The 72,089-nt window shown below is 33.7% G+C and overlaps 3 protein-coding genes and 1 long non-coding RNA gene across 5 annotated transcripts; 3 read left to right on the forward strand and 1 right to left on the reverse strand.

The window, feature by feature from the left end:
• Positions 1–4,330: 4,330 nt before the first annotated feature.
• LOC136233904 (abscisic acid receptor PYL11-like) lies at positions 4,331–5,056 on the forward strand. Its single transcript, XM_066023633.1, has one exon. The coding sequence runs from the start codon at positions 4,376–4,378 to the stop codon at positions 4,976–4,978; it is 603 nt and encodes a 200-aa protein (XP_065879705.1). The 5' UTR covers positions 4,331–4,375; the 3' UTR covers positions 4,979–5,056.
• An 11,318-nt stretch (positions 5,057–16,374) lies between these two features.
• On the forward strand, positions 16,375–17,153 carry LOC136232026 (abscisic acid receptor PYL11-like). Its single transcript, XM_066021064.1, has one exon. It carries the CDS (start codon positions 16,394–16,396, stop codon positions 16,961–16,963), a length of 570 nt encoding a protein of 189 aa, XP_065877136.1. The 5' UTR covers positions 16,375–16,393; the 3' UTR covers positions 16,964–17,153.
• A 12,332-nt stretch (positions 17,154–29,485) lies between these two features.
• On the reverse strand, positions 29,486–30,748 carry LOC136232025 (peroxisome biogenesis protein 7). The gene has a single exon (XM_066021063.1). The coding sequence runs from the start codon at positions 30,676–30,678 to the stop codon at positions 29,722–29,724; it is 957 nt and encodes a 318-aa protein (XP_065877135.1). The 5' UTR covers positions 30,679–30,748; the 3' UTR covers positions 29,486–29,721.
• A 1,452-nt stretch (positions 30,749–32,200) lies between these two features.
• Positions 32,201–37,554, forward strand: LOC136234215 (uncharacterized). 2 transcript variants are annotated; one of them, XR_010691110.1, is made up of 8 exons: positions 32,201–32,498; positions 34,108–34,274; positions 34,502–34,619; positions 34,698–34,811; positions 34,945–35,103; positions 35,188–35,346; positions 37,114–37,212; positions 37,313–37,554. It is a non-coding gene; the product is annotated as an uncharacterized lncRNA (long non-coding RNA). The 2 variants fall into 2 exon arrangements; XR_010691109.1 differs by having other exon boundaries at positions 32,205–32,498; positions 34,698–34,806; positions 37,313–37,551.
• Positions 37,555–72,089: the final 34,535 nt, after the last annotated feature.

Here is a 72,089-nt window from a genome sequence, read left to right on the forward strand (position 1 = left end):
AACTTTGGACATGTCTTCAGGCAGCAGAACAGGGTAGCAGACCGCCTTGTTGCTGAGGGCCATGTGAGGATGTTGGGTGTCTCAACTTTCTCTTCTCCTCTGGATTTCCTTTTTCCGTTGCTTTTGGATGATTTGGTGGGGGTTAGCTTTTCTAGGCTAATATTGGGCTAGTTTGTGGGGCTGTTTATTTGTTTTTCTTTCCTTTTCCTACCAAAAAAAATGAAAGTTTAAAAATACGGAATTTGAAAAGAAAAAAAAAACTTCACTTGATTTAAAGGTCATTGCATTAAAAAAAACCCACTTGATTTAAAGCTCGATTTTATTAGGATTGAAATATAAAAACTTAATCTCTTTCCTCGTTTTTTTGTTTGAAAGTCTCATGATTTATCAAATACACAACCTTTTTTATTTTGTAAATCTATTTTAAAGAGGAAGATGGAAGTTTGTCTTCCTTCTTCTTTTTCCCACCGGGTTAGATTTTCTGATTTTTTTTTATTGTTTTGTGTTTTTTTTATATGTGTTCATATACTTCATTTGATCTCTTTATTCATCTGAATTGTATATGTTCTCTATTATTCTTTCTTTTATACCTTTTTCGAATTTAGTACGAGCGGAAACGGTTTATCTTGTTCGTAAATCAATGGATCTACGTGGTTGCAACAAAAGAAATGATTCATATCCGAATGTTCAGATCGGCTTAAATGATGATGATTGGATTGCAGATGCTTTTCTACGGATTTGGATTTATGAGAAGTATATATTTTCTTTTTCTTTTTTTTTTTTTTTGTATTTTTAATACATTTTATGATTATTTTTGCTCTTTGTAGTCGTTTTTATATCTTTATGGATCTTATAAGATTTTATTCCTTATTTTATTATATTTGCTTGTTCATCTATTAAATATTTATACGTTTCTATAAAAAAAATATATAAAAAATTAATGGTTTGTTTCTTAAATGATGGTCGGGTATAAAAATTCAGGTTGGTTTCTTCAAAAACAAAAATACATGTTGCTTGTGTATTTCGCTTTTTGGAAGACTCTAAAATTCTTAAGTAATTGGAAGTTGGAGACTCGCCTCCCCAGGCTTGGCTCTCTAATGGTTAATTGTTATTTAAATTTTTTATTAATTACAAATTGATCCTTTAATGTCACTATTAGAGTTGTTTTAGGAGTGTTTGGTAACTCATTTTTATATTCATGTTAATTTTAGATATTTGGTTACTGATTTTCTGTTTGTCTTTTACCTCTCAAAAACAACTTTTTGAAAAAGCAAGGAATCTCTGTTTTTTGAAAAGCAGTTTTTTCTAACAACAAACCGTAATAGCAAATATTAGGTAAAACAACAGATCCTTAACCAGTGGCGGAGTCAGGATTCTATATCTCGGAGGGCTAATTTCAACCATGCGATTGGAGGTAATTTTCCAAAGTCCATCCCGTCAAGGTAGGGCAAAAAATTTTTCCCCTTCAGCATGATAAAACTGCTTCGTTTTGGTGTATCGACTAAAAAATTTAAAGTGTAACGTGAAAAACACATATTTAATTTGCTATAAGTTGAAAGCTAATTTTTTTTTTTAAATTAAACCCCTAAATTCAATCCTCAAACCAAAATCCCTAAATTAAATCCCCAAATCAAAATCTTTAAATTAAAATTTCTAAATTTAAACCCATCAAAACCCCTAAATAACAATAAAAAAAACTCTAAATTAATAAGGATATCCACATTTTAATTTAAGGAAAAAAAATAAAATTAAAGAAAAACAATGACTGAAAATAAAGTAATAAAATTTGATTTGGGAGAAAGTATAAAAAAAATTTGATTTATGCAAGTTAAAGGGAAAAAGAAATATTAGGGATATAAAAAATGATGAGTATGTGGTTCGAACCAGGTACCACTTGGTTAAAAAAGAATTCTTACCTGGTACTCAAATCAATTCTGACTACTTTTGTATTTTATAATCACATACTATGTTATGTTATAAGTATAAATTTTTTGGGGACTATCCAAGACTAGACCACTATTCCTCAAGGATAGTATCGGAAACCGGGAGGACTCCGGTCCCGACCCCCAGACTATCTCCGCCCCTGCCCTTAACAAACCTCAACTTCAATTTGATACCAATTCTTTTAATTACTGCCCAAGTAAGTTAAAGTTTGAAATCTATTAAAGTTATTTCAAATGAATAATTGGTGACGTAGCCCTTGATCTTCTCCTTCTTGGTGAATTTTGGTACACGGTGGCATTACTCAACTTTTATATGATTTCTGCATTATTAAATTAAATATCTAACAGTGATACATATACATATGTTAACAGAATTAATTGATATATTTTGTTTTTTTCGTAAACAACAAAAAAATAATAACAACATATATCATATTATATATGACAAAACTAACCGATTTAAATTTAGAGTAATTAACAAATGATCATTTTGTTCCTTTATTTACTAACATATATTATTATTTTTTGTTGGATAAAGTTAATACTTCATACAGGTTAAACTCACTGACTATATATATTAGCTAAATAAGGGCTGTGTCAATATTTTAGAGGCCTAGACGATGACACGTACCCAAAAAAAAATCCAATTGTTCTTTTAATTTTTTTATAAATAAATAAATTTGTTATATATATATAGATAATTTTGATTATTAATTTCAACTAGGCAATTTTTTTTTGTCATTTTATTCATCTTTATTGTTTCACATTCTAAATACAATATGATACAAAAATCTGTTAGGTATTTAGTTGATGTATTCCACATTCTCAAGGCTAGTTAATTAGGAGGTGTAACTTAGATTTTGAGTTTGTGTGGGAGAGCGAGGGTTTTTTGCTATAGTTTTGTCTGTCCAAAAATTGTAATCCTTTGATAGTGGAGATTTAAGAGGCCTACGGGTCCCGTGATTTTTATCTCTTGAAGAGGTTTCCATGATAAAATTGTTGTGTGTCTTTATTGCTTTTCTCTATTATTTCTTTGTGTGTTTGTTTGGCCCCAACAAAATCTTCTTCCAAAATAATCATGTCTTCCTCGTTCATATGTCAACTAGATTACGAAATTATTTTTTCCTTACATTTAATCTATTATTTTTTTTTCTTAGAATTTACGTTTAGCATACTACATGCATTTTGATTCTAAATAAGACGTTGTTTGATAAAATTGAAAATTAAGCGTTGAAACAATAGTTACTTAATTTTTAAGGGTTGGATATTATACATGTTGGAGATATTGAATGATATAACTGTTTAATAAATAAATAAATAAATACTTATTAGCTCAATAAATAAATTTTATTTATTTATATAAATAATAGCTTATATTTAGTTTTAAGAGTAAGGTTGTAAATAATAAAAATTAGATAAAAGAAAAATTAAAGAAAAAGAATTAAAAAAATTAAACATTGGCACGTGTTGGGTCCCAGCTTGGCAAGGTGGAACCTAGTCAGGGTTAGGAATTCATTTCGGTCTACCCGACTTCTCTGTACGCACACCGAACGGAACTACGAGCTAACTCACGAAACCTAGGAGGAAGTTAATAGTGGTTAGTGGTGGGTAAAGAAGAAAGAAGAAACATTTTCTTCCTACATTGTCTTCCTTCTTCCTCCTCCCATTTATATTTTAGTCTTCGTTTTTAGCTTTAGATTTACCTTTTTTTTTGTTAGTTTGAAGTCTATACACATTCTTGAACTTCTTTTTCGTCAGATCTACACACCTGTGAGCTATATTTCTTTTTTTTATTCCTTTTTCGGTCTTAGTAAGAGCGGAAAAGTCTTATCTTATCTGTAGATCTATAGATCTGTGTGGTTGCACAAACAGAAAGTACTCAGATCCGAACGTCCAGAAAAGCTTAAATGATGAAGTATGAATTACAGTTTTTAACGAGATTCGACTTACGAGAATGATATGATTTCTATGTTTGTTATATTTGTACCTTTTATGGGGTTTATTGCTCTTTATAGTTTAGTGTCTTTCTTTTATGGATCTTGTACTGATTGTCGCCTGTATGAAATGGAGATTTTATTTCTCTTTTTTCATGCCGTATTTATATATTTTTTTAATTAATGCAATAGTGGAGGAATTAATTGGTGACGATAGCTTTTGGTATTGTCCAATTCCTATTTTTGGTAAATTTTGGTACACCATGGCATTACTGATTATTAAATTAAATATCTACAACGGAATCATATATTTTCATTTGTTTTTTTCCTGAAGAAAAATAATAAGATATATCAAATATGACAAAACTAACCGAGTTAATTTTTTTTTTTTTTTTTTGATAAGGAACTAACCGAGTTAATAAAGCCTTAAAATCCAAGTATGTCTAACTCTTAAAATTAACTTAACAACAAAGAAATTCCAAATTTAAAAAAAAAAAAATGTTGGTACACTCAGAAGCAGCAAGAACACAAGCATCAATAATGAAGAAATACCATAGCCCAACCCTCTCAGAAAACCAGTGCGGTTCAACCCAAGTTCGAACCATAGAAGCTGCTCTCCCTCTTGTTTGGTCAATCATCAAGCAATTTAATAACCCACAAGCCTATAAAGCTTTCATCAAGAGCTGCACAATCCTTGCCGGAAACGGCACCGGAGTTGGAAGTGTACGTGAACTGGAGATAGTTTCCGGGTTGGCCGGGAAAACTATAACGGAGAAGCTGGATGATCTTGATGATGATTCTTGTTTAATGGTAGTTACTAGAATTGGAGGAGATGACAGGCTTGACAATTATAAGTCAACGACAACATTACATGAAAGTGAAGAAGAAGATGAAGGTGGACTTAAAAAGACAATTTTGATTGAGTCTTACGTTGTTGATATACCTTCAGGTAGTTGTCCGGAAGATACTTGCTATTTTGCTGATACTGTTATTGGTTTTAACCATAGATCTTTGGCTAAACTCAGTCAGGATATCCATGCCTGTATTACTGCTTTAGCTTCTCATACATATAGTTACTTTAGTTCTTCTTCTAGAAGATAAATTAGTGTTTTCTGTTTTCTAGTTAATAGATTTAGATGGGGATGTTTTTCTTGTATTTTAGTAACTTCCTTAATTGCAAATGGTTTTGTTTACTTAAACTTTTATGTTATGAATAAATAAATAATATCATTTCAGCTATTTATAATTAATTAATTAAATTATTTATAATAATTAGAAAATGGCTTGTCACCTAGTTAGGAGCTTGTTTTCTACTTGAGGTGCCTTAACAATACCAGTCATTAGGGACCTTGACTACAATAAGTTTGTTACTTACAGTAAATATTTCCTTAAAATCCAAATTTTAAGTGTTTGTATATCACAGAGAGCAGGAGTGTCAGATCTGCTGCGTGGCTGACACACGCCAGATCTGACTTGTTACATCCCTCTATATGGTTATAGATTTGCTTTTGAAAATGTGATTAAAATCTGTTTTGGTCCACAGAAAATTACTATTCGGTTCTATTTGTAATTAATAATTTTTTTTGACCTCATATAATTTTAAATAATAAGTATCTTCTAATGGCATGTTAGTAGACCTTGTTACTAAAGTTATAATGGTTATTACTAACCATTGTGGATGCTCTTATGGTGATTGCACTAATTAATTAAGGATAATGAAAAGTGTGTCGCAATAAAGATTCAATTGCGTCGCGCTTTTAAGTTTAATTACATCGTCCTTTTAGTGACGTGATTAATTATATCGTGTCCACTTAAAGCGTGATGTAATAAAGAGTTGTTTGTGTCGCGCTTTTAAAAGCGCGTCAATTGTAAGCGCGACACAATTGACTTTAGTATTTGGTATTGACGTTAGATCCGAGTTCATTCCTCATATCTTATAGGTTAGAGATGAAATTTGTAATTGCTATTAAAGACTTCAGATTTAAATTTAGAGTAATTAACAAATGATCATTTGTCTTTTTATTTAGTAATATATATTATTTTTGTTGGATAAATTTAATATTATTTTAAAAAATATAGGTTATTTAAGATGTTTCTCAATGCTTCGTAGAGGGTTATATATACCGTAAATGTCCTTAATTATATATGTTACCTAACAATGTGATATTTTAGAGGTCTTATAGGATGCCACATGCAAGAAAAGAAATCAATTGTTACTTTTTAATTTTTTTAAATAAACAAATTTGTTATATATAACTTTGATTATTAATTTCAATTAGATAAAATTGTCCTCTTTGCTTTTTTTTTTTATTTTTTTTTTTATCGTTTCATGTTCTTTCTAACCCTAATACAATAAGTCATAAAATTCTTCCTCCAAAATCATCATGTCTTTCTCATTTATATGTCACCTAGCTTTCCAAATTATCTTTTCTTTGCGTTTAATCTACACGGTATGCATTTTGATTCCAAGAAAGGTATTATTTGATAAAACTGAAAATTAAGTGTTAAAAAATAAGTAATTGAATTTTTTTTAATAGAAGAAATATAATTGTTCATTAATAAGAAAAATAGCACATCTCAATATGAGTAATTAAAAACTTATAATCCAAAAGTAAATCATAAAAGTTTTTTTTTTTAATAAAGGCTGGGACGGAGACGAGAACCCAGACATCCCAACTAGGTTGGCACTCCTGGAGTTCGGCAAACCCAATATATTAAAAAGGAATAAAAGAATACAAAGAGAGAAAGAGTCTAAAAAGAACGTAAGTGAGCAATATTACAAAGCTCCTCAAAAACAAAATGTTTGCAAAAATCCGGTGCAGATGTCCACCAGATGATATCAGAAGCCGTTACCCCATGATAAGCCAAACAATCTGCGGCTTGGTTCCCTTCTCTGTAGATGTGAGTGATATTAATCTCCATGGTCGAACCGCGGGCAAGACAATGTAGCCAGTCCTGACGAATTTCCCATGGGATATTCACCGATCTGGTACGGAGCATGTGGACAGCAGTAGCAAAATCTGATTCTATCCATAACCTATGCCAATTCTTCTCCTAGATCATTTCAATTGCAAAAGTGATAGCCTTGAGTTCTGCAAACAGTGCATAGGAATTTGGAATTGGGAAGGCAAAGCAACCCATGGCGAATCCTCTTGCTGTTCTGAAAATCCCCCTCGCTCCAGCTGGTCCTGGCGAGCCTAAGGCTGAGCCGTTTGTGTTTACTTTGACCCATCCCGCCGAGGGAGGGACCCAACGCACCTGAATGTAGTTTGGTGCCGGTGGAGGCCTGATCCGATCTGTCAGAAGAACAGGCCAGGCATTGCGACTTTCTCTAATAAGGCCATGTAAACGAGTTATAGAATTTTGGATTGAAGGGAGCTCACCATCAAAGATGGCAGCGTTTCTGATACGCCAGATGAGCCACGGGCATGTGACGATTGCAAGGTTCCAAATTCTCCCCAAAGGCCGTCTTAAAGCATGTTGCAAACTACTGAAGAACTCATTAAACGAGCTTGAGAAAGGAAGGGATAAGCTGAAATCATCAGCAATTGCACGCCAAAGAGCAGAGCTGTAATCGCAATCCACAAATAAATGAAAAATGCTCTCAGAATTAGTTTTGCAAAGTTCACACCTGGATGCCAAAGTGAAACCTTTAGATTGTAGGATATCTTGCGTTGCCAATTTACCATGGAGGAGTTTCCAGCATAAAATAGAGCGGCTTGCCGGGATGAACTGACGCCAAATAAAGCCTCCCCAATCTACAGTAACGCTTGACAGAGTCTGTGTATTGTAGCAGTCCTTGACCGTAAAAATACCATGTTTAGCAGGTTTCCAGATGTACTTATCATCCTCATCTAAACCCCTCCGAATCATGAGGATATTATTCCGAATCTTTGACAGGAAAATATCAATATTGGACCAAAGATTGTCAGCCAGAAATCCACTGATCGGATTGAATAAATTAGTCTGCTGCTTTGACGGGATTAACAGCTGAACTGCAATCGGCGGATCAATCCACTTGTCAGTCCAAAAATTTAGCCTAGAATCGGTTCCAATCCTCCATTTAATTTTTCCATGAATCGTTTGGTAATAGGCTTTACAATAAGACTAGACAGAGGAGTTGCTGATATATCGTTTGGCCTAACCAGAAGGGTAGAGGAAACAGGATCTAAGGAGATTAATCACGAAATATTTACCTTGAATGAGCTCCCGACAGAGCTTTCTGAGTAAGAAAAATTCCCATTGTCGAAATTTTTGATCCCCAGGCCACCGTTTTCGTGTTTTTACAGTAAACAGCCCAAAGAACGGTGATCATTTTCCTGTCATCCCTATTCCCAGTCCAAATAAAGTTCCTTACAGCTTTATTTACCTTATTGAGCAGACTCTTAGGCCACTGGTAAATCGTGAATGTGTGAATCAAAGCCCCCGTCATAGCAGATTTTACAAGAGTCAACCTTCCTGCCATTGATAAAGCGTTTCCTTTCCATTGTGCGAATTTGCTCAAGAACCGGTCCAGAATTGGCATAAGATGCCGAGCTTTGGGAGCGCCTTGGAACAGAGGAACACCAAGAAACAAGAAAGGAAGCTTAGCAATTCTGATATTCAAAATAGCCGCCATGAAATTTGCACGCCTAATGTCGATACCAGCGCCAAAGTAAATTGCTGATTTATCCCAACTCACAATCTGACCAGAGATTGACCCATATAGCTGAAACATTTCTCTAAGCAACCTTATGTTCCTCTTGGTGGCTTTACCAAAGAGAAGCATGTCATCGGCATAAAGCAAGTGAGAGGGGAAAACCGACCTGTTTGAATAAGTCAATGGAGAAAAGTGACCTTCCCCAACAAGCTTGTTTAGCCATCCACTGAAAAAATCCTCAGCAATACCTAATAAAATAGGGGAAAGCGGGTCTCCTTGCCTGACACCTCGCGAAACCCAAAGTACCCATAGCTGTTACAACCGATGAGAACAGATATTCTAGAGGAGGCAAGAATATTGAGGATCTAGTCACGAAATTGCAGAGAGAAACCAAAAGAATCCATAACCGACAGCAGGAAATTCCAGTCAACCGTGTCGAAAGCCTTATAAATGTCGATTTTAAGAGCCATGTGTCCCCCGAAGCATTTCTTATTCAGTAAATTGACCCCTTCTGAAGCTGCAGTAATGCATTGGTGTATGCTTCTCCCTCTGATGAAACCAAACTGATTCTCGGAAATAATTTTGCATGTTACTGTAGCGAGTCTATCAGCTAGGAGCTTTGAGATGATCTTATAAGAGAAATTACTCATCATGATGGGACAGAATTGAGATATTTGATTCGCACCTTCAGTCTTCGGAAGCAAAGTCATAAGATTTGAATTTTGACCCGAGAAGATGCAACCAATTTCGAAGAAGTGAGTGACCATGTTGCAGACGTCTGTGCCAACAATCTCCGAGAACTCCTGATAAAATAAACCTCCAAAACCATCGGGCCCTGGTGCACTTTCCTTATTAAGGCTAAAAATCGTGTTCCGAATTTCTGAAATTTCAGGCATTTTTATCAGGAAAGAATTATCATCTTGCGAGACCAGAGACGGAATAACCTCAGAGACACGCCCATAATCAACATTGATAGTCTCACTGGAGAAAAGTGTGGAGAAGTAAGTTGTGATGTGGCTGGAGATTTGATTAATATCCGAGGAAGGTGTGCCATCAATCAGAAGGTTCTGAATGCCTGTCTTAGCTTTTCGGATTTTGGAAGATCTGTGGAAAAAGCTGGAATTTCTGTCACACCACCTACTCTCCCACCACGCACTTTTGGTGTCGAGCCAATGAATTACCTATTCCATAGCCGCGACTAACCACTGGACTCGACTACGCTCCTTAAAAAAAAGCTCCTGTCTATAAAGCTGTAAATCAAGATTATTCTGAGCCTCCACCTCTCTATTGTGCCTGCTAGGGGAATTTCCCAAAGAAGAAATTTCAAGTTGAATTTGCAGCAGAAGATCCTTAGCAGCGCTGATATTTTTCTGAACCCTGCCGAAGACGTTTCTATTCCACTCTCGGAGGATAGGCCGAAGGGTTTTTAATTTATGACAAAACAGTTGTGCTGGCGGCAAAGAGATATGTGACGAGCGCCAGTGATCAGAAATTACCGATTTGAGAGAGGGATGTGTGGTCCACATAGCGAGAAATCTGAACCAGAAAGGCCCCTGATTCCCAATGTTACAGCTAACCAGTAACGGACATTGATCTGACCTGTGTCTTGGGAGGGCGGAGCAGGCTATGTTATCCCAACAATCCAGAAAAGCCTCATTAATTAGAGCTCGATCGAGCTTGCACTCCACGTTCGCATTACCCTGCCGACCGTTGGTCCAAGTGAAGAAATGACCTAAGGTGTCGACTTCTAAAAGATTCCCCTAATTAGCGAAATTACCAAACTCAGCGTAAGAACCAACAGCGAGACTAGAACCAGTCTTCTCATGAGCGCCCATTACAGCGTTGAAATCACCTAAAACCAACCACCTGGCCCTTGGTAGGCGCAGAAGATTATCCCAAAGCTCCCTCCTACCATTCACAGTGGTCTTTCCATAGATAAAAGCGATAGTAGATCCGATCCCAGCCGAGTTTAGACAAATAGAGATGTGCTGATCAGAACAATCAAGAATAGAAACAGCACCAGCAGAACCAGAATATGCAAAAAGCCACATAGAATTGCAGATATTAGTCTTAACCAAAGAGAGACCCAAAGAGTTCCAAAAATTACCTGGGATTCTGTCTAAGCTGACCATTGGTTCAGAAAGGCAAAGGAGATCCGGACGGTGCTTCTGACAGAGCAATCTGAGAGCTCGTTGTGTTCTCGGGTTTGCAATACCCCTGCAGTTCCAGAAAAGGGCGATCATAGGTATCTAGATGGGGGACGACTCCTTCTTCTTATGAGCGCCCATTACAGCGTTGAAATCACCTAAAACCAGCCACCTGGCCCTTGGTAGGCGTAGAAGATTATCCCAAAGATCCCTCCTACCACTCATAGTGGTCTTTCCATAGATAAAAGAGATAGTAGATATGATCCCAGCCGAGTTTAGACAAATAGAGATGTGCTGATCAGAACAATCAAGAATAGAAACAACACCAGCAGAACCAGAAGATGCAAAAAGCCACATAGAATTGCAAATATTACTCTTAACCAAAAAGAGACCCAAAGAGTTCCAAAAATTACCTGGGATTCTGTCTAAGCTGCCCATTGGTTCAGAAAGGCAAAGGAGATCCGGACGGTGCTTCTGACATAGCAATCTGAGAGCTCGTTGTGTTCTCGGGTTTGCAATACCCCTGCAGTTCCAGAAAAGGGCGATCATAGGTATATAGACGGGGGACGACTCCTTCTCTTGGAGCGACTTAGAATTATGGGTGGGGAGGGTGCCTTTTTGTTTTCTTCTTGACCGTATGCCAATTCTCTTCAGAATTGGTTATCTGTAACAGTACTTCCACTGTTGGTTCAGTACAATCAGTACCAATTTCATCCGTATCAGATGTGAAAAAATTGAGGGGTCTGGACAAATCCGGCAATGGAATCGTGTAATCTCTAACCTGGTGTAGGCCATCATCTTAAGAATCACCCCATTTTGGGGTTTTTTTGTGCTAGTATCAGGGATGTAATCCGCGGAAGCATTATGTTCAAATTTGTACAGAACCATTTGCAAATCGGAAGCCAAGGGATAAATTTCATTTTTCAGTTTTTCTTGAGGGTGTGAGCGTTCTCTCCATTCCGGTTTTCTAGAGACTGAGCGGCTCCTGTGAGAATTGCTCTGTTTAGTATCCCGATGGGGGATGAAGTGGGCTTTATCCTTACCCGTGGTTTTATTGGGATTGTGGTGACATTGTGCGGCAGAATGTCCGATAGCAGAACAGATGCTGGAGAGAGCTGGTAGGTGTTCATATTCAAGATAAACCCATTGCATGAGCATATCAGTGTCAATTCGGAGCTTCGTTTGCAGGACCTTGGATAATTCAACATCAATCAAAACCCGAGCATAGTGCCCGAATTCCCCATTCACAGTATTCTGATCAAATCTAATAGGAATACCCACTGCCCTTGCTATACTGGCTAGGATCCTAGGGTCCCAAAATTCCTAAGGTAAATTGTAGAAGCGAACCCATACCTGAGCTGAAGTGGTTTTGTGCGAGTCAGGATTGAACCCGGGTGTCCGTGGTGAGAAACGCATAGTGCCAGGCTTTAGGAAGAGCGCACCAGTGCCCCAGATGGCCTGAATAGAGCTCGCAGATGGCATTATGATGTGGTAAAACCCCTTCCCCAATGAGATTAGTTTCCAATCCATGTTCCTGTGCCAGATTTGGTTCAATTTGATTTTCAGATCGGAATGCTTCCAAGGGGTGTCACCTTTGGCGAGGACAAGACAGCCAATCACGGTGTGTTGACACGATTTGATCCGCTCGTTGTAAATAGAATGCTGGATACGGACAGCCTTAAAACCCCCTTCGTCGTTGTAAATGAATTTTAACTTAACTCGATAATTTAAAGGGTTAAATTACATTTATCAAACAACCTTAAAATGAAATAAGTGATGAAATTAATAAATTAAGTGTTTTTTTTATTTATAGAACAAGGCCTAAGAGCATCTCCAACAGCCTCTTAAATTGGCTTTTAAGTTAAAATTTGTGGAGGGAGAATAAAAATTCAGCTCCAACAGCTCTTAATGGCTCCTCAAATCACTAAGAGCATCTCTATCATCTCTATTAATAGAGAGTCTCTCTCCACCTCTTGTTTTTTTTATTAATAATTTATTATTAAGAATTCTCTCTCCTTTCACTATTGGCAAATGTAACAATCATTGATAATTTTAATTATAAAATAATAAATAAGGAGTGGATATAAGGAGTATTGTTAGAGATGATATATCTTAGTCACTCTTAAATCACTAAGAGTCAATTATTTATATTATTTTTAGAGAGTGCACTAAGAGTCTCTTGGAGATGTTATAAGTCTTCACATTTTAACACATTTTATTATTTTTTCAATATATATATTATAAATATAATTTTTTATAATTAATATCTCAATCATTATTTCACTCTACTTGAAATAAATTTTGAATTAGAAACCCTAAATTGGATTGAAGACCCCTGTGGAGGTTGAATACAAATCAATTTAAAATGGAGAATGGAGAAGTAAGTAGCAAATCTCAATTTAAAAGAATATAACTTGAAAGCACAAAAGAACAATTGAAGCATGGGAGAGGGTGATGTAGCCCTTTGGGTGTTATCCTATTTTTAGTAAATTTTTGGTCCAGCATGGCATTACTGCATTACTAAATTAAATATCTACAACTGAACCATATAAACTATTAAAAGAGTAGATCTTTTGTTTTGTTTTTTTCCTGAATAAGATATATCCTATATATGAAAAAACTAACCGACTTAAAATCTCAAAATTCAACTTTTCAGGAAAAAAAAAATCTCAAAATTCTAAGGCGAGGCCAACAAAGAATAATAAAGAGAGTCGAAAGAGAGGCTTGTGTTGTATTGTATGTTGAAATAAAAAGGGCGATGACACTATTTATAGTTGAAAATGGTAGGTTTAGTTGTAAATAACTCCTAATTTTTTTTCACTAACTCTTAATTTTAGTTTATTTAGTTGTTAAGTAAGTGGGTAGTTAAATTGGTTAAAGTAAGAGTAGAATAGCAACCAATTTAACTAACAATTTCACATATTCAAGGCATGTGTCTTATTTTCAAGCTTTATTTCTCCTTGCATACGGATCTGAATTAGCCCCATGAGCACATCACGGATTCCTCCGGACGTCTAATTTCTGAAACATTCGACCACGTGAGAAAATTCGTCTGTTTGATACCCGAATGGTCAATTGAAGTGACGTTGGTACGGCAGACACGTACTCTAACTTCCGATATTTATTTCTCTCTCCGTATGGATCCGAAGTAGGCCCACGAACACATCGCCGATTCTTCAAGACGTCTAGTTTCCGGAACATTTGACCTCGTGAAAAAATTCATCTGTTTGATGTCCCAAATGGCCAATTGAAGTAACATTAGTGCTTCCAGAAAGAATGTCATTTTTTACCTTTTCTTTTTTCTTTGAACGGGAGACCAGCTCAAAGTCCCTTTGGAACTGGTTGTGTTCTAACTCGCTGAGCTGGAGACCAGTAGCATCGAATAAATGATTTTCATTTTTTCTTTTTATATTTATAATTGGTTTTTATATTTATCAGTAAAAATTACAATATATTAAAAATATAAAATTTATTTTACGAGTTAACAAATATTTTTAAAACATAGATTGAAGAACTTATGGGCAAAGCTCAACCTCAACTTGAAAGAACGAAACAATTGAAGCAAGTTAGGCTAAAGATGACGTAATCAATTCTGTTAATTACTGCCCAAGTAAGTTAAAGTTTGATATCTATTAATTTATTTCAAGAAAATAATTGGTGACGATAGCTCTTGGTAGGAGTGTTCATCGGTCGGTTCGGTTTGAAAACCGAACCAAAATGAAATAACCAAAAATCAAATAGTCTTAAAAGTAAAAACCGAACCTAACCAAATAACAATAAATAATCAAACCGAACCGATCGAAATATTTCGATTAGTTCGGTTCGATTCGGTTATTCGGTTTTCTTACATTAAAAAATTTCATTAACAATTATTTTTATGTACGGTTAATATTACACTAATAATGATGTTGTTTGACATTTACTTATATATACAACGATTTTTGTGTTTATTTTTCTTTTCAGATTTAGATTTTTTATTTTTCTTTTGAAAATAACTAACCTTTTATTGAAAGAAAAAAGAATAGATTTTTTTATATAGAAATGAAATCAATATCGTAGATAGTCCAATATATGAATTAATGTATAATGGTACTAAATTGATAGGTAAACATTGAACAGATTAATAAGATAATCAATTATGAGCAATCCAAGAAATATCATGTTTAACAAAGATACTAATAATATAATTCTAAATCAAATATAACTTAAAACAATAAATGACCTACACCAGTTATATAATAATAAATCTAATTTTTAATTATACTTAATTTATTTCAGTCGGTTCGGTTAATTCAGTAATTTTAATTTAAAAGCCGAACCGATCGAAATTACCGAAATATTACAACAAATAGAACCGAAACCGAACCTAATAAACTAAAAACCAAACCGAAAACCTGAAATTCTTCAGTTCGATCGGTTATTTCGATTAGGTTTGGTTTTTGAACACCCGTAGCCCTTTGGTCTTCTCCTTCTTGGTGAAGTTTGGTCCACGGTGGCATTACTCAACTTTTTAAATTAAATATCTACTGATACATATACATATGGGTTAAAAGAATTAATTGATATATTTTGTGTTTTCGTAAAGAACAAAAATATATGACAGAACTAACCGATTTAAATTTAGAGTAAATAATAAATATGATCATTTGTCTTTTTTTTTTTTTGATGGAATGATCATTTGTCTTTTTAATTAGTAATATATATTATTTTTGTTTGATAAAGTTAATATTATCATAGAAAATAATATAAGTGATTTAAGATGTCCCTCAATTTTTCATAAGAGGTTAAACTTAGTGGTTATATACATATATACGCAGGGGTTCCTGTATTTTTGAGGCACTAAGCAATAATAAAAAAAATGATTAAAATTTTAAAATAAGTTGATAGTTGCACTACGGTCGCCCGGGTTAAAATTCTTCATCCACCGTATTAAAATATATTTTTGGATTGGTTGGGAAGGCTCTCCAATCATAGTGTTGGTCAGTTCCTATGAAAGAAGCAAATCAACAGATTTACTGTTTCAAAATTAAGAAATTAATTTTTAGAATTTGGTTTGGACCTAATAATCACAAATGGTCTTTCTAAGTGCTACCAGAATGTGTAGTAAATTATCCGTGAATAAAAAAGTTTAATAGTTGTCAATTTTATAATAGGATGAATATAATAAAATAAATTAAGGATAAAGATCAATTTTATTAACGTAGGAAATAACAATGCATATTATTATTATTATTATTATTATTATGGACTTTCTATTCCATTTTAACAAATTTTATTATATATGATTATAAATATAATATTTTAACTATTGTACTCTAAGAGACCCTAAATAGCAGAAAGAGAAGACCCTCGCGAGGTTGAATAGAAATCAATTTAAAACGGTGGTTGAAGAAGTAAGTAGCAAATCTCAATTTTAAAAAACATAACTTTAAAGCACAAAAGAACAATTGAATCATGGCAGAGGAATTAATGGGTGATGTAGCCCTGTGGGGTCTTGTCCTATTTTTGGTAAATTTTGGTCCAACATGGTATTACTGCATTATTAAATTAAATATCTACAACTGAACCATACATATTGTGTTAAAAGACTCGATCTTTTCCTAAAAAAAAAAACAATAAGATATATCCTATATATGACAAAACTAACCGAGTTAAAATCTCAAAATCCAACTATATCTAAGTCTTGAAATTCACTTAACCAGAAAGAAATCCCAAAATTACCCTAAAAAAATGTTGGGAGCAAAAACAGAAGCATCAATGATGAGGAAATACCATAGCCCTAACCTCTCAGGAAACCAGTGTGGTTCAAGCCAAGTTCGAACCATAGAAGCTGGACTCCCTCTTGTTTGGTCAATCATCAAGCAATTTGATAACCCACGAGCCTATAAAGGCTTCATCAAGACCTGCACAATCCTTGCCGGAAACGGCACCGGCGTTGGAAGTGTACGTGAACTGGAGCTAGTTTCAGGGTTGGCCGGGAAAACTATAACGGAGAAGCTGGATAATCTTGATGATGATTCTTGTTTAATGGTAGTTACTAGAATTGGAGGAGATGACAGGCTTGATAATTACAAGTCAACGACAACTTTACATGAAAGTGAAGAAGAAGATGAAGGTGGAATGAAAAAGACAATTTTGATAGAGTCATACGTTGTTGATATACCTTATGGTAGTTGTCGGGGAGATACTTGCTACTTTGCTGATACCATTATCGGTTTTAACCTAAGGTCTTTAGCTAAACTCACTCAGGACATCCATCGATGTATTACTACTTTAGCTTCTCATACGTTGTTTATTTAGTTCTAGAAGTCAAATTTGAATGCTTGTTGAGAGTTTTGTTTTCTGTTTTTTTAGTTAATAGATTTAGATGGGGATGTTTTTCTTGTATTCTAGTAAATTCCTTAATTGGAATGATTTTGTTTACATCCACCATTTTTAAGTAATTTTGATTTTAATATATTTTTGAGCCAATGTTTACTTCAATTTTTATATCAGGAATACATAAATGATATAATTTCAGCTATTAATAATCAATTATTTATAATAATTAGACAATGGATGGCCATGTGACAATTTAGATGGATGTTTTCTACTTGAGGTGCCTTGTGGTGATTGCACTAATTAAGGATAATAAAAAAATTATATGGCAACAAAGGCTTAATTGTGTATCGCTCTTAGGTCCAATTGTGTCCTTTTTAGCGACATAACCAATTACATTACATTGTGTCAACTTAAAGGATGATACAATTAAGAGCATCTTACTTTAAAGAGTGTCAAAATTTAACACATTATACTAAAATATAATAATTTATTAAATTAATTGTCCAAATCACTCTTGACAACTTTTGTTAAAAAAAATGCTCCAATAGTAAACAATTTTAAAAGTTGTCACAATAGCCCCACAAATCATTACTTTATATAATTTAGTGTAGTTATAAATATTGTGTTTGAGCTTGTAGACCCAACAGTAGCCAATGGGCTTCTTTCCTTCAGGTAATGTCGCTATCTCCCATGTTTGATTGGATTCTAGTGCTGTTAGTTCTTCATTCATTGCTTGTGTCCAATTCATATCTAACTTTGCTTGCTTGTATGATCCAGATTATGTGTGACACGTGATGTTAATAGAGAAGATCTATCTCTTTGGTGAAAGCTTTTTGTATGAAAGGTGTTTGGCGAGGGAATATGGAGAATTTTTGAAGTTGGGCAAGGAGTGTCTTTGCAGTAGGGATGCATGGTAGTCCTTAAGGTATGTAGGCATCTTCCTTGTCCTGATAAGTCTAATAGTTGTTTGTTCTTGTTGTGTTTCTGTGATGTCCTCTTCTACGTGTACGATGTCTTGCATGTTTTTTTGTTGTGATTGAGTCATTTCCATGTCTTCATCATCATCTAGTATTGTTTTGTGCAAGAGTTCCAGTTCTTCTTCGTTGCAGAATGATGTGTCCACTGTGTGCTTTGTTTTTAAGAATGTGTAGTGTTGTTCGAAGAACTTCACATGACTGGAAAAGAAAATTGTGTTAGTCATTAAGTTCAATAATTTGAAGCCTTTGATGTCCTTCTTGTAGTATAGGAAAACGCATCTTGTCGCTCCATCTGTGAACTGGGTTTTGTGTCTGTCCAGGGTTGAGGCATAGGCCAAACACCCAAAGGTGAGATCCTCGATGTTGCTTTTCTCTTCATAAATGTGCTTGTATGTCGTTTGTTGTTGTATAGGTGTGGATGGCAGTCTATTAATCAAATAGACTGTGTGACTGACTGCTTCTGTCCAGTAAGCCTTAAGCATTGAACTTTGAATCATGAGAGCCCTAGTTGTGTTCATGATGTCTAGATGTTTTCGTTCAACTCTGCCATTTTGCTGAGGTGTCTCTGGGCATGATGTCTGGTGTGCAATCCCTTTGCTAGCATAAAAGTCTCTCATTATGAATTCAGGGTCATTATCAGGCCTTATCGTCTTTACTTCTCTATTGAACTACCTGTTTATGAGATTGCAAAAAGGTTATAGTGTCTGCCTAGCTTCACCCTTATCATGTATCAATGCTAGCCATGTATACCTACTGTAGTCATCCAAAATGGTTTAAAAATAGTGTTTATTTGAGTATGATTCCTTAATGGGTCCCTATATGTCTACATGTATCAAGTCAAAGGGTTGTTTTGCTATGCTGTTGCTTAATAGAAAAAATATTTTCTTTTGTTTGGCTCTTTGACAAATGTCGCATGGTATTTCTTTGAAAGACTTGTAGTCATTACATAGGAGGTCTAAGGCCTTTAATCGCTCATAAGATGGATCGCCAAAGCGAGAATGCCATACATTTGCTTTAATTGAATATGAAAAAGCATGAACACTATTGACTACATTAGGTAATGGATACTCTAAATAATATAACATTTCTCGTTCCTTAACCCATCCAATCTTATTCCAGTTCTTAGCGTCCTATATCACACACGTTGAGCCAGTTATAACAATGCACATTTCATTTGATTCTAAAAACTTGCTAGTTGAGATCAGGTTATAATCGAATTTAGGTATGCATAGGACACGATGTAGGATGAATTTTGGGCTTAAAATGATTGTGCCTATATACTCTGCTTTTACTTTTTCTCCATTTGGTAAACTTACCCAACACTTCTCTATTTTGTTGTATGAGCTGAAAAAACCAACATCACATACGATGTGATTTGTAGCTCCAGTGTCAATGATCCAGCAGGACATGGCAGTTTTATTAAGGGAGGTGTTAGAGACATTACCATAATTGTCGTCCCTAGAATTGTTGTCCCTAGCAAAGGTATTAATGCTGCTAGTGGAAGTTGAGGGTTTCCCTTGGTGATTCTGTGGTAGGAGCGCAACTAACTTCTGATACTGCTCTTTGGTAAGAACAAACTGCTCCCTTTCATTCTAGATATTGTCCTTTTCTGATCAGTCTGCCCCTTCCTTTACGTAATTGGTGGCAACATTTGCCTTTGCCTGTGCTGTTTTGTAGTTGTTGCTTTTGCCTTTGCTCCTATAACTCGGCAGGTTTCTGTGTTTTTTGAAGCAAATGTCTTCAGTGTTACCACAAAAGGTACACAACGATGAGCTTTTGTTGTTGTTTCCTTTGCAGTTGAAATACATAATGTTGTTACAGTTAATTGCACTGCTTGTTCTGATAGTTTGTGAATCCAGCAAAGGAAACATTCTCAGGGGCTAGGCCTATCTGTCTTTCATGTTGTATGGACAAGGAAAATACCTTGTTGAGTGACGGTAAAGGTTCAATGAGAATGATATGTGAGCAGATGGTTGAGTTGGCACCATTTAAACCTTGAAGAAAGGTCTTCATTTAATCTGTGTCTTGTTGATCATGCAGTATTTTGGAGGCACTTCAACTACAAGTTGGTCTGCACGAACATTTTGGCATTGGCCTGAGGTTGGTTAACTCATCGTACAATATTTTGAGACTTGTATAATACTCGGTTACATTTCCATTGTCTTGTTTTAAACCATGTATTTCTCTTCTCAACTCAAGGATCCTCAAGGAGTCCATTTGAGCAAATCTCTCTTTTAAGTCTGTCTGGATCCAAGACATCACCATGTTGTTGCACCGTTCCCATTGGTTGTACATATTGTCTCCAACCGCCGACGATGTGATGGTTCCATCCATGAATGAATATTTGTTCTTTAACATTAAAGCAACTTTAACTAACCGAGACCATTGGTGATAATTTGGTCCGGTCAGAACCTACGAGACAAGGGCTAAGGCTGGTGTTTCATTCTGTGGGAGGTGGTATGGGCTATTCAAGCTATCATAGGAGCAACCATGCTTGTTTGAATTGAAGCGTAAAGGAAATAGAGTGTATTCTCTATACCATGAAAAGATGAATGAGGTAATAGTCTAATTACTCTTTAATTCTCATTGCAAAATAAAGTTTGATACTTACATATTTATTTATCTATCTAGGTTTGCTCAACAAGAAAAGATACTACATTAAGTAATTAAAGGATACAAGGACAATGGACACTTGGAATGATCCTAGTCGTTGATCTTAGGGCTTCCAATGGATGGCTTTGATTAAAGAGAAAGTGATTGAGTGGGCTGTGGTACACATTAGTGATGATGTGCTCCTTCCAAAATGTGCTATTGATGAGAAAGACTAAACTGCCTTTGGTGAAAGTAAAGGATGAATAGAGCCGTCTGGCTCTATTTTGAGTTGGTCGACTCTAATTTTTAGTTCGTACACGGGTACAAATTTAACCATTTTTTTTGAATTTTATGACACAACCCCATTCTTGTCGGCATGTACGTCGATATGACAAATTTTCCAAAAAGTTGGCTCTGTTCTACAGAAAATACAGCCACGAGATGAAAAATATAGTCTGGGAGGTCGAAAAAATCTAAAAAGATCTGAAATACATATTGTCAATACATTTTTATGATGAATTAGAAGAGGTAGTAACTTGGTTTTTTTAAAATGAAATAAAAAAAAAGTTACGAGCCCTTCCAATTCCGGTTTGTGGAGGAAAACATATTGTTTCGGGACTTCTTGAAAAAGTCTTCAAAATTTTTGAGAAAATTTATAAAAATATTCATCTCCTCTAACTAAAATGGAGGAAAATTGAAATCACCTTCAGGATAGATTCCGAGTGTGGAATTTTGTGGGGAAAGGATTACCTCGACTTGAGGTACCAAGTTCCCACTCTAGAGATTACCTCATCTTAAAGGTGATCTTAATTTAAGATTGGATAGAAGAGATCCGAAGTCACGCGTTCAAACTTTGAGTGTTAACTTGAATTCGAGCAAAGTGAAACCTCAAAAGGTTCACATGAGCTTTGTTCATGCATTTCAAGACCAGTGAGGATGAGGTATTAAATATAGACTGAGATGGGAGGAATTGTGTGGTCCTAATCGAGGACTGTGAGGTGAGACCATGAATTCAAATCAATCGATCGATGAGAATTGAGGCCTTAATTATAGGCTTGAGCATCCAGACGTGGAAGTAAGCCACGAATTGACGCATGATATGTGCTTCCAACTCCAAGAGAAGCAAAAGGTGAGGGATATCTTTATTTTAGATTCATGGTCCAATTTAAGTCATATGCAAAGACTTATCTTTTGCTAAGTTCAATTTTGAGCAGTGAATTCAACTCGGGTGAATGAAACCTCAACGGTTTAAGGAGAGATTTTGGCCATAGTTTCCTGAGGCTGGGTGAGATTGAGACCCTGATTTTCAAAGGTTCATGCGACTGGAATCCCGGTTCAGGACCAAGGAAAAGTTGGACTTTAGTCCAAATGAGCTGTGAAACCTGACAAGTGCTAAACTGTGAATCTAGATCCAGGGCTAATATTTAGCGGTTTGATTAGAGTTGAGATGTATTTTTTCAGTTCTCGACCGACTTTTGCGGAACAAAGATTTTGCGCTTTCGGTGAAAAATGAAAATGTGTGCACATTGCCACTTGATCAGAGGGAGAAATGAGATTTCTAAACTTTGGTGGACTAGTTTATCCCGAATCGACTCTCTATCTCTATGAACAAATCGAATCTCTATGAACAAATGGATGCATGTTTTTCAAGAAAGGGCTTTTTTTAAGACATTAAGGAAGATTTTTTATGAGATGTCATGGGTGATTTTCCCAAGAATTGAGAATGTGAGCAAAATGTTTACAGATGACTTTTCGGATGGATGATTTCTCCAATAAATAGTCATTGTATGGATGATATTTTCAAGAAAGAATGTGGATAATTTTTTCAAAAAGTTTTTAAAATAAAATGTCATAGATGATTTTTTCCAAAAGAAAAAACAGATTTTTCTAATGAAATGGGTGATTTTTTCAATGAATTAATTTTTAGGAATGATTTTTAGGAATGAAATGTCATTACGAGAAAAGATCGGGTGAGTAATGAAATAATTAGAACAAAAGTAGGGGTTACATCTATTGAGAATAAAATGAGGGAAAACCAACTAAGATGGTCTGGACATGTAAGACGAAGAGCGATTGATGCGCCGGTTAGGAGGACTGAAGAGTGGCAAAGGGATGTAGTGGTGAGGGGTAGGGGAAGACCTAAGCAAACTTGGAGGAAGGTGATCCAGAGTGACATGAGTTTATTGGGGATTGAGGAAAATATGGTAGTGGATAGGACAGAGTGCAGGGAGAGAATTTGTGTTGCTGACACGACTTGATTTCACGGTTTTATATGATGGTTCATGTTAGCCGATCCCGAATCATTTCGGGACTAAGGCTTTGTTGTTGTTGTTAGGGAAGATGGATCCCTTTTCATTGTTCTTCCGAAGGTCGGAACAAACTTTGGTTACATCGACTGTTGTATCACATTTGCAGCTACATGTATATATACACATTAACCCTAATCATAAACTGAAAAATCAAGCTGAAACCACTTTACTACAAAAGAACAAGTCTAAACCAGATATGGACCGCATTGAGATATCTTTCTGTGGGACACAACAATTTCAACTAATGATTCTGATTTCACCAAGCTACCTTAGTTTCAAATAAATCAGCACGACATGACAGGTCGAGTTTTCCATTTTGATTTAAGGGTAAAGTTCAAATAAAACCCTTGTGGTTTCATTAATTTTCAGATAAAGGATTGTGGTTTACTTTTTGTCAAAACGATGACGGAGGTTTTCAACTTTAGCAAAATAAGGACTTTTTCGATTGATACTGTTAAAATCACCTTTAACAACTTCAAAAATGACATATTTTAAGAACTACTAATATTCTAAGCAACTTTAATTCTTCAACTTTTTTATTTCGAGATTATTTAGATGATGTTTGGTAAAGAGAGAGAAAGTTAATGTTTAGAGAGAGAAATTTCCAAAAAAGATGATTTTCTAAAATCGAAAATGTAGTTCCATAGAAAATATGACATTGAACAACTTTAATTCTTGAAAATTTTCATTTTCAAGTCGTTAAAGATAGTTTTAATATCATTATTAAAAGTGCGAAACCTCAGTCCTTGTTTTGACAAAAAGTAAACCACAGTCCTTTATCTGAAAATTAGTGAAACCACAGGAGTTTTATTTGAACTTTTCCCTTGATTTAATTGAACATGCACCACTTTACCACTACTAATTTAAATTCAATTTTTGCTTAAAACACCCCTAGTAGATCATATCAATAATAATAATATAGTTCAATCTTGTTATATTACTTAATCGGACGTGATCAAAACATGGAGACAGGACACTGTTGAAATAAAAAACAAAAATATCAACTAACCTGTATAATTAAGAATGGGAAAATTGTGAGCACTTCACTCTTGAACTAAATTGAAAGACATCATCAAATTTAGGCATTAGATCAGGAACTCCCAGTCATGTCCACATGTTGATGCAGCCACATTTATAAAATCTGCAAACTGAACTGAAGTTAAATTGGTGATCAGATCACTCGCAACGACAGCAGGTCAAACTCGAGGCCTTAAAAACCTTATTATTAATTTAAACAGCACATTCCTGTAATTTCCCCAAAAAAAAAAAAATGGGAGATTAGGTTAGTCCATCAATTGTTGGTAGAACTAGAGTTGGCTCTCCATAAGTATGGGTGAACAAAATAGTTACTCTTAAATGATCATTACAGCACAAAGCAAATATTAGCTTGAAAAGAGATTCAATATCAAAATAGCATGGTCTAAATATCAGAAATGAAACTAGAAGAAACAATAAAAGAAAAGCTGAAAATGAAATTTCAAAATATAAATTGCACTGGTGCAGAAATGCTACAAAAGAGAACAGAAAGAGTTGCAGTAGTGCAGAACATCTAACTTCTTATGCATCAGAAGCATCAAGCAGTTAAAAGCTACAATTATTATTAGAATAATAGTTTGAGCATTTACATTTTGGCTCAAAATCAGGCTAGACTAGTTATCAGCTTCCTTCCCAATAATAACATGCAAGTCACCGAATAACGTTATGTGAACACGAGCTCCTGCATGCCACAATAATCTAAACATGAATTTATTACTAGCTATTGAATCTAGCATCAGCGATGATCACAACAAATATTCATAAGAAATTTACACTTCTATAATAATGCCAAGACAGATGAAACTTGATAACAAAATCAAGAAAATGAGAACAAAATCATTGCCTTGACACTATTTCAGACCAAAATAACATTTGCAAGCATGACCAGGGAAAACGTACACACAATAAAGAAATTAAACATAATTATATGGCAAATAACAAATGCAGTAAATTATTGAGAAATAATATCAGAGCTTCTTAATTGCACTTTTTGAAATTGCAAAATATTAAGAAAAAGAGAAACAAACTGGAAGGAGAATACAGAAATATGAGAGCCATACAACTGTATAGTTTCAAAGAAAAAACAGATGAGAAAAATGTAACTTGATTTAGGCCAAAGGACAATGATTTGCACTATTAGTATGAACAATAGTGTTCACATGAATCCTGAATGACCAAATGGAATTAATCATACACCGAGTTCTAGGCTTATTAGAATCATAAGGCTTAAATTTAATAAGTCTAGATCTAACAGTGAATATTTGGTGATTAGGATCCATGTGAACACTACTACAGTATGAAACAGTTGAATGGAATTTACAGGTTCCAATAAAGAATAAATCAAATCTTCAAAACACTAGACAAAAGGAATCAACATAAACACGAAAAAAGAAAGATCAAGAGTTTAATTGTTTATTACCTGGAAAAAGTGGTTGTAGCATCAGTACTCAATCTTCACAGCGAGGTTTTCCATGAGTAGTGTGTTGGGCCCAACAGGAAACAGAGCAGGAAGAAGCTAAGCTTAGAGAGGATTGAGTGAGATGGATGGAAAAATCGCCAATTGAAAAAAGCTAAGAGAAAAGAAGGTGGGAATCATCAAATTATGGGTTCCTGATGGATGGTTTATATGTATCCCATCCAATGTCATTTACTTAAAGCCCAACCATTACCCAATACAATTCAATAAATTAGCAAGCTTGATGAACATTTCAGCTTTTAACTCATTACCCAATACAATTAAATAAAATTAGCAAGCTTAATGAACATTTCAGCTTTTATCTCTCACCAGACAACATTCATATTATGCATATTAATGTTTTCAATAAATATATTCCGGCCTATACTTTGCTGTTGACTCCCATAAAGTATCATCAACTGTTTAAATAAATCGAAATAAAACAATTTATACCTTCAAATGGTTGGAGATATCACAAGAAAAAAGATTTCAAATCTCAACTGGAAAAGTATAGAAGATATAAGTACTACTAAGGTCAGCATCGCTACAATGTAAATAAGCTTAATGCAGTGTTAGAATCTACAGCTCTAACTCCTTCATTCTCCTTGAACTGTCAGTGGGTAAAGTCTAGTCCACATAAGCAAGGGGAACATAATTTATACATGTCCAAAAGCTTATATAAGATACTCCCTTACCCTTTGGCTATAACTAACAAGCATATATTCAACTGTAAGACCATCAAAGATGCTGAGTATAAACTAAAATTGCCTTACAGACTATATGGAGTCAATGAAATGTCAGTGCATCAGAGCAGGTCATTTGGCACCACAGACATAAGGAGCTTAAGCAAGCAAGGTCAAATTAGACTATCTTAGAGCATCTCCAAGAGACTCTTAGTGAACTCCCTATAAATAATATAAATAATTGACTCTTAGTGATTTAAAAGTTACTAAGATATATCATCTCCAACAATGCTCTTTATATTCACTCCTTATTTATTATTTTATTATTAAGATTATTATTTATTGTTATATTACCAATAGTGTGATGAGAGAGACTTATTAATAATAAATTATTAATAAAATATGAAGTTAGGAGGCACTAAGAGGTGGAGAGAGACTCTCTATTAATAGAGGGGATGAGGCTCCTCTTAGTGATTTGAGGAGCCACTAAGAGGCTGTTGGAGCTGATTTTTTGTTCTCCCTCCTCAAATTTTAACTTAAGAGCCAATTTAAGAGGTTGTTGGAGATGCTCTTAATGCTCATAATTACCTTAGCCAATTAGTTGCTGATAGCTCCCTATTTTATAGTGTTTTTAGGATTAATTTAGTTTGTTTTAATTAGCTTTTAGTTAAGTTTCTGTATTAATTTGATAGTTTTTAGTTAAAATTAGTATTTTCCTTTATTTATGGCATTTTTTATGTTTTCAGGGATTTCCAGGGATTATTCGAGCATTTCCGAACCAGACCAAAGCCCATTGGAGCATTACCGGACTATTCAGGGACCATCAGAGCACTTTTGGGATTCGTCAGGGACCATTAGAGCATCTTTCGGAAGCCCAGGGACTCAAAACGATAAAAACCGGAGTCATAATTCCCCAAATGGGACCTGTCTCGGTGAGACAAAGGCTGTCTCGTCGAGACAGGCCCTCGTCTCGTCGAGACATGCCCTGTCTCGACGAGACGAGGCGGGGGAAGGCGCACCAGCGCCTTCCCCTTTGTTGAAATTCGTGGATATGGGTCTGGAGCCCATTAAAACACTTTGTAATTGTCTATTTTTACCCTTGATGTATTAGGGTTTTCTCCCTAACTCTATAAATAGGAAGATATCTCACCTGTATCAGGGGGCCGTCATTCACAATGTAGATTTATATTTCAGAATTGTTCTTTTTCCTTTTTGCTTTTTAGATTAGTTTTCAATTCTATCTTTCCTTTTGAAGAACAATTAATGGGAGAAGCGCTTTATCTTCTACTTTTGTAATTGGAATCGACAAACGGGTTCTAGATTTCTCTCTTTCCCTTTTATCTTTTGCTATTATATTTAATTGAAGCTTTTTCCATTATTCCTATTTTCCTATTGCTATGATTGGTTTGTCTATGAACTAATCCCCATCCAATTTGGGATGGGGATGAGATTGATTATATGATTATGTATGATTAGGGATCTAGGGCCTTTGATTGATCAGTTTATGCATACTTAATGCCTTGAAATTGTCAGGAATAAGATTATTGCTAGAATGAGACTCGATGACGATCAACTAGTCTGCTTTATGTATATATCTTGTGCCTAATGCCTATAAACCTGACAAAGATAGGATTATAGATAAATAAGAACCTGACCATGGAATTATCTATGCTGAACCTGTGTAAACCTGACCTCGCTAGAGACCACTAGGAGTGCGGCTTTGTGGCTGGGCTACGGCTTTAGCCTTAATTGCCAAAGAACCTAATGCTTTGCATGACCTAGGGTATATCCCTAATCAAGCCGTCACCCGAATGCATGTGAATAGGTTAGATAAATCTTGTACACATTTGTCTTTCTTATTAAGGTAATTACCGTCAATCACTGGTAAAACATAAATCTGAACTCCCTAAACTCATACATAGGATTTAATCAAAGAATTCCTCAGCCTAGATTGTACCATCCGTCAATTCACCTTCTACCCTGTTAATTGTTCACTTTATTTTGTTATGTTATAGTTTTAATTCATTTAGTTAATTAATCAAAACTCAAACTATCATTCAACCCTCTAAATAATTAGATCAGCCTAGGTAGATTTCCTAATTATAACAAATAGTTTTTGTGGTTCGATCTCGTGCTTAGCACAATATTACTTGTTGCGATAGGATACACTTGTCCTATTAACTGCTATATATTTTACGAGCATCAGTTGCTAGACAGAACTATGAGTTTTCTTCTTGATGTTTAGTGAGCTAATTGAACTACAGTTTAACATAATTTGGAAGTTATTTAAGAGGATAAGTATTAGGGGAGAAGAAGCGTGAACAGAGAAGAGAGAATAATGAGACAAAGAGGACCTTTACAGAGAAAAAAAACGACTTTTATGGTTGTTGAAATCAACTAACTCCTCTTCCATAGTCATAATCTGTTAAGTAATTCACAACTAGCTAAGACTCCTCAGAAACACACTGAACTAACAACCAACAAACTGCACTTCAGCTGAACGCATGCAAGACTGAATACCACAAAGAGGATCCGTCTGTATTAGAGCATGGCTAGCCTCACAGTTCTCTTGAGTAGGCATCATAGAAGCAATTTGTGTTGTATTACTGTATAGCTTCAGTGAAATCTTTGGGGTTTATTTCAAAGACTTCACTGTTGTTCTGAGTCTTTATTGATTTAAGGAAACAACAACCTCCTAGTTTTTACTTTTTAGATTTATTATAACTTATTGCCCATGTTTTAATAAGTCTATCATTAGATAAGGTAGCAAAAAATATAGCTCCTTAAATTTTAAGATGCAATTCATCCCCTAACTCTGATATCAAAGTAACAATGGGTGTTGGCAGTGGAAGTCACTTATTTGCATGGTCTTTTACTGACTTGATTAAGGTATTTCACATTACAAACTCTAAATGTCTACTTAAGTTCCTTCCACTCATTGTAAAACATAACCTGAATAATTTAAACAGCAATAATCCTATGCCTAAATTAGATGAAATCAAGGGAATTAAGGAGGTGTTGAAAGCATCCATCAAGAATCCTGCAAATGTACGGCAGAATTCTCCCAGATGTCCCAAACTCACAGTTGAACTTCAATCCTAAACAATGACATTTGATAATTGATTTATGACTGGAAATGTGAAGTTATACATTCCTTTATAAGACAAACTCTCATAGTCATTTTCCTTTCTTGGTCCATTGAAGAATCAGAAAAGGGACAGACTCGATCACCAAATTAAGATCACCTAGCACAAGCAGTTCTCCAACTCCAAATCAAACATAAAAACATCAGTGCGTCACAATTAGATTGTATAAGGCATATTTGACGGACAAAATAAAGTGTTCTACCAGAGTATATGAGAATAAACTTAGTATGCATCAAATCAATCTAACAGTAACAGTAAAAGTAATCATGTATCTCATACATAAAAGAAAAGGACACAACTGCAAAACCACACGATCCGCAATGTAATAAAATTCATGAAAAAACCACTTGGTATAATATAATTTCCGTTATTAAAACTAATATACAGGGAATCATTCAGCAAATTATTCAAAAGATTGAAATGTCACAATGGTTCCCAACAAGCATAGCACTTCCAATTTGTTGTATCGCAAATGCAATTATCATCTACTAGTATGATCAAGAATCACAAGAGGAACAGGTTGAATAAACTTCCCTATATCAAGGAGCTCTAGGATCCGTTCCATGCTGCCAAACGTAAACCAACTCATCCCAGCCAGTACTAGCCATAAGTCCTTCAACAAGCACGCTCAAATCCACACCAACTGCAAACTCCGTATGGTGATCGTATCTTCCGACTAATGCATCCTCCACCATATAATCCCAAGTGCATACTGTCATATCGTAAGAGCAAGAAACCATCAAACTCCTATGATGTGGCGAAAACTTCACCTTCCTAACAGCATATCCATGCCCATTTAACACTGCAATTGGCGCCCTGTAGCTCCTCACATCCCACACCCTGACGCTTTTGTCCACTGACGCCGTCGCTATACAACAATCATCGTACTTATTCCAATCGCAAGATAAAATTTCAAATTCGTGAGCCGGAATTATCATTGTGGAACCGGGCTCACGGACATCCCAAATTCTCACAGTACAATCGCCGGACGCGGATGCAAAAACATCGGTGTGCCTAGGGTTCCAGGCGGCGGAGTAGACGCAATAGGCGTGTTCCTTGAAGGTACGGATACTGGCAGGTCGGTCCAATGTCCAAAGCTTTATTGTATCATCCCAAGAGGAGGTAATGAAAGAGTCTCGGCGCGTGGAATTGTAGTCAACAGAGTGCACTTCGCGCGTGTGCTCTTGGAAGGAACGAAGGGGGTTTTGATTTGGGGGAAGAGCAGTGTCGAAAAGCTTAACGGAGCCGTCGGCGATAGCGGCAACTAAGAGGGAGTCATGGGACTCTGACCAAGCTATATCATAGATGCCGTCGGCGGTATCGAAGCTAACCAATTCGGCAAGAGGAAGGTTGGGGGATGGGGGAAGGGAAAGGACGTGAAGGCGGCCATTACCAAGGATGCCAAAGTTCTGAGCAGTGGCGACGGCGAGGCGGGATTCGTGGAAGGGGCTGAATTTGACGGAGTAGCCGTTGAATGGCGTTTTGAAGACTGGCATTGGAGCTGGATTTGGATTTCGATTTGGTCGTCGTGCGATTTGGTGTCGCCAATCATTATCCGGTTGTTGCCTTGGGGAACGTTGAAAAGAGTTTTCTTTTCTTGGATTGGGCCTCACCTCATGGGCCAAATTGATAGTTAAAATTTTATTGGTAATACAGTGGAAATTTTCAAATTAACGAAACTAACAAAATAATAGATCGATTCTCAAATCTTTTAAGAGGAAATTACACGGTAACTCATCTTTTGATGTTTTTTTACAATCTTCTATTTTCTTTTTTTTCTGTTATCATATGCTAGTTTATTAAATTCAAAATATCAGATTTAGATACATTAATTTATACTTTTATCAAAATTATAGTTACCGGATATTAATTATTTTATTATTAATTTTTGTAATACATATTTATATTTCAATCCTATGTTTTACTTAGTCACTATCCTTGTGCCATTTCTTTCCTTTTTTTGCGTTTTTTGCTTTTCATTTTCATTTTGCAGCTATTTCTGATTTTGGGTTTTCCGGAAAGGATCAACTACATTGACCGCTTCATCTTAAACCTCACTGCAACCTGTGAATCCAGAAGTGATATTGTTCAATTTTCTAGGTTTCTCTTGAATGTTTTGTCATCTGCCATGGTTTCATACTCGAATCTTGTTTCGAAGCTTTTTTTCCGGTTTGTATGAACAAAGACTGTTACTGGCACTCCAATGGATTTTTCCCACCAAATCACACTGTAAAAAAATAGAGAATATAATGGGTTCTATATAAACTATTATTTTCATTAATATTATCCGAAAAAAGCAACCAAAATGAATATGAAAAAGATGTTGTTTGGGACCAGTTACTTAAGAATATCAGATCAATTGTTGTTAACTTTCATGTTCACTTATTCAATTATATGAATGTCCAATCTTGATGTTTTTTTTTCCACAAATGATTCTCCAAAAGAATTTGGAAAGTGAATATGAAAATGAGTTACTGTCATGATATGAATATAAGATCATCTTTATTTTCAATTATGATTTTCATTCTCACAGATGAGTAAAGCAGGAAAGAAAACTGAAGCATCTGTGCAGTTTTTTTAAATATGATTATTTCATTGATTTAATGTTTTAACACTATTATTAAGGCCTTGTTTGATAAAGCACTTAATTACTTAAATTAAAATATTAAGCACTTATTTAATTTAAGTGTGTTTGATAACGGTTGTTTCTCCACCACTTAAATTAGTTAATTAAGTTAAAAATCACTTATTTTGATAAGTCAAAATATTTAACTTAATAGTTTAAGTTAAACATTATCAACAAATATTTTTATAAAAGTTAAATCATTCAATACTTTCAGCACTTATAATATTCAGCACTTAAAATTCAGTACTTATTTTTTCAGCAATTAATTTTCAGTTTTATCAAACAGCACCTAAGTTTTAAATTTAAAAACTGTCCCTACTTTAAAGGGTTATGTCGATTGATTGGGGAAATTATATAGGGGTCCAGGACTCCCAACTGAATACAAAGACCTCACACATGTACCATATTTCCACATCATTAATTAAAAATCCTATTTTAATTTATTTACAGAAACGCAGTTCAGATAAATAAACGCGGAAAAGAGGGAAATCACGTATCCATCTCCTACCAACCACCGTTCTCCGATTTCCGATTTCCGATTTCCACCGCAGCCAATCTCCACTGCTTAAGCCGTCACCACTATCTATCTACAGTGCTGCCGTTCTCTGTGTACCGGTCGTCACTGCCGTCTATCTCCACTACCGGTCGCTGCTCTCCACCGTGTTGATTATACTCTCTACTTTCAGTCAGGTAATTTTACGCTCTCCTCCCCTCTCATCATCGAAACCCTTCCTATCCTCTTCCATTTATAATCTAATAATTCATAATACTAAACCAGCAATTAACATAAACGCTTATAGAATTATTGAAATACATAAAGATTAAGTAACAATTTGGTGGAATGGTAATTTTCCTCAACAAAAATTTCACATACTAAAAATTTCAATATAGGGTTGGGCTCAGTTCAGTCCAGTTTGGGGATTCAATAATCTCCAGGATTTGATTGAACTTCAGGGATTCCTAAAAATGAATCTACATGATTGGATTGAAAATTTCGGTTCGATCCAATTCAGAGATTCGGGGATTCGGTTCTGGTCCAATCCAGTATAGTTATTTGACGAATCAAATAATAAAATACCTATACTTTTATCAAAAATAAATTAAAAATATAATTTACAAGATAATAAATATATAAAATTCTTAATCAAAATAAATAACATGTGTTTACAATACCAAATATTAATTTCAACCTGAATAAAGTAATTGGTGAACCGAATTGCTAAAGAACAAATTGGCAACTTAGTTTCAAGATTAACAATTTTAACATCTTAACACGCAAATCTTAAGAAATGCACAATTTTAGCTAAACAGCAACAAATTAAAGTAAAATAGCAGAAAAAACTTGACTAGATTCTAACGAGTTAAAATTCAATAACAAAAATCAAAATTTGACTAAAGCCAAAAACTACCAAATTAATTGATCTATTTTGATTATCATATGTACACAAATTTTAGGATTTTACCAACAACCAAAAGAAATAGTAGGAAAAACAATACCTGAAACGTAAATTGCAAACAATTAGATTTCACTTTAGAGAAGAAATTGAGGAGATGATGTCAGAACTAGGATTCTCATGAACTAGAATTTTAGAATAAGAAGAAAAACGAATGAGAAACAAAGAGAATAGAGAGAAGAATATAGAATAAAAAAAACATTTCATTAACCAATTACATAATCAATTAGTAGAAGCTGATTCTCTTAAATAGGAAACGAGACAAGAAAAACACAGTTGACCTAACAAATCATCGCCCTAATAATTCTAACCTACCTTCAATAAGAATAGGAAATATAACACACCTTAAATCACCCTAATAATTCTAACATACCTTAAATAAGAATAGAAAATACAACTTACCTTAAATAAAAATAAGAAATGCAACACTCACTAGTGGAAAAACGTTCATTTGCATCGCTGTATTTGCATCGGCCCCTTTTGATACGCGATGCAAATAACACATTTGCATCAGCCCTTTACTAAGGGCCGATGCAATTGTCATTAGATACAGTATTTGCATCGGCCCTTTAGTAGGGACCGATGCAAATACGTTTGGTATTTGCATCGGCCATTGCTAAAGACCGATGCAAAAGCCCATTCATGTGTTTGCATCAGTAGCCTTTAAGTGGCCGATGCAAATGCTTATGTTATTTGCATCGGCCCCTTATTAAGAACCGATGCAAAAGACCGCTTACATATCTACGTCGGCCAATACTGTAATCATTTGCATCGGCCTTTTTCTAGGCCGATGCAAATGAAACATTACATTTTCCCCATCAGTTGAGTCTTCTTCTTGTCAACAGGAATCGTTGACGGCGCTAGAAAGGGATAACCCTAGACCCATTTACGCTTTGTCTTCGTTGGTGTTTGTTCCTCTTCCACCACAACTATGGTTTCTTCATACTGCAATCGCCTCGACGCCAACAAGCCCGAGCTCGCCGGCCGTCGTATCGAAGCTATTGGCTATCAGGTCTGCCAATCTTAAACATCTTTCAAATCCTTTAATTCCCTAATTTTTCCGATCTTGTTGATTTCATAGTCCCGTTCAGTTTTTAGTAATATTTATTCTATTTTCTTTAGATTGGATCTTTAAATCTAAATTCTAATTTTGAGGTGTTGTTTGGTTATTGTGAAAGTCTAGAAAAGAATAAAAAATTTAGGTTTGAGGAATGGATTAACAGAGATTTACTTTCTCAGGTATACTATGGAGCGACCAAGGTTTAATGACCATTTAGAGGCAATAAAGTTCATATGTAAAGACTTTTGGTCTGAGCTTTTCAAGAAGCAGATAGACAACTTGAAGACGAATCATCAGGTAAGTTTGCCATTCAATTCTTAATTGGATCTAAAAATAATTATGGAGATCATAATCTCGCTTATGTTTTTCTTACAGGGCACCTTTGTATTGCAAGATAATAAATTTGGATGGCTTGCTCGCATGTCAGTTGATCCATCGATCGAAGATATATGAGTATCACAAGATCCTTCTGCCATTGGCGAAAGTAAGGTTGCCCAAGCAATGAGCATGCATCTCTATTTTCCTAGGATGGTGGTTTTGGTTTGACTGAATAACAAGCAGAGACTGAATACTCCTTTTTGGAGAACTAACATAGTGTTTTGCTTGATTGAATTTGCTGCAGACATTTCAAAATAAAAGACTTGCTCATGCTGTTAAAGAGAGCACTCTGGACAGTCTAATAACAGAGCTTCTACTTTGGCTGTTGGATGAAAGGGTTCCTCATATGGGCGACGACAACCAACTATTGAAAGCATTGAATGTGCTTATGCTTAAAATTTTGGTGATGGTTTAACTGACATGCTTCTTTTCTTATCAAGTTTAAGATATGTTTTACGTCCTACCTTATAAGTGGTTGTACATACAGGATAATGCTGATCGAACTTCATCCTTTGGTGTCCTGATTAATCTCTTAAGTCCACTGGATCCCTCAAGATGGCCTTCACCCGTGTCAAGTGAGACATTTGCCATCAGAAATCAGAAGTTCTCTGATCTTGTTGTCAAATGCCTGATTAAACTCACCAAGGTAATTTTAGTTGCTTCTTTGAGCCTTGCCTGCTTGCTTGAGAGATATGGTACAGTTGGTGGTCTTACGTGAAATGGATAATTATCCTATGGAGTCTGATGCCAGATTACATTTGTTGTTAGTAGCTGTCATAGAAATTCACAGAAAGTTGTTCCCTAATAGCACACGATTTGGATTATTGATGTCATGGTGGCATTAACGGTTATTATATGGTTTACTCATCTTTATCATTACCAAAGGAATGAGCTGATAAGAGAGAGGACCAAATGAAACGAGAACGGAAACATTAAAATTCTTTAAGGAACTAGCTATTGTTGTTTACCTTAAGTGTCTCAAATTGTCAAAGTGCATCAATGGTTTACTGGACTTCTTGTTAATGATACATGAATTTTCAGGCTCTGAATGGGCGTTAAGCTTGCCTAGAGCTTGAATGAAGGCAGATTGAGATTGCATATACTGTTTAAAATATGTTGTATCAATTTTAGGTACTGGCAGAAGAGTATAATTTTTTCCCTAAGAAATACTAGTCTTAGTTGAACCATTTCCTAATATTGTTCTCTTCTATTGTATCAACAATTTAGAAGTGTAGAAAAGAGTAGAATTTCATCTTTTAGGGGAGCGTCCTTCAGTTTCCGTAGCACCCGTGTTCACCAATGTGTGAATTATCCAAGCATATATTCTTGAATTTCTTCAAGAGTGGTCGCAAGGTGGGGAAATTTTGAAACAATTACATGCATGACTGTCACCACTGATTCTGCACAATTGTCAATCCAAAATAGAAGAAAGATAGAGGAGAGGCAAGGCAAGATTTGAGATAAGTGCTCAATTGTTCCCTGTCAGTGAGGAATTCCTCCACATCTGCAACCTGTGTGGAGTTGGGGATAGTTGCTATAGGAAGTTGAGGAATTTGACCATAGAGGGCTTGATTGGGACTCATTCTGATAGAGCTATGATAACTGTTATTATACCAGTATTATGTGTTTTCTTAGACATTGGCTTTTGATTTGGGTCTGTGTTTTCTCTATATCTTCATTTTAATCTTTATTGCTCAAGTGAACGAGGTGCTTATGTATAGATTATTCATTAGAAAAAGACTAACCAGCTTTTAGCAAGATTGTACTGTTCAATATTTTTAATATATTATTCTTACTCTTTTGGTATTTGAAATTCCAATGTTAAGTTATGCTGAATTTCCACCAAGTAAATGCTCTGCCCAATTGCAACTTTATGAAAATCTAAATGCTCTAATTACCAACTTTATATACTTTTCGTGCTACTAGCATCAAAATTATTGTGGGCGAGTATGTCTCAAGTAATGTGGAAATGCTTAGTGCTTTATTTGATTTCTTTTTCAGCATGCTACACTTTCATTGTGTAATATTTTGTGACTAAGCTGTGTAATCTTTTGTTGAATAAAGTGTGTTGCCATCGGCAATCATAATAATGTCTCTTAGGTATGAAACTCAGGATGATTTTACAACGTTGTTTCTATTGCACATGTTCATTTTTCAATTTTCATTTGTCTTTTGCTAGTGGGGTGTTATATGGTCGAGGGATTATAGTTATGAGATGAGAGGTATGAACTCAGCATGTTCATTTCATCAATGAACTCGGGATGATTTTCAATATTGTTTCTATTTGCACATGTTCATTTTTCATTTTTCATTTTTTGATGTTAGTTGTCATTTCTAATTTATCAACATACTTTTAATTGTGTGTATGCTAAACAAGCTTGAGTATTTACGTTTCACTTTTTGCTTTTGTTAGGTTCTTAAAAGAAGCACACCTTATTCCGATGATGAGATAAATATCGTTAGAGATATTTGAGCGGCGTATTTTATAACCAATGCGCCAATTTAAGATTCGGTGAGATATTATGTATTGTTGCTTCCATTTATTATGTTTTATTTCGGGGTGGCTTTGCTTATATTAATTGTTTTTGTTTCATGATTTTTGATTGACACAGGTCGTAGGATTTTGCTGCAATTTGAAGGGTTGATTGTGCATTTCGTGTTTTTGTTTCACGTTAAAGTTAGAATGAAGTCATTTTCCTTTTTGTAAATTCGTAGGATTTTGCTACACTAGAATGAAGTGTTTTTGTTTTTTTGTACCAAAAACTTGGAAACAAATGGTAACCTTTTTGTTCTTATCAAACTGTTAATTTGTATGCAATATATTGATTTAGTATATTTTTTCTTCAAATTGAACAAATCTAAATGCAGGATATTAAAATTAAATTCTGGAAAAATAAATAAATTTATTTGTGCAAATAAATTCATTATTTGCATCGGCCCTTAAATATGGCTGATGCAAATAATACAGTCATTTGCATCGGCCCTTAAATATGGCCGATGCAAATGTTATATCATTTGCATCGGCCCTTGAAAAGACCGATGCAAATAAAGAATCATTTGCATCGGCCGTTGTAAGGGGCCGATGCAAATGATTGTGTCATTTAACGTGGTTGACATATCATTTGCATCGGCCCCTTACAAAGGGCCGATGCAATAGAGGTGGCCATTTGCGTCAGCCTCTTTAAGGGGCCGATGTAAATGACCACCTTATTTGCATGGCCGATGCAATTGCATTTGTGTCGAGGGCTTTTGCATCGCGCTGCGGTCGATGCAAAAGGCCCTAAACGGCCGATGCAAATGGCCATTTTTCCACTAGTGACTTTACTATATAGGAAAAAATAAAACTTCATGTATAAAATGTAAATTTAATATGAATCTTCAGTTCTTTCAATCTAGTTTGGTCCAATCCAATCTAATTTGGTTATCGGTCCAGTTCTGGATAACTTCGGTCTAGTTTTTTGATAAAAAAAGTCAACAGTCTAGTTCGGTCCAGTTCTTTGAAAAAATTCAACAGTTCGGTCCAGTTTTGGATCTTTTTACTCGGATATTCGATCCAATCCAATTTCTTCAAGATCCGCGCCCAGCCCTACTAAACTCTAACCTTCAAATTGAGGGATAATGAAAGTAACGTAAGATTCATTAAAATTTTTTTATCTCTACAGAGTAAATTTAACCTTCTTTCCCTCATATATTTGAACTCCCAAACGAAGTCTTTTAACTCTCATTTACATTCTAACACAAACAATGTTAATTTTTAACTTTCATTTCCATCATTTCCATTAACTCCTTTTCCATTCCATTACCTCCTTTAACCCAAGGTAACCTCTAAAAATGTTTTGGTTCTTTTTAGTAAAAAACCATTTTATGTATTTGGATGGGTTTTTAATCAGATTTCTTCGATAGAAATAGTCATTTTTGACGTAGACATTTGGCTGGATTCTTTTGGTAAAAGAGAGACACGCCAGATGGACTTTGAGTTGGATTCGTAGGTAAAAAGTGACGTTTTGGATTTTGAGTCGAAATTGTTTAGTAAAAAGAGTCATTTTTATAGTAAAATGAGCTAGGTTAATTACATGAAAATTCACAAATACTATAAAAAAATTTAACAATAATATATATAATATTATGTAATGTAGAAATAATGTATGTACTGATTAATTATTGTTATGAACAAATTATTTTGCTAAGAAAGAAAAGTTATAGAATAGGAAAGATTTTGAAATTTCATCATTTACTTTGAAGGATCCACATAAATATAAACTAACTTTGGCTTGTTTGTTTGAAAATACCATGTATTATGGGATAGTAATGACAAAAGCTAAAGCTACATAAAGATATATGAGACTTTAATTACTAAGTAAAAAACAAGAATTCTATACTTTTGGTGCAAGTGGGTCATACTATTGAGAGATATTAAGTTTTTTACTGTTTTACTTAATTAGAAGTTACTGCTTTATTTTACTTTACTCTTTCTTCTTCCTTGTAACTGTTATAAATCGTAGAGCATCCCTTTCAATGAAGATCGATTTGAGTCTATTCATTTTCATTTTCTTCTTAGAATCATTTTATATAAAATATCAGAGCATATGGTTAGGATGATCATGCTTTCTCAATGGTAAAAGTTTTTTTTTTTTTTTATCTCCACGCATTACAATCTGGTTCTGAAGAAGAACGCTTTGAAGATGAAGAATCAGAGGATTTCGTAGATCCAAATCCATAATCTATTGAACAAACATCAGATCTAGAAATGAATCACGATAAAGATAATACAAATTCATCCAATTTGTTTGGATCGACACAACAAATTGAAAATCTTGGATTAGTTCTTGTTTCGGTATTGCTTACCGCAAAGAATTATATCTCGTGGAGTCATGCAATGATTCGAGCACTCAAGGAAAAACGAAAGCTCGATTTCATTCTCAAGGATAACCTAGAACTAGGAAAAGTAGAAACAATAGCTTGTGAACGCTGGGAAGAGGTTGACAATCTTGTCTTCTCTAGGATCGTAAACAACATTTCAAAAGAATTGGCTGAGGGATTTCAATATACAACTACTGCTAGGGAGTTATGGAAGGATATTCAGCAGCGATTTGGTGAAAAGGATGGCATATTGTTTTTGCATCTTAAGCAAGAGGTAAACTCTATTGTTCAATGATCTCTATCTGTTACTTCTTATTTTACAAAACAGAAGAAGATTTGGGATGAGATGGCTACACACATGCCATTTCCTTCTTGCACATGAGGAGAGGCCAGATCTGTGATACAGAAGTTTCACGATGAAGATCAATTAATGTTGTTCTTAGCTGGCCTAACTGAGGAATTTGAGCATGTCAAAATCAAATTTTATTACGAGATCCATATCCAACACTCAACAAGGCGTTTTCAATGATTTTGCATTGAAAAGTAAAAGGAAAATAATTCTTCTTATCAATCAGTTGAGTTCTCTCATCCAAATGTTAATGTTGTTAGCACACGTTTGGATACTTAGAAGAAGAAGTCTAATGTTGCCAAAGAGAATAATTTCTGTAGTAATTGTAAACATGGTGGTCATGTGAAAGAGAAATGTTTTAAGATAGTAGGTTATCCTGAATGGCATAAATCGAACAAGAAGAAGAAACCACAAGCAGCATGTGTGTCTCATAATGCTGATTCAACATGTAATTATAATTCAACAAAGGTCATGAGCATCAACAATTCACTTCAGATTTGTTCAGAGAGTGAATCAAACTTTTCAGACAAGTTTCAAAACACAGATGATGCATTTAGCCTAATTTTTATTATGTCCATAACTCTCAAACCTATATTAAAAATATCATAGGCTTGAAAATTTCCACGTTGAAAAATAAAATAAAATAAACTATTTTTTTTTCTTTTCTGTAACTAATCATTTTGTTCTTTCCTCCCACATGGAAAGGAAAAATGCTTTTGCACTCAACTATAATTAAAATATAAATCCAATATCCTAACTTAAAAATTTATACCTTAAAAAATAAAGGGTTAATTACAAATAACTACCCTGTGGTTTGACCGATTTGCGATGTGGTACCTGTGGTAGTTTTTTTTTTTTTGCAAACACAACTCTATGGTTGCAAAATTTTACATGTTTTTTTACTTTGCCAAATTTGGCCGATAACGACTTCGAAATGAAAATTTTCAAGAATTAAACTTGTTTGGTATCATATTTACTATGGAACCATATTCTTAATTTTTCAAAATCATCATTTTTGGAGTTTTCTCTCTCTAAACATTATCTTTCTCTCTCATAAAAAAACAACACCTAAATGACCTTAAACCTAAAAAGTTGAAGAATTAAAGTTTTTTAAATATCATTTAGCTCTTGAAATTTTTTATTTCGAAGTCGTTATCAGCCAAATTTGGCAAAGTAAAAAAAACATGTAAAATTTTGCAACCATAGGGTTGTATTTGCAAAAAAAAAATACCACAGATATCACATCGCAAATCGGCCAAACCACAGGGTAGTTATTTTTAATTAACCCAAAAATAAATTCTACATTCTAATCTATATCCTAAAAAATAAATTTAGATACTAAAAGATAAATTTTAAACCCTAATTATAAACTTTAGATCCTTGTTTGAAAAAAATCCTTAAAAATAAACTTTAAACCATAAAATATATAACGGGTAAAGGCTATGGTTACTTTGTTTTTGACAAAGTAACTCTTACTTTGTATGTTTTCACCATTGAATTAATTTTCTAATCCATCATCTAATGGTGAAAACACACACGTGATAATAAATTATTAATCGGAAAGAAATACATCAAAACATGTAGTATAATAATATAACCCATAAAGATAGTATTTATAATTAAAATATTAAAGAATAAATAAATAATATTTGAAAATGACAAGAAAAATTCTTAGTCAATTTATTTTTATCATTATTTTATTTTTATTTTTGGAATGGGTTGAAGTTGGTCTACTCCTAATAATGGATGCAAAGAATAGGATTATATGTAATTTTCTTTTAAGGAAAAAAAAAACGACAGAAATGTCATTATTCTAGACTTTGGAAAATGAATTTGATGGGTTTCCCATAAAATAGGCATATGTTCCGGTAAAATTAATTAGTCCAATTAGACAATATCCCGGAAAATAATAGAAATTGCTGATTCAACCTGCCCTTTTTTGGATCCTTCCTCAAACAACCTCATTAATATTTTTTGGATTTCACTTATTGATTAATATTCCATTGAAAAAAAAAAACACTTGTAGATAAATCCCATATTTAAGTACTGACCCCTCAAATTATAATTTTTTTATACTATTACCATACCAACTTGATTTTAATTTAGGAAGAGTTTGTTTACTATATTTTCTTCTCGTGTTTGTCTTTTTATATTAAAAAGAAGAGTTTTAGGTGTTAAGTCAATGAACAGTTGTTTGCCTAATATTTTTTTCCAACAAAAGTGAATTCCTGCTTTTCCAACAATAAATCGCACAGGTACACCAAACGAGTACTTATAGTGTCAAAAGTTAGATTGTAGTACCGGGTACTCACAAAACTTGTATTCATTGTCATTCTTGATTTATATAATGCTAGAAGTCCATCCTATCAATAATATAGTGATATTCACTCGGTCAATCACCGTTAGATTTAGAGGGTGTTTGTTTTAACTGTTTGGAGTAGTTTTTACCATTTCACTTAAAATTTCACTTAAAATTGCATGAAATATAGTTAAGTTTATGAAGTGTTTTGGAGTTTTTTTTTTTAGATTTTCATGAAAATTTGTTTATATTTATATAATTTTGAAAAAATTAACCTTCTGATTTTCATAAAACCCGTTGATTTTTTTTAACTGACTTTTTACTTTTCCTATCGACACCAAGTTCTCACTTTTCCGAGTATTGAGTTGATCAACTAGAATGTTTTAAGCATATAACTATGCTTCCTTCTTAGCTAAGGAGTGAAAATATATCGGTCTGGTTATTCTTATCTCTATAATATTATTACCGAAAGAAAAAGGTTTTGTTCTGTTTAATAAATTGTTATTTTTAATTTTTATTTAATTATTTATGTTATTTTTATTAATTTGTGTATTACATTTTTTATTTTTATACCTTCTTTATTGATCAATTTAAAACATATTCATATTATATATTTTACATACTAACAATATTTTCTTTTAAAAAACAATATATTACAATTTTACCAACATTAAGAGAGTGTTTCAGGTTTTTGGATTTGATTCTAGAGTTTCACTTCAAACCGCAAAAAATATAATGTTTGGTTAAGTTTATAAAACAATAACTTTAAAAAAAAATTATGGAAATAGTAGGGTTTTGCAGGTTTAAAAAAAATCATTTTTTGAGTTTTTTTCGTGAAAAGTTTTTTTGTATATATTTAATTTTTTATAAAATTATTTTTCTTATTTCCACAAAACGTGTTCTTATTTAACGTTATTCTTATCTCCATGATACTATTGCCTAAAGTACAAGATTTTATTCCATTCAATAAATTATCATTTTTATTTTTATTTAGTGATTTGGTTTATTTTTATTAATTTGTGTATTATATTTTTTATTTTAATAATTTGTTTGTTTATTAATTTAAAATACACTCATATTAGACATTTTACATACTAACAACAATGATTTATTATAGTTTTACTAAATACTAATTATTAATTAACTAAGAGGTTTGTTTCAGCTTTTCGGATGAGCGTTTAGCGTTTCATTCCAAACTGCATGAAATATAGCGTTTGGTTAGGTTTATATAACCGCAGCGTTTAGCATTTTCTCCGGAAACTGCAGCGTTTTGGAGCGTTTCACGAAAAGCTCCTATTTGGAGCTTTTCATAAACAGTTGTTTGTAGTTATTTATTATTGATAAAATTATCATTCTTATTTCCATAAAATATGTTTTTTTAACATTATTTATATTTCTCCAATATTATTACCGGAAGGATAAGGTTTTGTTTCGTTCAATAGATTTTTTATTTTTTATATAGATTATTTTTATTAATTTGTGTAACACATTTTTTATTTTATAATAGGATAAGTTACAAAAATACCTCTAATATTTATAGTCAGGAACAATTTTACCCTTAACGTCTAAAATTGTGCAATTATACCCCTAATGTTGGCAGCCAAAAACAATTTTACCCCTAACAATTGCACCATTTTAGATGTTAAGAGTAAAATTATTCCTAGTTGTAAACGTTACGAGCATTTTTTCACATTTTTCCTTTTATAATTTCATCGTTGATTAATTTAAAACATGTCCATTTTAGACATTTTAAATCCGAACAACAACCGTTCAATGTAATTTTACCAAACACTAGTAATTAAACAGCTAATAACAAACAGCTAACAGCAACAGCTACCAGTTTACTGCAAACAGCTAACAGCAACCGCAACAGCTATTAGCTAACAGCTGAACCAAACAGGCCCTAAATAACAAACAACTCAAACAATTGTCTGCAACAATAAACAACTAAGAACAACAACATAATAAAAAAAAGAGCAACATCATAATAAACTAACAGTTGAATTAAAAAAAAGCTCATACACTTATTAGAATCTTACGGTAAAGATTAAAAGCATTTTAAAATGAAATTTTATTATGTCTTAGATCTAACTGCATTTAACCAAATTCGTTTAACACCATTAATCAATCAATGATAATTTATTCTGTAAAGCTTGATTGGTCCCTGAACTTTCAAAGTATCCCGAAAGCCCCTGAACTTGCATAAAATGTTCAGTTAGCCTCTTGAACTTGCGTGAAAAGTAATCAATTGATCATCCAGTTGTAAAAAGTAAGTTAAATGCGGAAAATATATTGTACGCATCTTAAAAAAAAAAGTAAAACAATAAAGATCAGGATATGAGGTTGTAATATTAGAGAAACGTAAAGTACTCTTTTAAACGGAATAAATTAATGTGATAAATTCATAATTTTTGAAATAAAAAATTTTAATCCCAACAATAGCACTTAATTAATACCAACACCTAAAGGAAACATCACTTGATTAATGTGAAGATGTTTTGCTCTTGTATTGGGACCTACATTGCAGAACTAAGAAATCATATATGGGATTGGACGGTTATAAATGTTATCAAAATTAAAGGGTAATTCCTAAAATAACCCTTATAGTTCTACTGATTTACATGTGAGTGCTTATAAATTTTTGGAATAAGAGCGAAATTTGATCCTAACCTATTTAATAAAATATAGATTTAACCATAATATATGAAATAGTCTAAAATTAACATAATGTTTCCAGCCAAGATCAATTTTCATTTTAAGTTACCAAAATTTTGAAAAAACTAGTTTCATTGTTATTTAACTGTCACATCGGACATCGCAAACATCAATTATGTCTAAGATTTTTTTTTTTTGGTAAGGGATTACGTCTAAGATATTTAATGTGTCACTAACTCAGTTACAAAAAAAAAAAACCTTGTTAAACAGCTAACAACTAAATTTGACACATATAAGGTAATTACAATTTTTTTTATTAATGTATATAAAATGTTTACTTGTTACTAATATAGCTATAAATAACCAACTAAAAATAAATAAAACTGTTTTAATTTATCGATAAATTTGTTTGGAATGTCTGATATGACAGTTATATAACAATCAAACCAGGTGTTTCAAATTTTTGGTAACGTAAGGTTAAAATTGATATTGCTTGGAAACATCTATATCTATATCTATACTAAATCTGTAACTCTCAAAGCTGATGTGTCATGTTTGTACTAAAGCATTTAGTCTTCAAACTGACGTGTAATTTTCTCTTAGATTTTTAAAAAATACATTTAAATTTTCCTGTTCACCTTCACATGGCAAGCAACTGTTCCTCTCCCTCCATCTAAATCTAAATCTAAATCTAAATCTAAATCGGTGATAAACTGCTAATCTTTCCATTTTCTTCAACTGCTCCTTTTCTATCCATACCTCAACTGCGATCAAATTATCTGTGTAGAATTGATGACTCATTTGTAATTGTAATGTGATGAGTTAAACTTACTTTCACTGCTGCTATTATGTACCTATTTTACCATTATTTCTAATTTTGCTTAATGTGTTGTTTTCCTGTTGTTAATCTCATTATCATGTGATTTCAATATGGTTGAAGAAACAATGAATGTCTGATGTTGCTACCATTGAAGTTATAATTTTTTTTGACTTATTTGATTAATTTTGATTGTGTATATATTGCTTATCTTCTTTAGTTTTATCCTTTTCATTTCTCTTTAACATCACATGAAGCCACAAAATTGAGATTGTATATCAGAAATTCTATGAAAAAATGAAAAGGGAATTAGTTATTACTATTTGAATTGGGAATGAGGAATAACATTTACAAATTGTGGAAGTTGTAAAATTAGTACGTCCTGGTTTTCAATTGGGAATGAGAAATAGCATTTACCAATTGTGGAAGTTGTAAAATACGTCCTGGTTCTCAATTTGATTTGGTGCATCTTGATGTCTAAGAACAAGTGATGTTTGGTTGATCCGAAGAGTTGAAGGGGGCTATAACTTTTTGTTTCCTGACAGTGATTGATGTGTGAATGATAATTTTTACCTCAGTTGTTTGACATATTAAATTTTTTATGTGTAATCAGCATAGCATTATCGTATACTCCGTTGTATTGTCTGGCTGTCTGCTATGTGATTTTCTTCTAATGCGTGTGAAATATCTCATGCATTCCTGTTATGGAAGTTGGAAAATGACTTCTTCCTTTGGCATTCCTTGGTTCTCAATTTGATTTTTGTAAAGGCTAGATAATTATGACCTGATAACAGAATATATTGTATCCTTTTCATTTCTCTTTAACATCACATAACCTATTTGTTTGATCAATTTATTATTCATTTCTTCTACTCTCTGTAAAGTTCTTTTCAATTCTTGATTGGTGTTTACTAACTGTTCGTTTTTTCTTCTTCATGTGCCAGGGGACGGCGATATCGGTGTTTTCTAACTGTTCGTTTTTTCTTCTTCGTGTGCCATGGGACGGCGATTTCACTTTCTCTGTTCTCTATGGTAATTGCTCTTCTCTGTTTCTTAATTTTTCATGTCGTAATCTTCATTTTATTTCTCATTTGATTACTGGGTTGATATTGAGAATGATTGAAGAATTGAAAGATTTGTTCATTCCCTTGATCTATACAATTGTGTTTTTCCCCTTATATCTACACTTGCATTGTATTGTCCATTTCTTCTTCATTTGATCAATTTTGGTTTTTAAGTTTTCAAATCGGTTCTTTACAACTGCTGCATTTTTCAGGTGAGGTTTCTTTTTCTCTATGCTTTGCACATATTGTTTTTCCTCTCACACATCTTGGAGATTGATTTATTTTTCTTTTTTAGATAGGGATTTCACGAACGGCTATCTTATCAGGTTGGTTCCAAGTGGTTATATTACTATTCTCTGCAATTCCAGTCTGTGCTCTTTCTCTCAATTGTTCAATGACCAACTTAAAGGTTCAATTTATTGGAATTTATGCATGGCTTAAACATTTTTCTCTGAGTTGGGTCAGTTTTTGTTAGTTTTGCTTTTTGGTATTTCAATTTGAGTTGTTCATAGGTTAGTTAACTTAGACTTATATATGAGGGGGGCTTTACAATTAATTTTCCATCATTATATCACATTAAGTAATTATTACTTTTCTTAGCGTAGCTTTTTAATTATTTCTTCTATCATCGCTTCTTTCTCTTTTTCTGATTCCTTTCCACCGATTTAAGTGATCCAGTTCAGTCAATTTCCATTTGATTCGACAAAGGTACAATTGTTGCTCTTTATTTTATCCTTCAAGGATTGCATTGCATTGCATTGATTTGGGGAGGTTTTCAATTAATTTTATCTTTATCTAATATTTTGTAGAATATGATTATTATTTTAATGCTTTGATGAAGTGTATGTCTTGGTTTGTCTCTTTCTGCACTTTTCTTTGGATTCTCTCTATTTACGACTAAATCACTCTTTGTGCTGTAGTATTTGTTTTGATCTTAACTTAGCTTTCTTTAAATCAATTAATCAACAATTATATGATAAGCTGAAATGTTCTAATTTTCTCTCTAGATTTCAATTTGCTGTTTGAACTATTGTGGTCCTCTTTGGGGATAATGATTTTAAATGCTTTAAGATTGGGTATAATGTAGTTTTAGTATTGTTTAAAGTTAATGCAAAGCATGAATCATGAATGAGAGCAATCAAGCTAAAAAAATATTGCTACTTGCTAACAACGGGTTGATGTGTCACATGATCTACATATTTCGTATGATTAGGGCATTAAAACGGATGGTCATGTCATAATGTGTTATATAAACTACATATTTCATATGATTAGGGTGTTAAAACGGGTTGTCGTGTCATAAGGTGTTATATGATCTACATATTTCATATGATTATATGATATAAAAGCAAAGAATGATAATTGTGTCAATGGGTTTTCTTTATAAAGTTGTAACTCTTTCTGCTCTTTCTTATATAAGCAAACTTTACCCTTTTTCTTCCTATTTTTGTTAATTGAACTTCATATTACAGTCCTATGTTGAAATGTACTTATGTTCTCCATAATAATTCAAGCTTTCTTTGTCTCTATTGTGATTTTCTGCTTTGTTATGCACATTTAACATTGACATGAACTGTTGTTTTTTGCATTGACTTATAATTTATGAAATTTGACCATTGTAGACCGATCTTCATCGGTTGTTCAGATCCAGCAAGACGAGAAACACTGAGATTTTTCAGGAAAAATGGTTTTAGGATTGAGATCAAAGAACCAAAAGGGTAATTCGGTAGAGGTTGTTTACCTCATTCATATACAGGAAATCAAGCCTTGGCCCCCATCCCAGTCTCTGAAATCTGCAGAATCTCTATTGCTTCAATGGGAGAATGGAGATCAGAGTTGAGGATCTTTCACTTCCAATGTCAAAGATGGAAAAATAGAATTAGGCGAATCGTTCAACCTTCCAGTTACATTTTATAATTTTAATGTCGTAGCCATGGTTTAAATGTAATTTTAAACTTTCATGTAACCTCGGAATTTTGTGGGTGTGTATGATTTTCATTTTTGGAAAAATGATTTGTTATTATTATGTATGCAGTGTTTCATGGTCAAATATATTAATACATAATGCTATGTTAACTTACAGAGGTTGCGTGTATCAGGTGCTAATTTGATTTGTGAATAGATGTTTTCAGTTAGTGACGAACTAGATATACTAATTTTTGTGGATTTATTTAGGTGATTTAGTCTTTGAGAGGTGAATTTTTTTTCTTCAATCCAAATTTTGAAGTAAAATATGATCAAAAGAGTTACAAATGAGAATTAAATGAGCTCTAATTCTATTATATCTATTATAATACTATGCATTTAGATTGTCTTAGCATGATCAATTTATGTGCATGATCAAATTATGTGGTTGTTTTTAGAGTTAAAACCAAAGTGTGGTAAAAAATTCTTATATCTTAACCAAATTAGAAAATCTATAATCAATGAAAATGTATACAATTTTCATATAAAAAATATATGAAGAATTTTAAATATATAACACGATTAATTGAAAAAAAAATATATAGAAAAGAAAAGCCCGTGCATTGCACGGGTCTCAGACTAGTTAAGGTTAATTTATACAATTTTATACGTTAACACTAAATCTGTACTTCTAAAAAAAAGTTAGGGTCAAATTGGATCATTCTCTCCAAAAACATTTGTTACAAAAGGAGAATTAGGTTACCTTAGTTAGCAAAACCAATAATTTTTAGGTTGATATTGTCAATTTAATCGTTGATAAACTCAAAATAGAAAATTCCAAGAATTAAATTTATTTAGTACCAAGATAGACTCTCTAGCAACAAGAATTTCAAACCTTCTTAGTTCTAGATTTTCTTACCGAGTAATGAAAGAGGACAGCCTTTGAATAGAGAATTTCTACCCTTAGACATGCTTTGTTGCACGTGATGTGCTCGCATAATGGACGGTGTTGATGTCACTTGCATGATGTCATTTTGTATGATATCAAAACGTGCTTTTGATATAATGCAAACATGATATACTTTTTAAAAATGTTTTAATTTTTTCACGTGTATACAAAAAATGCCTTTAATTTTTTAGTGTTAAGTGATAACATGATGCACATGTGGAGGAAATAATATGAGTTTGTATAGTGCTCCGTCAATTAATAATAACTGAAATTGACCAAATTTTCAAATGTTAGGGGATAAAAATGTTCCAACTTGTTAACGTTAAAGGGACGTTTATTATAGGGGATATAGATGGTGGGATAAGGATAAAAATGTAGAGATACCTTATCTTATGTTTGTTAGAGAGGCATGGTGGTGAGACAATAGATAGATAAGAGAGTTATCCCTCCAAGCTTATACTAAGGGGAGTTCGGTATTAAAAAATGAGATAATTTAAGTTGATGGAAAAGTCCATTTTGTCCTAGCCAAAATTTATAATTTCTCTTTTAATCTTATTTTCACAAATGTGGTATATAAATTGTTTCAATTGTGACAATTTTAAGAATATGATATATCATGTATATAAATTATTTTTATGAAATGAGAAATTCATGAGTTAAATTTTATTCAACAACTCTTGTAATTCTTGTTAGATAAAAAAATACTTAATCTTCATTACATCCAAAACATGTCATCCTAATCCATATCATCAAAGTTCCATCTAACATCATCTCTCATCATTCTCAAAATACAAAAATAAAAAAAAACATGCAAATTTGAAAAACGTGAAAATAGAAAAAAAAGGCAAAAAGCCTTGAAAATGAAAAACAAACAAAATATATAAAATTCCTAAAAAAAAAACATATAAAAAAATATGAAAACGCAAAAAAAAATGCATGAAATGACGAAAGTTTTTATGTGAAATTCCAAAAAGTATAAAATATTTGTTCGAAAAGTTTCCATCAAATATAACTGAATTTGACTATTTTTTTTATAAAAATTTAAAAATTTTAGTGTTCGTTTATTTTAGATATTTCTGTTTGCTATTTGCTATTATTCATAAGTAGCAGATATTAGTTGATTTTTCTGTTAAAAGCATCTGTTTCGAATTGTTATCACATTTTTTGTTTCATATTTACAATTAAAAGGTAAAAGGTACTTCCAAAAAATAGAAACAAACAGATACTTAAGGTGTCATTAGTATGGAAAAAAGTACTACAATAGTATTTAAATAAAAGTCTCTTACCGTGTTAGGAGTTTCCTGTGGCTGGGAGTTAAGGACAGGTTGCTTACTAATTCGGATAGGCACAGACGGCATCTGGCGGACTTTGGAGCTTGCAGTAGATGTAGAGGCCATGTTGAAACTTTGTGCCATGCCCTTAGGGACTGCCCTAAAAGTAAGGAGGTTTGGAAACAAATTCTTCCACACCATATCCTCTCTTCTTTCATGGCCCACTCTGTGAATGACTGGTTCTCTGATGGTATTAGTGGAAAGTTACTGTCTTACATGGAGCATGGTGACATTCTCTTTGCTATTGTCTATCACCAAGTTTGGAAGTGGAGAAACGAGGAGATTTTTGGTAATAAAACTGTATTCTTGCCAATCTGTGTTGAGTTCTTCTCGAATAAACTTTCCTCTATTATTGAGAGTTTCAAAGGGGATTCCCTAGCCAGGCCTTCCCAGATTAGCGATGTCCATCTTGTGGGATGGAGCAGGCCGAGAGAGGGGGTTGTAAAGTTGAATACTGACGGCTCCTGTCTCATCAATGGTAAGGTTGCTGCTGGAGGTGTGCTTAGAGATGCGGGGGGAGCCTGGCTTTCTGGGTTCACCCAGAATTTGGGGTTGGGTTCTTCCTTCTCTGCAGAGCTCTGGGGTATTCTCTCTGGTATCAAGCTTGCGAACAGGCTGGGCGTTAAGAGGCTCTCTGTGGAGTCTGATAATATGGAGGCCATCAAATTGATTTCTGATGATCATGCCATTGGTACCAGAAGCCGCAACCTTATCAGAGCTATTAATAGGCTTCGCTCCTCCTTTGAGACCTTAGATTTCAGTCATATTTTCAGAGAGCAGAATCGTGTTGCGGATCGGTTAGTTGCTGCTGGTCATGAGGGGACGTTAGGTGTTACTACCCTTTCGGACCCCCCTCCTTTTCTCTCGTCTCTTCTGTTAGATGATAGGATTGGGGTTAGCTTCCCTAGGCTAATCCCAGACTAGCTTTTTGTTGCTTGTTTTTTTTTTCTTTCCTGTTCCTACCAAAAAAAAAAAAATTATTTAACAATTTTCATTTAATTTTTATATAATTTTCTGTTAAATTTTGTAAAATATTTCGATGGCCCAACTCAATTACAAACGCTTGCTGGTCATATTAATATTCAAACAAATATTTATATATTTTTGTTATAGAAAAAAAATATTTATATTAACTAGTATTAAATTAAAAAGTATTTTGTGGGGTTCGAAAAAAATTGGTAATTTCTATTTTTCGATTTAGCATTTTTCATGGTTTTTTTGTATTTCATATTTTGTGTTTTTACCATTTTTCGTTTTTTTATCACATTTTTTCTATGCTATCCTTTTTTTTGCAGTTTTCATATTTCTCGTTGATTTTTATTATGTAAATAAAATTTTATAATTACATTTTAACTAGAAAAATATAAAAATTATGATGGTAATTAAATTTCATCATTTTTTTAATTTATCAACTAAACATGGTAATTGAATCAATATTTCATTCCATTACATTACAACTTGTTGAAACACCTTTCCACATGATTTTGATTTGACAAAATTATTTAAGTAATTGATAAAAAATATTCTAATACATTAAATTTAAATGCTTTGATTTATTCACACTAATGTGTTTGTTCAATGTTGAGTTTATTGATTTATAAGATATTAAGATAAAGAGTCCAAAGGCCCATAAGTGGAAGTCAAGCCCAAGTCAACACATCAAGACCTCACGGCCCAATATTTCAAAACGCAGTCGTTTTGTACAAAGCACAAGCTCAGCTTGAAGAAGAATCGAGAAGCCTTCTCTCAATTGCTTATAGATGAAGCTGCTGAGTGGAACGACAAGAAGTACAAGTCAGCGGCAGACAAGAACCAACTTCTAGACAAAGTATTTCTACTTTGGGTAAAGTTCAGAAGGCGCAGGAAGCTGTCTGGAAGACTTTGCCAAATATGTCGAAACATTCTGCTTATCGGACGAAAAGCTGCCGAGAACTACCGTGGACAGAAGATGCAAGAATCTCATTGGCCAACGACACTGAGCACGTCCTGAGTGACAACGACATGAAGCTGTTTCCCTCCAACAGTTATTTCGAAATTCGAAATTACCGGTGCTTATAGTGTCACTATATAAAGGCCTCTCATTTGCTTCATTCGATGCAGATCTTTAATTAGTCGAAACGCTGTCCAAATACATACTTGAAGTTTTGTGAGAAAAGCAAAGCAAAATCTTACACCAATTTCCAATCATTGTGTAAAAGTCTAGAGTGATTTTCAATCATCTAAAGTGTCTTAGCAATTATTGTTTAGGACAAACACTTTATCATTTCTAGAAGAATAGAAAGGAGAGGTTGAGTACTCGGTTATAGTACTCAGCGGTAGATATAGGAGTGAGTAGAGGTATAGAGGAAGGTACTCTTGTATACTCAGCTTCTATTGTAAAAGGTTTCGTGCTCTACCTTTAAAGAGCTCAGTAGAGAATTCAAAAAGCTCGGAACGCGTTCCGAGGACTGGACGTAGGCGGAGAGGCCGAACCAGGATATGTCTGCTGAGTAACATATTTCTAACCCTTAAACTCCTTTATATATTGCTTGCTATAAAACTGACTAAGTAACGAACTCACGCTGAGTTGAGTGCACTAAGAAGCTGAGTTCAGGAATAGACTCTAAGTGCTATCTCTTGACTCAAGGAAAGAAACAGACTTAGTCACAAGTTGACTAAGCTTGTGTCTTAGAATTACTTAGCGCCGTTGTGTAAACCTTTTCTTAAGAAAAGAAGTCAGCCTTAACGGACAAAATTTTATTTGTGTGACTTTCCCATAATACCCTCAATATTTACGCGCGTCTGTCTCACTCCCGTCTGACTTCGCATATTCGACTATATGCGAAGCCTGCGAAGCTGAAGTTTGTTTTGCTTGATGAATTTAGTTCGCATATGCGAAGGCTGAATATGTTTTGAAGCTAATTCGCGAAGTGGTATATAACAAAAAATGGCAAACAACAACGGATTCTAACATTAAAATCATAACATTATCAAACTTTATAATAAGATTGCCACAATAACAACATTCAAATCATAACATTATCAAAATTTACAACAAGATTGCCACAATAAACTCCTAATCGATTGTTTCGCGAAGTCTGTGAGGTCTGAAATGTGACTATCTACGTCGCATATCGATGCTTTCGCGAAGTCTGCGAGGTCTGAAAGGTGAGGATCTATTCGCAGACTTTGCGAAATCATCGATTCGCGAGGTAGATCCATACGTTTCAGACTCTTTCTCTTCGCATATCTTCGCGAAATCATCGATTAACGAAGTAAATCGTCACTTTCCAGGCTCTTTCTCTTCGCAAAGCTTCGCGAAACCATCGATTGCGAAGTGAATTCATGAAAAAATGCAGAAAAAACAACAGATACTTACATTTTTTGCCCCTTTCACCCCCAAAAGCGACAATAACAATATGATAACATGGGAAGAACGAAACAAATATCGTAGAAAAACCATTTCTTTGATGGTAACAAGAAGAAAGAAACCAAGCAACGAACATGAAGATGAAAAACCATGGATTCGTTTTCTAGGGTTAGGAAGTTGCAGAATCAAGAGATGAAGAGAGGAAAAAGAGAAATTCATTGTGATTTTGACGAAATGGAGCAGATTTTGTGCAATTTAAAGGAAGAAAGGAAGATCAAAAGTCTTCAAATCATTAATGCAGGAGTTGTCTCATTTTACAAACTGTCTACCGAAAATTCGGCAGAGTCTCCCTTATAAAACGGACACCCTCCTAGTAATAACTAGGGTCAACCTTGCAATAAAATACACTTCTATATTAAATATAATTGATAGTCCAAGTCGGGACTCCACAATCTACAATTTAATCATCCGACTCAAAAACTTCTAACCAATTGTACTAAATAAACCTTGTATTCCATAACTCACATCTCAGTTATTCTTAATTATAGGTTGTAGTCACTATTCAAATCATTATAAAAAAGGTACTATTTTTCTCAAGAATAATCAATATCAGACTTAATTATTAAGGTAATATATCATTTCGTGACTACCAAAATTTGAATTCCAATGTCTCCAATAATTCACCCATTTAACACATATATGTACATTCCCAAAAATAATATTATCTCTTTTAGATACTCAACTGGTAGGAGGGACAGCAGTACCTGAAAATTAGGACAGTCGGCTAGGAGCAATTTGTGAGTTAATTATATGTTATGCATTTTTAATTTATCATTTGCATTCGTAATAAATGATTTCATGATATTTCAAGTAAAGTATTATTTTTACTTATAAAAGTATTTTATTGTTTATAATTTTATACGTAATTATTTGTGGATAAATACGTGTTATGGACATGCTTCCTGGTGAGCGGCATCAGGACCTTGTGCGCACAGGTACTATTGGGTTATTGGATATTGATGATACTAGTATTGTGAATGTTGTGATATATGGATAAGCTCGGTTGAGATATTCTCGGGCTATATGATATGTGGATTTTGGATGTAAGTGGGGCTGGGTACGGAATCGGTTGAGTTATTCTCGGTCCTCCAGCTAACTGAGCGTGTGGTCGGTTGATTTATTCTCGGTCCCCCAGTTATTGGATATGAGTGAAATGGTGATTATTGGTGGATTATTAGATCGGGTATTGAGGTTTAGGGTCCAACACACGTATTAAACTACCTATCTATTTATTTATAAGACAATTTTATGAAAAGCATATTGTGTGATCACTTATATTATATATTATTATTATTATTATTGTGTGTGACATAAATGTTAAATTACTCATGCATTGCATATAATTAATTCACTATGAGAGGTTTGACTCCTTTAATTTTTCAGGTAACTAGAAGTCTGTTGCAGCCCACGATCATTCTTTGGGCAGCACATCTATCTTATTATGTATGACTATTTAAGAATTATGTTAAATTTTATATTCTAGACCGCAGTACCAGTTTGAGGATTATGTGTGTGTTTATTTTTGAAGGTTTTAATATTAAATTATGTTAAGACTATTGGTAAGGTTGATTTTATATTATATTAAGGCTTGCTACGGGTTCCGGTAGCTTCAGCTTACCCGTTCCCTAGCGCCGGTCACGGTCCGTGGGATGGGTCGTGACAAACTTTTCGCGTAGCCAAGGAGATAGGGGGAGCGGCCGTTCGCGAGTAGACCTGTCCATGGGCCGGGCTGGGCCGGACCAGTCGGGTTTTTAAGTAAAAATGCTCAGCCCAAGCCCAGCTCAACCCACAATTAATTTAGGCGGGCTCGGGCCGGGCTGGGCTCGGGCTTAAAAATCAAATCCCGAGCCCAACCCATATAAGCCCACCTAAATATATATATATAATTGTTAATTATAAAAAAATAAATATTATACTTAAAAATAAACATTTAATATATAAATATATATTTATTAATTAATATTAATAAGCGGGTCGGGCTGGGCCGGCCCGTGTTATTTTTATTAATCCCAAGCCCGCCCAAAAAATAGGCGGGCTTTGGCGGGCCTGGGCCGGGCTGGGCCGATGAACAATTTTTATTGTCCAAGCCCGGTCCAAGGGACACGGGCCTGGGCGGGCCGGGCGGGTACCCGGGCCCGTGGACAGGTCTATTCGCGAGTGGTGGGAAGTGGGAAGGTTAGGGGTATTATGGGAAAGTCACACAAAATCAGTCTAGATATGTAGTAGGATGAGTAAATGGATTAAATATGTAAATGAGCCTCCCATTTAACCCGGTTTTATAATTTTCCCCGTATTTATTTGAATAAAGCCATTTTAGCAATTGATACCACGATTTTAATGCTAGAATGTTGACTCGAATAGTTTAAAATACAAACATATGGTCACATTAGCGCCACATATAAAAAATATTATGCCATATGGATTTATATGTTAAAAATTTATTAAAATATATAAGTTGTTGATTTAAAAGTTACTATAAATTTCATATGGCAAAATATCTTTTACATATAATGTTTGGCTTAATACATTACTTACCTCTTAAATTTGTAAAAAAAAAAGGGCTTGATTAGCTCTCTAAACTTTCAAAATATCTTGATAGGTCCTTCAATTTTCATAAAATGTTCAGTTAGTCTCATGAACTTCCATAAAATATAATAAATTAATCACTCGATTGCAAAATAAGTAAGTTAAATATGAAAAATTTATTGCACGTATCTTAAAAAATAAAACGACCAAAGCAAGGCCGGTCTTGACAATTTAGGGGCCATAGACAAAATAAGTAATAAGGGCCCATTTAATAATAAAAAATTTATACATAACAAAAGAGGTCTTTTAATATTTTATTTATCAATGAGGTTTCGGAAAGAAATAGGTCCTCCTATATAATTTTATCACTATTTATATTAAAAAAATTTTTTTTGGTCCCCTACAGCCGTGGGCCTTGGACCAAAGTTGGGATATGCGGTTGTAATATTAGAGAATATAAGTTTTATAGTTGAGTAAGAACTTCATTTTTAATCTATTCTATGAATTATGTAATAACATTACAAGGTGCGTGCAACACATCTTTCACATTTTATAATATATAGATTTTACTTAGAGGTACAATGATATCTAACAGTTTTTTATATGCTAAATGGAGTGAAAATTACTTAGTGGCTTCATGTATTTTTTAATTTGAATAATTGAACAAGAGTAACCATTCGATAATTGAATAAGAGTAATTATTACTTTGTTTTTTTTTTCACCATTAGATTAATTTTCTATCTCATCATCCAATGGGAAAAAAAACAAAAATAATGGTGACTTTATCACTTTGATTACCTTTTATTATAAACACATTTTTTTTTAATCATAAGCACATTTTTATTAGTGATAATATATAATATTATATTATTGTTTATATATAATTTGATTATCTTTTGCCACTTTGTTATTATCCAGTTTTAATAATTTGATATTATTATTTTTTTCAAATATAAAGGGGATTAGAAAGATTTTAAGAAAGTATTTAAGGGTTAATTATTAAAACTCTTAGATATAATAAGAATAAAATAAAAAATTTAAAAATAAATATAAATTTATAATTAAAATTAATATATTATATTATATTTTTATCAATAAAAATAGGAAATGACACCTAATTCTATTACTATTTTAAAATATACATAGATTATTGTCATGAAAATAATTAAGATTTTAACATATGGATATTAGGTATCAGAGGGGTAAATGAGGGTGTGCAAGGAGCCCTTCCGCACAGGGTCCCAAAATTATAGGGATCCCGAAATGTAAGACGTGCTTAGTCAAATATAGATATGAGCTTAAATTAAAAATAATAATAATAATATAATACAATAAGATTTATTTACATCATTTCACTGCATTGAATACATATGTGATTTAGATATTCAACCATTCAAAATTTACAACCTTACCATTCATTCTTTTTTTATATATTTTATTAATACAAAATTCTATTAAATATTAATGATTTGATAAAAATTTAGCACAGGAGCCCAAAAAAGTTTAAAACGGTCCTGTTAGGTATAGTCACATACATTGGTTGTAAAAAAATTCACTGAATAAGAATAAGAATAAAGTATCAATTTTTTTTTTTAATTAAGGACTCACGCCTTGTATCACCCTTCAATGAATTCGTAACTCGGTATAATATATAGAAAGATTAAATATAAAAAAGAAAAAAGAAAAGAAAGGTTTAATATTTCCACGAACTTATCTCATTTTGTTAATTAACTCTTTTTATTTTGTATCGTGTTTAATCTATTAACCTTTTCAATTCAATAAATGTAACTCTTTACGTTTTTTATATACTTCTATGATATTAATTAATCTTTTCAACTCGTCTTGTGGATTCTATTAGCTTTATCAATTCACCAAATATAACACTTTGTACCTCTTAAATTTTTATATCCGTTTCAGAGCAGTGAAGGAAAGGTTCACCTGAAGGTACAAAATGTGTATTTGAATGAATGTAAAAAATATCTTAGAAAGGTCTACTTAATGTCATGTAGACATAAAAAAAAAGCCAAACGTATAACAATTTTTGAGGTGAATGACTGATAGATTGACACTGAATAAACAAGACTAAGTGACAAAATAAAACAAATTTTCACAACGACAAAGATATTAAAAGAAAAAAAGGATTAAATACATGAATATCATAATTAAGTACAAAAGTACAACTAAGTAATATCACTAAATTTAATTCTTAATATGTCATTATTTTCTATATATTATGATTTTACACCATAATTTATAAGATTTAGACCTTAATTCATAAATCATAAACCCCAGAAAATATATTCTAAACTTTTAATTTATATATTTTAATTCTTAAAATATATTAAAAGTACTGATTTTACTAGTTTAACATAATTCAAAATTATTACGTGATATAATTGTAGATAGTTTTTTTTAAAGTGAATTTATATGTAAATTTCAAAAAAAAAAAAAAAAAACTATGGGGCCTCCCTTCCATTCTTCACATGTTGCCCACTAACATCTACGTCTGTAACCATTTAATGGCTGGGCCATCTTTTGGATTAGACATTACCAAAAGATTAATTTTCCAATTGAACTAAACTAATCTGTTTTTAATCACTTTGGTTTTTTTTTTGTGTCAAATCTCTCTCTGGGGCCTCATTAATCGATTCGTATATATAAATAGGTCAATATGAAAGAAACTAAAGCCATCAAATCACATTATAATAAAGATGATCATCATCATGTGCTTTACCATAAATTCTTACTTATCATTATCTGATTCTTGAATTTTGTTACAACACAACACCCATAAACGACATCATATATATCAATACCAACTTCATTCATAAATCTAATCTTAGAGCAAAATCAACACTTTTGACTTATATAGTTATCTAAACAACAATTTTCTTTTTTAAAGATAAGGATAAATCTATCCATTTCTAAAGTTAAGGTAAATAGTGTGAAGATCTTGTTAATAGAGAAGAATACCGTCTGAAGAACAGTACAACGAGTCATCTTACGAAGGTAGACTAAATTAATAGGAACAAAAGCGACAAAGAGGAAAGAATGAAAGAGGTAAAACCCCTAAAAATGAAGGGGTAATGAAATCACTCAATAAACAACTTGAAAGATGAAGAAGAAAGGGTTTTTCCTTTTACTAAAGAAGAAGAACAAGTCCTTTGTCAAAGTACAAGTAAAAGCCTACTTAAGTTGATCGAACCTGACCTTTGGGTTGCCAAGGTCAATTCAGTCATTTCTCACTTACAGGGGCACTTTAGTCAATTTACCTATTTAGCACATTCCGCAAGCTTGCCCACTGCTCTATGGTGCACCACACTCTACACAATCACAGCCACTCTCAATCACAACCATCCATCATAAGCCCTAAGATCAATGCACCATATTGCATCAAGTGTCCTAATCCTTTTATCCTTTTTATTCCTTAATGTAGTGATATTGCTTGGAGAGCAAACTTAGGTAGCAATATAAATATGTAAGCTTTTGGCATTTATCCTTTAATGAGAATTAATCATAGTAAAAGTGTTTAGCCTTTTACCTCATTCACCTTTTCCGGGAGAACAGTAAAACCGGTGGAAAGAGAAGGAAAGAATGAAAAATCTCACGTATTATGCGTTAAGAAAAAGTCATGCAATATGATATTTATTTGGGTTTTTTTTTTTTAATTCGATTGTTTATTTCATCACATAAGGGGTGGATTTTTCTAAATAGCATGTAAAGGATAGTTACTGAAACCTATAATTTTTATAGTGCACTTAAACCATCTTAATTGATAAGGAGAGTTAAATTTTGATATTGAATGTCTTAGAGCTTATGTAGTTATTTAATCACACATGGGTTGACAATTAACTATAGTTAGTTTAGTTGGTTATGTAGACAAAGGCCTAACTCATCCCAAAAGGTACCTCAAAGGGTAAGGATTGCCTCACATATTTAAGGAGTCGTATAGCTTCCTCATGTGGCAATGTGGGATGTCTAACACGCCCCCCTCATGCCCGATTCATTTGATGCGTGACGCTAATATCAGCAGGAGCCCTAACATTAAACCATGGCTTTGATATCATGTAAACAAAGGTCTAACTCACTCTAAAAGGTACCTCAAAGGATAAGGATTGTCTCACATATTTAAGGAGCCATATAGCTTCCTCATTTAGCAATACGAGATGTCTAACAGGTTCAAGAATCAATAAAGTAGCTAATTATTTTCTAACGTAAATAGACAAGTCTATATATAGTTGTTATTAACTAATCTTATTTTTTTCTTAGCTAGTAAAATCTGTTTCACTTATTATTGCACAATTTTTGCTTTTTCATGATAATGGTAAGAAAGTATGAGATAGTTTAAATGTACAGTTTATTGCAAATTTTTCACCTTGTGAAATAGTATAAATTTCTCCTTGCATATAAGCTAAAGTGTGCACAAGGTGAGAAATTTCCTACATATTATTTCTCATCACTTCAGAGTTTGTGGGATGAGTACACCAATCTTCGGCCTTTTCCAGTCTGTGTTTCTGAAGGTTGTATATCTAATGTGAGTGCAATGTTACAGAAAAATCAAGGCAAACTATGTCATATGTTTTTTTAAGGGATTAAATTAGAGTGTTTCTATTATTAAGTCTCTCGGATCATGGTTATGGATCTTTTGCTAGATATTAATCAAGCCTACGAAGTTTGAGGAAAGGATTGACAACCCGAAACTCAAATTAGTTAAAATGCTATCCAAGCTTCTTCTTCTCTGTTAACTTGTGACGATTGAACGCCAATTTTTTCTTGAAGAACCTTATGTTACTACTCTCGAGGTGGTTACGAGGTCAGTGAGTCTATTAATAATCTTAAAGTGGTTGCAATGTCTAATAAGTTAGTTGGTTAAAAAAAAAAGGCTTAATAGGCACCCAACCCCCTAAACTTGTAACTTTTTTTCACCTGACCCCCTTAACTTAGGGGACAACCTCTCAACCCTCTCAACTCTCCAAAAACATCACATGCAGCCCCTTACACCCATATGTTCGGTCAAAATATTGACCCGTATATAAAACGTGCTTGACTGTTGACCTCACCAATGTCACGTGTCATTTTTGTAACAATCACTTAGATACATTTCACATCGATGACCACTACCGCCAACCTCAGCACCTCGATAACGCTGCGACGACAAACAGCGACAACTCGCACGAATATGGAAAAATTTAATAAAAAAATGACACGTGGTTGGTGAGGTCAACAGTCAAGCGCGTTTTCTACACGGGTCAATATTTTCACCGAACATAGGGGTGTAAGGGGTTGTATGTGATGTTTTTGGAGAGTTGAGGGGGTTGAGAGGTTGTCCCCTAAGTTGAGGGGGACAGGTGAAAAAAAGTTACAAGTTTAGGGGGTTGGATGCCTATTAAGCCAAAAAAAAACTTGAACAATACAAACAAGAAGATAGTTTGCACACTGTTGACAGCTGTATAAGTTGACAACTCAGCTCGGCTCAACTCAGCTCAGCACAGCTCAGCTCAGCATAGCTCAACTTAGTTTTTGTACTCTGCTATATAAGCTGTATTTCTCTTCAATAATATTCATTCGGTTTTATTCATTTTTCATTCTCTCAAATAATTCAATATGGTATCAGAGCAAAAGGTTGAGGAATTCATGCTTTTTCAATGGTAAAGCATTCATATTCCTATCTACGTGCATTACAGACAGAATTCGAAGATGAGAGACTTGAAGATGATTTCTCTGATTCATCAGTAGAATCGACCGAAGGAAATCAAGACGATCAATCTGATTCTTCAGTAGAATCGATCGAAGAAAATCAAGACGATCAATCTGATTCTTCAGTAGAATCGATCGAAGAAAATCCAACAGCATCGCATCAGAGATTCGAGATGAGTCAAATTCCAGATCCGTTTCGATCAACACTACAAACAGAAAATCCTGGTTTGATTCTGGTTCCTACGCTTCTCAACACTAGGAATTACATCTCATGGAGTTATGCGATGATTCGAGCTCTTCGAGCTAAGCGAAAACTTGATTACATCTTAAAGGAAGATTTCGAACCAAAGGAAGATACGCCGGAGCATATTCGCTGGGAAGAAGAAGACAACCTTGTGTCCTCCTGGATCTGCAATTGTATTTCAAAGGAGTTTGCTGAAGGTTTTCTCTACACTAATTCTGCATATGCTTTGTGGAAAAATATCAAACAACGCTTCGGTGCGAATAATGGAATCCTCTTTTTCCGTCTGAAACAAGAGGTAAACAGTATTATTCAAGGTTCAATGTCAGTCACTTCTTATTTCACAAAGCAAAGGAAAGTCTGGGATGAAATGGCAACTTTGAGGCCTATTCCTTCTTGTAGTTGTGGAGTTCAGAAGTACTGTAACGAAGATCAATTGATGCTGTTTCTTGGTGGCTTAAATAATGAGTTTGAGCATGTTAAGAATCAGATCTTGTTGATCGATCCTTATCCAGAGTTAAATACAGCTTTCTCTATGGTTCTACGTGTTGAGAAACAAACTGACTCAGAGAACACAGTAGAATTTTCTACTCCAACTGTTAATGCAGTTCATACTCGCAATGTTGATTCTCTTAAGAAGAAAACTGCTCTTGCGAAGGCAGATAAGCAATGTTCACATTGCAAGAAAGGAGGTCATGTCAAGGAAGAATGCTTCAAAATTGTTGGCTATCCGGAATGGTTCAAGTCGAACTATAAAGGAAAGAAGCCTCAAGCAGCTTATGTAGCCTATGAGATTGATTCTCCATGTGAAGTGCAAAATGACAAACTCACTGAAGGCTCTTCTTCAGGAATGTTTGATAAAGGATTCTTTGAGATGATGCAGAGGGAAATGCACAAATATTTTAGCGGCAAAGGCACGGGAGGCACGGGAGCTACTGGAACTGATTTCTCTGCTTTTGCTAAGGGAGATTGCAGTGGTATTGTACACTTTCATGCTCTCTCAATTAATTCTAATGATGTTAAAACTAGTGATAACCAAACATGGATAGTTGATTCTGGAGCTAGTGCTCACATGTGCAACAACAAAAATTTGTTCTCTAGCATTCAGAGCCTAAGAATGCCTAGAAAAGTTTATTTGCCAGATGGATCAACACAAGCTGTTACACATTTTGGAGTTGTTGATATCAACTCACAATTACAGCTGAAGAATGTGTTGTACATTCCTACCTTTCAGTATAATTTACTGTCAGTAGGAAAAATAGTTGAAGAGAATCAACTATATGCTAAATTCCTTGTTGGAAAATGTGTATTGCAGGCCCTGGATTCTGATTTGGTCATAGCTATTGGAGAACAAACAGGTGGCTTATACCAACTACAACAATTGGAAGTAGCTAGTAAGAAAGATATTTCTCATAGCTTTATTACTAATGTTGTTTTACAAAATAATGATGAAAATGATATGGTGCTTTGGCACAATAGACTAGGTCATATTTCATCTAGCAAAATAGCTCATATCAAAGATTTGTCATGTAAACAAACTGATCTTGTTTGTGATGCTTGCCACAAGGCCAAACAGCATAGATTTTCTTTTTCTAAGAGTGAAATAAAATCTATAAAGTCTTTTGAACTCTTACATCTAGATGTCTGGGGTCCCTACAAACAAACATCTATCATAGGAGCTAGATATATGCTGACAATTGTGGATGATTACTCTAGAATTACATGGATCTTTTTGTTTGCTAACAAAGATCAAGTTCCTTCATTAATTCAAAGATTTTTACATCTGGTCAAGACACAATTTGATGCTGCAATTTGCACCATACGAACAGATAATGGCACAGAATTTACTGGTCAACAAACTCAACAAATATTGCAGAATTTTGGTGTTGTTCATCAAAGATCCTGCATTAACACCCCGCAACAGAATGGCGTGGTGGAACGGAAGCATAGATTTTTAGCTGAAACTGCTAGATCCTTGCTTTTCCAGGCAGGTTTGTCAAACAAGTTTTGGGGAGAGGCTATGCTGCATGCAACCTACCTTATCAATATTATGCCGACTAAAGTCCTGAATTGGCAAAGTCCTTATAGCAAATTTTATGATAAGGATCCTAATTACAAAGATCTTAAGAGTTTTGGTTGTCTCTGTTATATTACAGATACACAAACTCATAAGGATAAATTTGCAGCTCGATCCTATAAGGGTTTATATTTAGGATTCTCACCTGGTCAAAAGGGTAGTAAGGTGTATAACTTGGAAACACATAAGATTGGAGTTTCTCGTGATGTTAAGTTCTATGAATCCATGTTTTCTAGAGATAATACCAGGAATCAGACGGCAGATGGCTTTATTCCTCCTTCTGAAACCACTGTCTTACCTTCAGATATCTCTTTTGCACCTATACATTTACCCCCACTACTTCACCTACCAATACACCCTCAGTTAATGTCTCTGAAAATTCACATGCTCCTTCCTCTCTAACAACAATGCAAACTCTGACACCCACAAGTGATACTCCTCCTACTTTTCCTATTTCTGCAGAACCACCAACACCTGTAATATCACCTGTAAGACACACAACCAGAATTTCTAAACCTCCAGCTTGGATGCAGGATTTTGTTGTCAATCATGTTGACCAATCTTTGATTTGTACTGATGATCATTCAGCCTACTTGGCAGAGATCATCAAAGTCAAGGAACCAAACACTTTTGCAGAGGCCAATGCTCATCCTGCATGGCAGGAAGCAATGAAAAAGGAGTTGCAAGCTTTAGAGGATAATGAAACTTGGATTCTAACTAAGTTACCTGAAGGCAAACAGACTGTTACTTCAAGGTGGATTTTCAGAGTTAAATACAATGCTGATGGAAGTGTTGAAAGGTATAAAGCAAGGTTGGTGGCCAGGGGTTTTGATCAGAAATTTGGTGTTGATTATATAGAGATTTTTTCTCCAGTTACAAAGACAGTGACAGTAAGATTGTTCATTACTGTAGCTGCTGTAAATGGTTGGCCAATAGAGCAAGTGGACGTGAACAATGCTTATCTTCATGGTTATGTAGATGAAGATATATATATGGCTCCACTAGCAGGTTACACAAAGGCACAACCAGGTCAAGTCTGTAAATTGACTAAATCTTTATACGGGCTGAAGCAAGCAGGCAGACAATGGTATAAGGCTTTTACTTCTGTTTTGAAGAATTTGGGCTTCACTAAATCCGTACATGATTATTGTCTATTCACTAGACAATCAAATGGACATTTTACTGCCATTGTCATCTATGTGGATGATATGCTGCTGACAGGTTCTTCACAGCAACAAATAGAAGAAATTAAAGCTGCTTTACACCAGGAATTTACCATTAAAGATCTTGGTACTGCCAAGTATTTTCTTGGAGTGGAGTTACACAGGTCTGAAGATGGCATTTTGCTTTCACAAAGCAAATATATTACCGACTTGCTGATTGATACTGGTTTAGAGAACTGTACATCTGTTTCCAGTCCTCTTCCAAGTGGAATACAATTAGATGATCCAGATGCTAATACTCCATCTCCTGCAATTCATGATATTAACAAATACAGGAGGATCATTGGCAGGCTTTTGTACTTAGGATTCACTCGTCCTGACTTGGCTTTCATTACACAACAACTTAGTCAATATATGAATGCTCCTACAGAGATGCATTGGGATGCAGCTATTCATGTGCTTAAGTATCTAAAAGGCACAAAACATTTAGGCTTGTTTTATTCAGCTCAGAATACTTTTGTTTTGTCTTCTTTCTGTGATTCAGATTGGGGCAGGTGTCAAACTACAAAACGTTCAGTGACTGGGTATTGTATTTTGCTCGGTAATAGTCTCATTTCATGGAAGTCCAAGAAACAACCTACAGTGAGCAAGTCCTCAGCTGAGGCTGAATATCGAGCCATGGCAACTACAACTTGTGAGTTAAAATGGCTTAGTTATCTGCTACCAGAAATTCAGATTTCTGTAAGCCTACCTATTCAACTTCGATGTGACAATCAAGCTGCTATTGCCATAGCTGCTAACCCAGTATTCCACGAAAAGGTTAAACATATCGACATTGATTGCCATATAGTGCGGGAGCTTTTGCAACAAGGATTTATCTCCACACCCTATGTACCTTCACATGAGCAGTTAGCAGACTTGTTAACTAAGAACCTTACTGGTGCTCAAATGCATACAGCTTTATCCAAGTTAGGTTTGATGGTATATACTCACCCAACTTGAGGGGCGAGTGTTGACAGCTGTATAAGTTGACAACTCAGCTCGGCTCAACTCAGCTCGGCTCAACTCAGCTCAGCACAGCTCAGCTCAGCATAGCTCAACTTAGTTTTTGTACTCTGCTATATAAGCTGTATTTCTCTTCAATAATATTCATTCGGTTTTATTCATTTTTCATTCTCTCAAATAATTCAATACACACATTGTGGTTATATAGGTCATTTTGCCGAGACTTGTTATAAGAAACATGGGTATGTATCCTCGATGAGTTAAAGGGAAATGAAAGTTTTTTCGAGCTACAATGGTGCATTTTGATGAAAGGTCTCAAAAACTTGGAAATTCGGAGATCTGTGATGGAATTTTTTCTAGAAATATTGTTGGCTCGAACGTTTTTACATAGTAGCAGTTATCTTAAATTTTGCAGTTGATTCAATCTCAAGGATCATAAAATTCTACAATGGTCCATCAAAGTTCATCTGATGATAATTTTAAGGCAGTCGCTAATGCAGCTATAATGGCATATTTAGCTCCAGTTTTTGGCAACAGTACTCACCAAGATGGATTTTATGCTTCCACTTCTAAGAATTCTAATGACTGCAAGTAATGTAGTCCATTTAATACTTGGGTTTTGGACATAGGTACTTGTTAATTTGTAGAAACTGAAGTTGCAGGTTAACCAATTTGGGTAATTCCCAAATTCCCACAAATCAATTCAACAGTAATATTGCAACAGAATTTTGGCTTCAACACAAAAGACATGAAACACACCGATTTCATTTATTCACCAAATTCCAATCCTCTTCTCCACGTCTTCTACACTTTCTCTCTCTTTTCTGTTTTTAACAAATTGTATCTGGTTTTGATTTGCTAGCTGTAATTGTCCTTTCCTGTACTGTCATTTTCAATCCTTCTCTTTATATTCCTGCAATCATTAGCAGACAAATTAATAAGAAAAGTTATAAGAATTTTTTATTCTTACCTCATTGTTAACAGGTACTAGTAATCATATAACATGTCCATTGAAGGTTTTTGAATTGTATAAATTTATTCTATCAAAAAAAAAAAAAAGAATCATATAAATTTATTGTTAATTGTTATGTTACTCTGCCAAACAATATAGTTTTGCCTGCTACTCATTTGGGGATAGTTAGATTAAATGCAGAGTTAGCATTAGATCATATTCTTCTTGTTCTTAAAATTTGATTTCGGTTTCTCAACTAACATATTCTAAATCTTGTGTTTTTTTTTTCTCATAATTAGTGTCAGATTATGGAGTAGCAGACTATAATAAGATGATTGACTTAGCTGAAATGAAATATTTATTATTTCATTTCTATTGTGATAAACTTTTACATTTAATTTTGTTTCTAAATGTAAAATGTTTGATCTTTGGAATTACACATTAGGTCATTTTTCAAATAAAAAGTTTATTTTTTTAGGAGCTTTTTTTTTATTATTTTGATAGGAATTTTTTTTTAGGAGCTAGATATGATGGATACCGTCAATATCTGATTTTATATGTCATGGGGGAGAGGGGGGCGACACACTCATTAAGGAAATAGGGGGACCAAATTGATCTTTTACAAACCAATTAAATATCATCTTATTTCTTTTAAATGATTTAGTTAGATAATAAATCCAATTTAATATCTAATTAAATCTAACATAATATATATCATACATATTAATGTTGAACGATTTGATTTTAATCTTAAATAAACCAAGAAGTTTCTTCTCTACCTAAACTAGGAGTTAATTTCGAGGTTTCACGGACTAGATCCGTAGGAATGGTGAAATCCTCATTGTTAAAAGTGTAAAACCTTAACAAAGCTTCAAAAAGAAGATAATAATTTTGATTAATGAAAAGTTGAACATTACAAATGAAAACGATGAATTTATATCATCCCTAACCCTAAAGCTGAAATTACATAAAAGCCCCAAATACATAAACTAATTAGATAAAGTTTAAAGGGTAAAATGGAGTAAGGGTAAATGGGTGACATGATTGTAAATAAGGAGTAACATGTATTGTAATTAATGGATGGTAAAGTTGTAATTATAGGGAAGTTGGAGTGGCGGGCAAAATTGATCCGTTACAGCATTTCAGAAGCCCATACCGTGTGTGGGAATAGCCGAACAATGTGTGGGTTTTTAGTCTAAAAGTAGTTGTTGATTTTTACAGTCGACATGGCGTGTGGGATTCCCACGCGGTGTGTGGATTGCCAAGTGAGGATCAAGAGCTTTTCCAATATATCTATATGCAAAAAGTCTTCTCTTTGCGTCGGTATATTTCCTCTTTGACCCAGCTTCTTCCACCACTCGTCTCCTCTCGTTTAATCAACTAGGTGCCCACATATATATATATATATATATATATATATATATATATATATATATATTGTTAATATAACTAAAATATATATATATATATATGTACACAAATGGTATACAAATATATAATTAATTATAAATGAATATATCGATATTTACCAATGAACGAGCGAGCACGCACGTATGGTATATTTATCAAAACTCACTAAACGCAATTTAAAAGCTCATAAGGCCGAAATCATTATAAACTCTGTTAACCTTTTTTAAGTTTCCCATGTGGGATAAAAAGAGGCTACATTATGTGAAAAGTCACTTCACATGTACACACATTTTTCAAGGGCTTAATCCTAAAAGTCATTTCTCACATTTGTTCATCCCTAAGTGTAATGACTCAGGACCCGTTTATTTACCTGTTGTGTGCTTTTGTTGTTTAATATTACGGTTTGTTGTTTGTTGTTGGAAAATTCTGCTTTTCCAAAAAACATGTATTCCTTGTTTTTATAAAAAAAAACTACTTTTTAGTTATAAAATGCAAACATGATTTGTCTAACCAAACACCTAAAACTCTTCATTTTAAAGTAAAAAGACAAATAGAAGCAGAAAATACAGCAACCAAATACCCGAATGTCAAAATTTTAGCAAAATATAGGACATAAAAAATATAATTTTGCCCATATTCCATTTACCATGTCATATAATTGTAAAGAGTATACATGATTTGAATACCTTTGTTAGATATATGTTAAAGAGAGAAAAAAATAAAGAAAAAGAGAAAGGCTTTTTAGGTGGGGAAGTGAGTGTAAGAAATATGATTGTTGGGATGTGGGGAAAAGAAAGGGCTTTTCTCCTTCTTATAGAGTATTACTCTATTACCATTAGTCAAAGCCACAACCCCTAAATAATAAAGTGAAAGAAAGAAAGAAATCTATCAAACTTCTCTTTTCAATAAAAACCACAAACCCACATGATCTTGCTTTGGGATTTTGAAAGAAACATCACATTTGATTTACCTCTAAAAAGAAGATTTCTCAAACTACCCTATTCCCAACTTTCATTACCCAAAATATAATTCACTCTCCGAAACCGATAAATTTATATTCCATACATGTAAATAGTTAAACGGATTATACATGTCAATTTTTATGTCGAAACTCTTCGATTGAAGTCGGGGGAAAATGGTGATTCTCTTTATATTCTCTTGTGAAAGGACCCACCCTCATTATATCTCTTCCACCTAATCTTAGTGGATGATCCATTGGAATTGTGACACATGTCAAGTCTTGATTGAAACACATAGTGTTGGATGAGAGTAAAAGGTTATTGTCTTTGCTTACTTGGATATACCAATGATGGAGTATCATGTGTTGAAGCCAAACCCAACCCAAATATATCATCGAACTTGGTGATGCAATGAAGAATGAGGGCCCCCTATTCCATGGATCCAAAAGCCAAATTACAGAGTGGTGCAATTATTCATGCCATGAATTTCATCCTAAGCAAGTGACCCTAAATAATTAAACTAATTTCATCACTCCCCCACTTTTTTTTTTTTGATGAACACTCCCCCACTTTTCTAAAAGCATAAGATATATAGTATTTAGGTATTCACAAAATTATCATTCTTATTCCATAAAATATATTTTTTTTAACGTTATTTATATCTCTATAATATTATGACTGAAAGAACAAAGTTTTACTCTGTTCAATAAATATTTTTATAATTTTTATTTAGTTATTTATGTTATTTTTTGTTAACGTTATTTCTACCTCTATAATATTATTGCCGAAGGAATACTAATAATTAATTAGTCAATAAGAAACATCTAACAACATCAAGACAAATCGCTAACAACAACTATTAGCTAACAACTGAATCAAACAAGTTATGATAATTAATTAGCTAACAATAATTATAAACTGAACAAAATTGACCCTTTTTTTTGGTATAAAGAAGGCTAACAAGCCTAGAAAAATAGAAAGGAAAAGAATTAAATACGGATAACTTTATTTAACACAGATCTCCTACTGTCATTAGTGAGAATCCCCTGGAGGCCTGCAAGAGGCACACCAAACTCATGGTGTCCTAACGAACACGACCCTATGAAATTCGCCAACCCGTCATGAATCTTAGCACAACTTGGGAATCTAGTTCAAAAATTACCTGTCGGAATCCCCATGCCCATGCAATCTAGAGGCCGAAGTATAAGCCCTAAAGTTTCGCCACCGACGAAGTACAATACCCAATATTGACTCCAAAACCACCACACCATCTCCCTAAAGCATCACAAATTAGCCCACCAGCAGAAGCAAAACCTGGATTCCCTTTACAAGCTCCATCCGTAACAAAATGGACTCTTTGAGTGTTTGGTTAGGACTGAGAAACAATTAATTATAACTATTTTTGAAAATAAAAACAACTAAGATCTAATAACTATCGACAACAACTAACAATAATTTTGAAAGTAAAAACAACTAACATCTACTAGGAATTTTTGTTTACCATACTCCAAGAGCAATATACCTGACGAATCAATTAATATCACGAATCAATTAATATCACATGTATATTTTTTCTTTACTCCAATCATTTCGATATATAGTGGTATACAAAATGATTTTTATTGGTCGAGTGTATTCCTCCTAAAGTACTGTAAAATTTCTTCATCTACTTTTTTTAATATTTTTTTAATAAAAATTTCTTCCGTCAACAATTATCAGCA

The sequence above is a fragment of the Euphorbia lathyris genome, chromosome 6 (genome assembly GCF_963576675.1).
Source record: "Euphorbia lathyris chromosome 6, ddEupLath1.1, whole genome shotgun sequence".
Classification (NCBI taxonomy): Eukaryota; Viridiplantae; Streptophyta; class Magnoliopsida; order Malpighiales; family Euphorbiaceae; genus Euphorbia; species Euphorbia lathyris.

What these genes read in the sequence shown, in the direction of transcription:
- LOC136232025 (XM_066021063.1), bottom strand. Translation starts at nt 30,678, where the DNA reads ATGCCAGTCTTCAAAACGCCATTCAACGGCTACTCCGTCAAATTCAGC.
- LOC136233904 (XM_066023633.1), top strand. Translation starts at nt 4,376, where the DNA reads ATGTTGGTACACTCAGAAGCAGCAAGAACACAAGCATCAATAATGAAG.
- LOC136232026 (XM_066021064.1), top strand. Translation starts at nt 16,394, where the DNA reads ATGTTGGGAGCAAAAACAGAAGCATCAATGATGAGGAAATACCATAGC.